The sequence below is a fragment of the Phoxinus phoxinus genome (genome assembly GCF_949152265.1).
Source record: "Phoxinus phoxinus genome assembly, chromosome: 7".
Classification (NCBI taxonomy): domain Eukaryota; kingdom Metazoa; phylum Chordata; class Actinopteri; order Cypriniformes; family Leuciscidae; genus Phoxinus; species Phoxinus phoxinus.
This window is the reverse complement of record NC_136882.1, coordinates 39,645,237-39,717,325: the sequence shown is the minus strand read 5'-3', so window position 1 is coordinate 39,717,325 and position 72,089 is coordinate 39,645,237. Positions and strand designations below refer to the sequence as shown.

The window sequence follows — 72,089 nt, the reverse complement described above, 5'->3', positions numbered from 1 at the left end:
GATATTTTGAAGGTTCAGCTACCAATGTTTCTTTCAAAGCATACAATCACATCAAGTGATGAAGCTGCATGCATTCTGAAAGCAATGCCAAGTGAGGTGAGAGGCTTATTTGATGAGGTTGAGAAGCTTGTTAGGTTGTTGTTGGTCGTCCCTTTTGCCTCAGCTGAAGCTGAACGAAGCTTCAGTGCACTGACGAGACTGAAAACTTGGTTACGATCTACCATGTCTCAGCAGCGCCTTAATAATGTAACTGTATGTCATGTACATCAAGAGGCCCTTGACAAAGTGGACCTTAACGATGTAGGCCAACAGTTTGTATCTGTAAATGACAGACGTAGGCATCTGTTTGGAAAGTTTAGATAAAAGGAAGGAATCAAGAAAATGCAGTAAAATGTGGAAAGTAGCCATAATGGAGTTATAATTTTGGGTGCCAAATAGTAGAATAAAGATGTTTTTTTGCTTTGTTTTTTGGTTTAATATTATGCTCCAAAAGTTCTCAAAGTCTACCTCTTGCAACAGTGTTTTTTTGTAAGTATAAATAGGCTACTAACGTACATAGTAAATTATGTTTGTTTGTTAAACCGTATGGTTGTTCAGCATTTCACATTCCCAGGTATTAACGTGAGTGTGAGTATTTGTTAGAGGTACTGGAGGGTAAAAAGTGTTTATAATAGAAAAAGGTTACTATATTTATTTATTTATTTAGATTTGTTTTGCTCCACAAGTTCTGAAAGTACTTCCTTGTGACAGTATTTTTTGTTAGTGTAAATACTAATGTACATAATAATTTATGTTAAATAAAATGTTTGGTTGTTCAGCATTACACAGTCTCAGGTTTTTATTCTTTGAGAGTGCATTTTTGAGATTATACAGTTATACTAGCTTTTTGTTGACAGTATACAGGATGGTGTATCGGGGTCAGGATACAATATAATGAGATGAAGTAGATTCACTTCTGTATTGTGATATTCTGTATTGCCAGCAGTCTGAAATGACAAAGGAAATCGCCATTAAAGCACTGTTATCTTACAACAAAATAATTCCCGGGGGATGGGGGGGGGGGTGTCCCCACCAAAGCTGAGACCAACTCTACGCCCATGGCAATTCCTCTTCTCTATTATACTTCCCTCTTTCTTAATCCTTCAGCTTGTTACACAAGTCATGAGTTTCAATATATCCACAAACCTGTCTCGATGTTTCCTCTTGTTATTACAACACCAACTTTGGCCCAAGTGTTGGCGAAATTTAGTTTTCAAAAGCATATTAATGTTAAACCGGCAAGGTAAAGGAATGTTCGCTGTGATTATTTATTCCTTCACATGCTTTACCTGAGATCAGTTTTGGTTCCTTCTTCCTCGTCTGCTTGAATATCTTCATTCATCTTCATTTATCTCTATTCTCTCATGTTTTCCAGCTCGTCTGCCTGTCATCAGGAAAATACAGAGAAGTGTAGAGATTGTGAAGTTGGACAAGAAATGATGTGATAGATGATGTTACATTAAAGATATGCATATTAAATAATATTGAGAAAATAGACTAAAGCCAGTTGAACTAGAAGAGCAAACGAGAAAGAAACCAGCATAGCTTGCAAAAACCACTAGAAGGAGCGGCGTGAGTAAACAGCAAAACGTGATTTGTGTATTGAGCCAAACATGTGTAGCAGACTTCAATGGAAACATCATGGAAACACGACCACACAATGAATGGGATGATGGACATGTGGAATATATTCACCTTTAACAGAGTATGAGGCAAGATTAGTATAACACGCCTACGTCTCCTTCCATTAAAAATAATGGCTAGTGCGGTGGCTGGGATATACAGTATTGTTGGAATGATTCATGGCTAAGGAAAAAATGACTCGACATTAAATTATAAATGTCGTCATTTCGCAATAGTTTTTTATCGACATTTAATATCGCAAAAGTTTTGTGCAAATCTGTAATGGAAACACGGCTAGTGACATGATCCATTACATTATTTTTCTCTGTCCCACTTTATATTAAGTGGCTTTAAGTACTATGTACTTACATTGAAATTAATCATTTGATACAATGGACTTATTGTGTACATACATGTTTTTGCATTGTACTTATATTTTTAAAATACCTGCTTGTAATTACACTGTTGACCCTTCCCTTATACCTTAACTCACCCTTAAACTTAACCATACCAGCACACCTGTCCCTAACCTTACCCGTATCACACCCCAATAGCAGCAAAAGTGTTTTACAATACAACATGAACACAATAAGTACATTGTACTTATTTTTCGATGTAAGTACATAGTACTTAAAGCCACTTAATAAAGTGGGACCTTTTTCTCTATTATGATTGGTTCTTCATATGTGCAATTCTTCTCCGCTGTTATACTTTCTTAATCCTTCAGCTTGTTACACAAGTCATGCGTTTCCTAACCATAACCCTGCAAGGTTGCATTATGGACAAAACCTCTGCAAACCCTATGTAACATTTTTTGGTTCCAATAATGTTGACACATATATCTCACATTACTGCTGTCCATTTGCCATATGTATTTGTCTTTATCAATAAAGTTTTCTCAGTCTGAGGTTCAAGAGTCTCTCCATGTTTTATGACATTTATTGTATATTTAGTGTATATTTGACCAAATTCCAGCAGTGTGCCATATATAAAGCTGGACAAGGACTGGAGATTCGGTTTGGTGTCGATCATGCCTAAATGCCCTTCGTGAGTTACATTTAAAGCTTTAGCACAGAGAGACTGTAGAAACACAACGCGTGTCCCACTCAAGACTAACTGTCCAGTCACTGTTAACTCACTGGCAATGTGAGCGAATGTATAATATTCAATAAAACAACCAGTCTGTGTCTTCCCTTAATTCACTCTCTGTGCGGATGCTCCCATACAGTAACATTACACATGAGAACGACTCGTCCACTCAGTTCTTGAAGCAATGCTTGCATGTGCAATAACTTTGGTTGATGCTTTCTTGTGAAAGTAAGAAAACTGTTGCTTTAAGACACTTTTCACACATGTTTATTGCTGTTGAAAATGATGTAATTGATCTAGAGGAAGTTGAGGTGCACTGGAGCTCAAAGTGACAAAGTTCAGAGAGTGAATTATCAGGAATAAAGATCTCGACGCTACAGCTTCACATCAGCTCATCTGTCATTTTATCACTGAAGCAGTTTTGAAGAGTTTATCTTTTCATATTTGTGACTGAAAGCGCTGAAGATGTTTCGCACTGTTTTCTTCTGTCTGTGTTTCTGGCGTCTGGATGGTGAGTTTTAAATCTGTTTTTATGTCTTTAGTTTTGGTACCATGTAATAATGACTGGTTAAATTAGTCAGAGAGGATAAACATTCACTGTTACAGGACAGCACTGACATTTACTAAAGATATATGGATATAGAGTTTAGTTAATAACATTTACGAAATCTACTAAAGACAGAAAAGAACCACAGCATGAGCATATCTAAACTCATTATACAGCAACTAAATTCAGCCTATAGAACTTGTTACAACATTAAAGTAAAAGTGTCTTTTTATTTAGTTTTTGTATCATATGTAAATCTATTTCTCTTTTAATTGATCATCTTTTGTCTTTGTATTTCTGCAGAATATTATTAATATCACATTTAAATGATTAAAAGTATTTCAGTGAAGCTTCATCAAACCAACATCAAATGATTTTAATCTGTGAAAAACTCTGATCTTCAGGTGTGTTGATGAAGATGCAAGTTGGAGATGAAGAGAAGTATATGATGAAGGGAGAATCACTCTCTCTAAACTCTGATCTCACTGAAATAAAGGATGATGATGAGATTCGGTGGAAGTTTGGATTATATGGAGAGACTTTAATCGCTGAAATCAATAAACGGGCCGACAGATTCACTGTATATGATGATGTTCTTGATGGGAGATTCAGAGACAGACTGAAGCTGAACAATCAAACTGGATCTCTGACCATCATAAACATCACTGAACATGCTGGAGATTATTCTCTACAGATCAACGGTGTGAGAAAGAGAGTGATCAATATTGGTTCCTATGGTGAGACTAAACATTTCTTTCACCTTTATTTAATGACAACATTTAAAATAATTCATACACCATTTTGTTTCTTTTTGTTTGTTTTATGATATTGTTTATTTCAAACTGACATTTTAAACTATGTAGTAAAACATTATTAAACGATTTCACATTGTTAATCTGACAAACCCTGTGTTTTTGTTTTCAGAATCAGTGACAGTGTCAGTGAAGGATGGAGATTCACTCTCTCTAAACTCTGGTCTCACTGAAATAAAAAATAATAGTTGGATTCAGTGGATGTTTGGAAATGAAACTAATTTAATATCTGAAATCAATAAACGGGCCGACAGAATCGCTGTATATGATGATGTTCTTGACGGGAGATTCAGAGACAGACTGAAGCTGAACAATCAAACTGGATCTCTGACCATCATAAACATCACATCTGAACATGCTGGAGATTATGAGCGACGGATCACAACTACAGCTGAAAATTCCTATAGTTCAGCCAAATACAAGTTCTTTCTCGCTGTCTTTGGTGAGTTCATTACTTGTTTTACCATTTTATGTCTTAATACCCAGATACAATTTTAACCCAAACACCATTTTGCTTTTTTTCTGTTTTTGTTTTATGATATTGATCATTTGAAATTTAAATATCAATATCTCTGCTACAAACTCAGTTTCTGTTTGTTGATACAGTTGAAATATCAGTGAATGAGGGAGAATCACTCACTGTAGACTCTGATCTCACTGAAATAAAGGATTATGAATGGATTCGGTGGATGTTTGGAGATGAAAACATTTTAATCGCTGAAATTAATGTAAAGGCCGACAGAATCACTGTTTATGATGATTATCTTGGGAGATTCAGAGACAGACTGAAGCTGGACAATCAAACTGGATCTCTGACCATCACAGACATCACAACTGAACATGCTGGAGATTATAAACTACAGATCAAAAGTATGACAGAAATTTGGCTTTCAGGAAGTTTCTCATTAAAAGCTTTCAGAGTTTCTGTCTCTGGTGAGTAGAGATCATTTCTCCTGTCCTTCAAATATTCTTGTTTTTTACCAATTATTTTCATATTTATTAATTGTTGAATCATTTTATAGTTTGAGATGATAGATCATATAAACTGTAACGTGGAGTCAGAGGCGTTTGAATCCTTTTGCAATACTTATTAGATGAACACAAACACACAGAAGATTAAACACAGGCAATGAAACACAGGAGCGATCCAGAACTCGTGGTCAGAAGACAGGCAATGGACGAGGCAGGCAGTAAATGTTCTTGAACAGAGTCCGAGGAAACAGGCAGGGATAGAGGAACCAGGGAAACCAGGGAGACTAGGACTGGGAGACAGGGAACAAACACTGAGAAATGTATGCATGGGCAAAACAAGACTTCGCAGAGAACAAAGGGGAGAAGGGTCCAGATAAAAGGGAGCTGAGGGTGCACAGGTGACAGATGACAGTGATGATGATGACCAGGCAGGGATGGACGGTGATGAGTGTGATGAGATGGTGAAGGGAGTGATGGGAAGTGCAGTCCTTAATACTCGGGGGGAAAGTGATCTGGAGAGACCAAGGGGAGGCGACGCAGAGCGCTCCGTGACAGAGCCCCCCGCCTGGACGACGACGGGGTCTCCCTCGGGGTCTCGGAGCTGGACAGTCAGGGTGGGCCTGATGAAAGGTTGCAAGCAACGCAGGGTCCAGGATGTCTTGGGACCTCACCCAGGAACGTTCTTCTGGACCATACCCCTCCCAGTCGATGAGGTACTGGAGAACCCCGCCGCAGCGTCTGGAATCCAGAATCTCTCGCACCCGGTAAGCCTCCTCGCCGCCGACATCAATTGGGGGGAGCTTGCACAGTCGCGGCCTCCTCCAGGTCGTCCTCCCTCCTGGGTGCAGCAGCGGGTCTGAGAAACATGGAAAGTGGGTGAGATGCGGTAAGAGGGAGGGAGTGCAAGACGGTACGAGACCGGAGTGATTTGACGGAGGATCTTGAAAGCGCCGATGAACCGGGGAGACAGCTTTTTACAGGGGAGTCTAAGGCGTAGATCACGGGTGGAGAGCCAGGCCCACTGGCCCGGTCTATACAAGGGACATCCTCACCTCCGCCGATCCGCTTGCTGTCGAAACTGGCGGACTGCCCGCTGAAGATGGACGTGGGCGGTGTTCCAAGTCTTCTCACTGCGTCGTAGCCACACGTCCACTGCAGGGAGATCAGTGGGCTCACCGGACCAAGGGAACAGAGGAGGCTGGAACCCTAGGACACACTGAAAAGGTGTTAGACCAGTGGCAGGCTGATGTTGATGTTAAGCTTAGCACAGAACTCCTTCAAGACCCAGGAGGTGAATTGGGGCCCTCTATCCGAAATAATGTCCTCGGGAAGTCCATACAGACGAAACACGTGATGTATGAGGGCCTCAGCCGTCTGGAGAGCAGTAGGCAGACCAGCCAGAGGGATGAAACGACAGGCCTTGGAGAAGCAGTCGGCCACGGAAAGGATGGCTGTGTTTCCCTGGGAATGAGGCAGATCGGCTATGTGTGACCATGGATGCTGAGGAACTGGAAGAGGCTGAAGGAGACCGGCCGGGCCTAAGATTTGATGACTTAACAGTAGTGCAAATGGTGCACTGATGGATGAATTAAATTACATCAGTGTGTAGCGTGGACCACCAGAAGCGGTTCGTGACTAGCTGTACAGTTGCAGAAATCCCAGGATGACCAGCGTTGGGTGTGCAGTGCACCCATTGGAGTACCCGTGTGCGAAGATCGGGAGGCACGAAGACTCGGTCGACATGGCATTCTGGGGGAGCAGAACGGTTACCCTGAGCGGCTGAAAACTCGGACATGTCCTACGACATGCCCCTACGGGGGCCACGGTGAGAGTGGATGGGAGAATGGGTTCAGGCTTAGAGTGCTCGCTGGTACTGTCGAACTGGCGAGAGAGGGCGTCAGCTTTCCCGTTCTTGGAATTTTAAAGTCGAATCTTGAGAAGAACAAAGACCACCTGGCTTGACGAGCACTCAAACGTTTGGCTGACCTGATGTACTCAAGGTTGCGGTGATCAGTGAGAACCGTAAAAGGCTGACGAGCTCCCTCCAGCCAATGCCTCCACTCCTCAAAAGCAGCTTTCATGGCCAGAAGTTCTCTATCACCCACATCGTAGTTGCGCTCGGCTGGGTTGAGCTTATGAGAATAGAAGGCGCAGGGGAACATTTTGGCTGGGTTACCGTGGCGTTGAGATAATATAGCGCCGATTCCTGAGTTTGAAGCGTCTAATTCCACGATGAACTCCCGCTCGGGGTCCGGATAGAGGATGGGAGCTGTAGTGAACTTCTCCTTAAGACGTCCGACCGCCGAAGTACACTCTGGAGACCACCTGAAGTCCTTCCCCCTCCCCCCTGAAGGAGGGATGTGAGAGGAGCCACCGTGGTGCTGAAGTTTCTAATAAATCTTCGATAAAAGTTAGCGAAGCCCAGAAAGCGATGTAACTCCTTCACGGTGGTGGGTCGAGGCCAGTCTACAACGGCTTTAACTTTGCTGTCGTCCATGATTACTCCCTCAGCACTGATGACATAGCCCAAGAATGCAATACGAGTTAGGTGGAACTCACACTTCTGAATCTTGGCGTACAGCTGATTATCAATAAGACGTTGAAGGACGGTTTGCACATCCCAAACATGCGCCTCGAGGGTTTCTGAGTAGATAAGAATATCGTCGATGTAGACAATGACTCTCTGGTTCAACATGTCACGGAAGATCTTGTTCACGAAGGCTTGGAAAACTGAGGGACTGTTGGAAAGGCCGAACGGCATCACCCGGTATTCGTAGTGCCCGGTGATCGTGGAGAAAGCCATCTTCCACTAATCACCCTTCCGAATACGAATGAGGTTATAGGCATTTCGTAGTTCCAGCTTGGTGAAATACTTGGCGGTGCGAAGCATCTCCAGGGCAGCAGGAACCAGCGGCAGAGGGTATCGATACTTTACAGGGATTTCGTTGAGACTACGATAGTCAATGCAAGGGCGGAGACCTCCATCCTTCTTCTTGACGAAGAAAAAACCAGCAGAAGCGGGAGAAGTAGAAGAAGTGATGAAGCCCTTGGCGAGTTGTTCTTCAATGTACGTTCTCATAGCGTCAGTCTCAGGCTGGGATAAAGGATACACTCTTCCGCGAGGCGGTACGGCCCCGGGCAGAAGATCAATAGCGCAATCTCCAGCTCGGTGCGGTGGTAGTTGAGAAGCCTCCTTTTCACTGAAAGCCAGAGCGAGATCATGGTAAATGGCAGGTACCCCTTGAAGATCAGGATACGCAGCGAGGCTGGGACCAGTTTCAGGACCAAGGACAGCGGGCTGACAGTGTGAGAGACAGAGAGAGGACCACTGGATTATCCTCCTCTCGGACCTTGAGATATGAGGATTATGCTTCTCCAGCCAGGGAAATCACAGAATCACAGGATGTAGAGGATAGTTAATAGTGAACAGATGGATTGATTCTGAATGTTGAGTGCCAATGTTGAGGGTGAGTTGAGTAGTATATTGAACTTTGCCAGACCCCAGGGGTCTCCCATCTAGCGCTGCCACTGCCACACGGGATTCACATGGAATAAGAGAAAAGTGATGAGCTTTAGCAAGGGCGAGATCAATAAAGTTTCCAGTCCTGTTCGAAGACCTCTCTGAACTGTGCGAGGAAGTTGTCGTATGAAAGAAAAGACAGCTGACCTCCAGCCCAGAGCGCGGTAGCCCATTCCAGCGCCCTTCCAGTGAGTAGCGAGCAGATAAAGGAGATGTGCCCGTCATCCGTGGAGAAGAACTGTGGCTGCTGATTGATATACAAACTGCACTGCAGAAGAAATCCTTTACAAGCAGCAGGTGAGCCATTAAATTTCCCGGGAAGAGATAGACGAGGATTGTTTGGTGTGGTGCTCACGCTGGGTAGCGGTGGAACAGGTGGAGCGGAAGCTTGGGCTTGATTAGCGGCCATGGTCTGTGAAGACAGTGATTGCATTGATCTCGCTAACTCCTCGGGAGAGACCAGGAGGAGGCGACGCAGAGCGCTCCGTGACATAAACACTGACTCAACCAAAAGTAATCAAAAGTAAGATTGTTGATTAGATTTGTTCGTATTTATCTTTTCTCTCTCATGTTTTCCAGCTCGTCCGCCTGTTTCTGTCTCTGGTGAGTAGAGATCATTTCTCATGTCCTTCAAATTTTCTTTTTTTTACCAACTATTTACATATTAATTGTTCAATCATTTTATAGTTTGAGATGATAGATCATATAAACACTTACTCAACACACTGATTGAACATAAAATAAGATTGTTGATTAAACTTAACATCTCAACATCACTCAACTCTGTCACACATGTTCAGGTACGGCTGATATTAGTTGATGTCAGCGCTGATATTAGCGTTTATGAACTGATCTGATCTCAGTTTGATGCTTTTATTCCTCAGACTCTGTCCACTGTTGTGGTCCCACTGAAGCTGTGATCCGATTGGTCCTCTCTGCTCTGGTGGGCGTGGCTACTGTCATCATTCTGGTTTATGACATCAGATCCAGAAGAGCTGAACGAGATCAAGCACATATTCACACATCAGAAACCTAATGGTGTCATTTCTCATATTACTATTTTTTGTCATTTATTAATCTTCAATTATTTGTAATGGCTTTATATGCTGGCATTTACTATAGGTTTATTTTTCAGGAGGCTTATTTCCACCCTAGAACATTATTTGAGAACAAACAGCAACATATTTTCTCATTAACTCATTAGTGCTTAAAGTGTTAAATGTGTTTATCATTGTAAATACAGATTTTTTACCGATCTAGTAATTCATATTTGATTGGGGACTTTAAAAATGACTTCTAATCACACTTAAAGTCTCATGTCTTGTTATAATTGTTCAGATCAGACGTCTCTAATACTGAAGCTCTTTTACTGACTAAACACGACACATTTCTCTCAAATAAGACACAGATCTCACTTTACTACTGCTGTTCATCTGTCAATTAGATTTGCTTGCCTTTGTCAATAAAGTTTTTTTCAATCTAAGGTTTAAGAATCTCTCCATGTTTTATTAGATGTATTGTTGATCGCCCCCTGCAGGAATACCAACCCTATGTATTTTAACAAATCTAGCACTACATCACTTATTAAAGGCAGGGTAGGCAGGATTCTTCTAAAAAACGTTTTCCCAAATTTGTTTAAAATGTCTTTATATACCAATACATAATTAAAATGTAAGTACTCTGAAAAAGAGAGTATAAAAATTGAATGTATGTAGTCCTCTCAGGGCTGCAATAAACACAGCTACTTATTTCCATTCACCCCCACCCCCTCCCTTCTGGGCTCCACCCCCTCCCTTCTGGGCTCCACCTCCTCCCTTCTGGGCTCCTTCCAAAAGCCACGCCCCCAAAACACATGAACGCGCGATGGCGACCTGAGCTTGAGGAGGACGCATTACCAGCGCCGAGCGGAGAGGAGCGCAGTGCATGTAGTGATCATGTCAGAATCACATGTAATAAAATACCTAACTTTATCATTATGAATATAAACAACTAACATGGCTGTTAGTACTCACTATCAAGTTAGCATATCAATACTGGTGAAGTTTAAAATATATTGAGTTTGACGAGTAACGAGCTAGTAACATAAGGCAAAGCTAAAAACAGGTTGCATTGATACACGTTTTCCCATTACCACCAGTTACACTGTGATGAAGGTGAATTTCGTGTAAGATTCATAACATATACGGTGCATGTAAGAGCTTCCACGATGAAAGCACTGTTGGCTCTGATGAGGACTACACTCCAGAGACAAGTATACCGCATCGTCGGCTCAAGGACAGGTCCGGGGTCGAGGGCGAATACGGTCTTCCTTTGTTTGCCTTCGCTGACTGTATATGCTGGTACTGGGAGTTTTGACTGCTCTTTCTCTGCCATCATTGTGATTATTCCTAGCTTCTGTGCCTCTTCCCCTCCTCGAGTCAAACGGGTGCGCGCGTGTGGGCAGCTCCTGTAGCGGCAGGGGTGGTAGCCATGGTAGCGAGGGAGAGTGACAGTTGCCCAGCCAATCATTTCATTCGTTCCGAATGGAAATAAGTAGCTGTGTTTATTGCAGCTCTGAGAGGACTACAGACACTCGATTTTTATACTCTCTTTTTCAGAGTACTTACATTTTAATTATGTATTGGTATATAAAGACTGTTTAAACAAAAGTATATGGAAGTGAAATTAAATCCAGTATTGCACAAAAATATTTAACTATTACTCGCAAATACTGTGGGTTTGTTCATTTTTACTTTAAGTACGATTGTTTTAAACATGTAAAACTGCGCAGCATTAACCCACCAAATCATTTGACATATAGTCACATATCAGTATCAGTCTAATATAGCAGCACATTTCACACTCCTCACAGCTAATTCATTACAATTACATAAAATAATGTTGATACAAAAACTAATTCATTACCTCATCCGTGAACATGATTCCTGAATTCCAGACATCTCTGGATGGTGAAAACAACATTATTCTCTCCTTCATGGCATCATCAAGCTTCACCTTTGTTATTGTTTTGAAAATGGCGGAGAAAACGTACATATTGTGCCTTTAACTTCAAATTGTCATGTAATCTCAATTTAAGTAATTGTATTAGTGGAAACTTAGCTAGCTATAACTAACTAACTGCATGGCATAGCACTTGCTAATGAGTACACCAATCATTTACTACATCTGAGCCGGTTTCATAAAAGACGCTATAGGCCGGGATTAAACTCCAACACCTGACTTGAATGAACAAATTGAGGCTAAAGCGGTTTCATAAAAGGTAATTGAAGTTCATGCAATCCCACTAATTTGCTCCAGGTTTATCTAGTCTGGATAATAGCGCATACACGCTTTTCTTAAGCAGTCCTAGAGGTCGATCACGGATCAGTTTTGAACCCGAGAGCTGGTGACTGGTGGTGGTTGGCAACGGCTAGACTGTGAATGGGCAAGAAATGGCGGAAGGAAATGAGGAGACAGGAAGTGAGGTGGGATTTGAAGAAGAAGGCGGGAGAGATAGGAGTGTTTGGAATGTAATACGGTCAAGAAAACGGGGGAAAAAAGGAGAACAGATAGTGAAAAAAGTATGACAATAGTAAGTAAACAAGAAGAAGAAGAATATAAAGTGATCATGAAACTATCTCAGGAGGGGTCGTCATTTGGTGAGTGGAATCCGATTCAACTAACAAAGTCGATAAACAAATTGCTAGACAAGGTAAAAAATGCAAAAGTATTAAGAAGTGGAGCGCTGCTGATTTTCTGTAGGAATAAAACGCAACAAGAGAAAGCCATAGAACTGAATAGAATAGATGGCAAGATAATAAAGTGTGTCTTGACTGGAAACAAGGCGTTGGTACGAGGAGTTATCACAGGAATACCGGTAAACAGAGACAATGTAACAGGGGCAAAACAGTAAAAAGTATGATATTTGTCTTTCAAATATAGTTAAGTTAAAGTAAAAGTTTCCAGAAACAAATAATACTCAAGTAAAGTACAGATACTCAAAAAGTGTACTTAAGTACAGTACTCACTTTGTTACTGTCCACCTCTGGAGCACAGTGCAGCCTACCGTGGATGTGAAGTGCAGCGACTGAGATCGAGATAACATATGCAGAAGCTGTAAAGAAAGTGTCTAAGGAAAAGTAAGCCTGTAAACCAGAAATCTAAGAAAATAAAAGTAGGTCGTGTGAGAAATGTAAAAAAAAATTGTTGCAGAGATCAGTGTTGACTAATGGCCTTCACCCCTGGATCTTCTTCTCTGCTGTTTGTCGTGATGGGTTGGGTTCAGGTTGCTCTCCTGTGCCTTGTTCTTACTCCTCTGGGGCAGAGGTGTTGATGTCCTGCAGACTGTGGTGCGTGTCCTGCAGCTGAACTCCTGTCGACTGACTCGGCCTGCTTCTCAGAAAGTAGCTGTCAATGCGAGTTCCCTGTTGACCCTTCCTTAGTCGCCCTTTCCTGCCCTGATAAATGTCAGGTCTTAGGTGGAAGTAACCTTTACGTCCTGCTGTAGCTGTCGGAGCCTCAGGTAAGCCGATCATCAATCTGTTCCGTTCCTGTGATCGTTACCGTGTTGTCTGCCGACGAGCCATCTTCCGCCCCCGCTCTCGCTGGCTATGGAGGTGTTTTTTTCTTAAGACTTTTCGTAGCTACTATATATGTGGGTGGGACCCATACACCACACGTGCTGGATCCTGCCGCCACGGGTAGCTAGTTGGGGTCTGTTCCCTCCTGCCAGCTGTCTCTCCATGCAGTCGCAAGGTCTTTCCCTTGTTGTCAGCTGCCCTTTCACAGCAGTCACTGGTTCACCAAATGATCAGGTCTGTTGTATAGGACTAGATGTTGATATCCCTCAGTAATGCATACTTGAGGCACCAATGAGACTCCATGGGATGGTCAAATAAGTGATGGCACCCTTTGGGTTATCAAGTGGGCACCCTCCTTCTTCGGTGATTCGCTGATAGGCCCACAACACCACCAGAGGGTTCAGCAGTGAATCCCAGCGTCACTCCCTAGGTGCCATCAACTCACTTGAAGGCCAAGGCAGAGTCCTTTCTTTTCATCCACAGCCACTGGCTCCCCTTTTCAGCAGCCCTGGAGAGGTCTTTGCTGCCTGCCGATGGGCCTTCCCTCGCACTCCCATCTCCCTGAGTAGCCTGGATGTTGAGGTGGCTACGATCCCTCTGCAGCCTACTTCCACTGGGCGTACATTCGCATTTCAGCCTTGATGTTGCGCATCGGCTGCAAGTTCAGCATACCTCAGCCTTTTCCGTTTCTGTTCATCATATTGTATTAAAGGTCCCATGACATGAAATTTTCACTTTCTGAGGTTTTTTAACATTAATATGAGTTCCCCTAGCCTTTATATGGTCCCCAAATTTCTAGAAATTTCAATCGGTGTAAATCGAGCTTTTGCTATCTTTCTCTGCCTTTGAAAAAGTGGAAGCTCAATCGGGCTGATCTTGAATCTCCTCCGTATGACGTCATACGGAGGAAATGTTACCTCCCCTTTCTCTGCTTTGCCCGCCCAGAGAATATTTCCAGTCCATGAGAAAATGAGCTGAAGTAGGAACGCGTGCGCGCGATTTTAGTTTGTCCACGGGAGATATCATGGCTTTTGAGCGAGCGAAGCATAATAATGGCTCAATAATTGGATGTACAAATGAACACCGAAGCCTTTTTTTAGTTCCTTCATCCAAGCCCCAGAAGAACCAGTGGATTCATTTCATTTTCTCTGGAAATGCGCCGACACAACTCCCCAAAGTTTTGCATGTCTGCGGCACACATTTCACCGACGACGGTTTCCTCAACTTGGGTCATTACAGAGCTGGCCTCGACGAACGTCTGTAAATAAATCGATCGAGCTAACGTTACCAAGCAACACTTTCTGATGTGTAATTGTTCAAGTTCAGACAGGTAATCTTTCTCTCAAATCGTTCAATACTGCTGTTTATGCCTCAGTAAGTCAAGCCAGTGACTAAAATATCAACTTCACATCGTTTCTTTTAGTAGGATGAAAATAATCGTATTTAAATTGTGAATAAATTATATACAGAAAGCGATCAAAGAACAATCTTTGTAGGAATCGCGCGCACGCGTTTCTACTTCCTAGCTCATTTTCTCATGGACACAGCGCGATCGAGTTTATCTGGACACTAGCCAAACTCGTTATGAAATCAGTGACGCACGTTACACTGCACATGAAGCTCTTACTGTATTTACATCATCGTGTTTACATTGGAACTGCGGCAGAAACTGCGTTGCAATGATAGGATCTTCATTCTCGCGATCAACAACAGACTGTCATCTGCTTGCTCAATGCTCATCACGACAACATTTTATGTGATGGGAATAGATCTAAATACTTTAAAAACTTCTGACGATTTGTTAATCTCGATAGCTGTAATAGTAAAAACGTATAACAACTGTAGTAAAGGTATTCGAGAGAGTTTCACATGTAATAAGTAGCTATTTCGGTAACGCTTTAGATTACAGCCCGGAAAGTACTGCGTAATTAAAGCGATTTTACAGCGTAACCTTCTGTAATTATAGTGTACCTATAACGTACTTACAATATAAGTATAAGGGAACAATATTTTAAGTTTGGGGAATAAAGGGGTAACAACCAGGAGAATTAAACAAATATTTATACTGTAAGTATTATAGAACTAAGGGGTACTTATTCTACTATTATGATACAACAATCTTACGTTTGGGAGCAATTTAGCGAGAACAGACACTGCGTACCTTTTTGAAATAATGGTGAACCAGTACATACTGTATAGCCTTTTTAAAAATTACAGGGTACATATCTATGCATTTATAAAGTAATATTTTTAACAAAAGTGCACTGAAAACGAAACTATTGCAACTTTTGCTTAAATATTGGGGAAAGATACTCTTGTTTCATGTAGTGGTGCTTGTTACCCTCTTGTTCCATGTAGTTACAGGGTAAATGTGACATTGCGGGCCGTAAATTAAAGTGGTGCTTGTTACCCTCTTGTTCCATGTAGTTACAGGGTAAGTACAATACAAATGCATACACACAATCTTATATCACTGACTCGGAAACCTTTATTTATTATACAAGTACCACTTGCCCTGTAACCACATCAAACAAGATATATTTCCCAGTATTTAAAAAAAATAGCTTTTCTTGCCTTGAAACATGTTATCCCAAACTTAAACATCTGCACTTTTGCTATTATTTTTTTATTTATTTTTTATTGTATTTGCATAGATATGTACCCTGTAATTTTTAAAAAGGCTATACAGTATGTACTGGTTCACCATTATTTCAAAAAGGTACGCAGTGTCTGTTCTCGCTAAATTGCTCCCAAATGTAAGATTGTTGTATCATAATAGTAGAATAAGTACCCCTTAGTTATATAATACTTACAGTATAAATATTTGTTTAATTCTCCTGGTTGTTGTCCCCTTATTCCCAAAACTTTACATATTGTTCCCTTATACTTATATTGTAAGTACTTTATAGGTAGACTATAATTACAGGAAGTTACACTGTAAATTCCTCTTAATTACACAGTACTTTCCGGGCTGTAATCTAAAGCGTTACCGCTATTTCATATGCAAGCATGTCAGCCAATCACAGCAGTGGCCGGTTACACTGAAGTCTCACACAGACACGCCCCTTCAAACAGAGCGTTCAGATCAGAGGCTAAAACTGGGCTTGGAAAAATGCCTTTTGTTTCTAAATTATGACTATTTTTTATCTAAAAAACATACTAACATTATAAGGGCAACCCAGGAAACATTATAAAATAATATAATAACACCATGTCATGGGACCTTTAATATGCCAATCCACAGTATACGAGCCTCTCCTAGACTGCATGTAGTCTCTCAAATTATTACTCAACCTCACCTTGTTTTTGTGTGATTTGATAAGGCAGACTCTCGCTAATGTGGTGCTTATGTGGAACGTTGGAATCCATAGCGGTTGAATATTAATCATATTTTCATATCAGAGAACTCTTCGATCTCCATTAAGCCATTAGAGAAACTCTGAAATCATCTGAGAGGAGAAACAATTCAGACATTTGATAAAAAGTTAGAGGCGAGAGCAGAGCCAAACACTCACAGGGTCTCATGACAAGATCAAACTGTTGCTTTTAGATATTTTTAGCATGTTATGTGTCAGTTCATTTCTGTGGAAAATTGTGTCACTGATCTAGAGGAAGTTGAGAAAAACTGGAGCTCAAAGTGACAAAGTTCAGAGCTAATAAAGAGCTAGATGGACACATGCATTAACACTTATGGATGTGGTTATTTTCACTTTATTTTACTACAGAGCAGCTTCACATCAGCTCATCTGTCATTTTATCACTGAAGCAGTTTTGAAGAGTTTGTCTTTTCATATTTGTGACTGAAAGCGCTGAAGATGTTTCGCACTGTTTTCTTCTGTCTGTGTTTCTGGCGTCTGGATGGTGAGTTTTAAATAACTTGTTATGGCTTCAGTTGTTTCTCTTCTGGTTCCATGCAAATGACTGGTTAAATTAGTCAGAGAGGATTAACATTCACTGTTACGGGACAGCACTAACATCTACTAAAGATATATGGAATTACCAGTTTGTAATAACATTTCCGAAATTGAATAAAGACACAGAATAAAACCACAGCATGCATTTATACAGCAAAAGTAAATTCAACCTAGAACTTGTTACATCATTAAAGTAAAAGTATTTTTATTTAGTTTTTGTTCCATGTATAAATCTATCTCTTTTAATTTATCATCTTTTGTATTTGTATTTCTGCAGAATATTATTAACATCACATTTAAATGATTAAAAGTATTTCAGTGAAGCTTCAAACCAACATCAAGTGACTTTAAAACTTAAATCTGTGAAAAACTCTGATCTTCAGGTGTGTTTGGAGATGAATATGAAGAGAAGTATATGATGGATGGAGATTCACTCTCTCTAAACTCTGATCTCACTGAAATAAAGGATGATGATGAGATTCGGTGGATGTTTGGAGATGAAGACACTTTAATCGCTGAAATCAATAAACGGGCCGACAGATTCGCTGTATATGATGATGTTCTTGATGGGAGATTCAGAGACAGACTGAAGCTGAACAATCAAACTGGATCTCTGACCATCATAAACATCACTGAAGAGACTGGACATTATTCTCTACAGATCAACGGTGTGAGAAAGAGAGAGATCATTATTGGTTCCTATGGTGAGGCTAAACACATTTCTTTCACTTTTATTTAATGACAATATTTAAATTAATTCATACACCATTTTGTTTGTTTTATGATATTATTTCAAACTAAAATTTTAAACTATTTAGTAAAACATTATTAAGTGACTTCCCAGTATTAATCTGACAAACCCTGCTTGTGTGTGTTTTCGGTATCAGGATTAATGCCGTCAGTGTCAGTGTTGGAGGGAGATTCAGTCACTCTAGACTCTAATCTCACTGAAATAAAAGGTGATAGACTGATTAAGTGGAAGTTTGGAAATAAAAACATTTTAATCGCTGAAATCAATAAACGGGCCGACAGAATCGCTGTATATGATGATGTTCTTGATGGGAGATTCAGAGACAGACTGAAGCTGAACAATCAAACTGGATATCTGACCATCATTAACATCAGACCTGAACATGCTGGAGTTTATAAGCGACTCCTGCAGGGTTGGATCAGTTTTGTCTCTCTCGCTGTCTTTGGTGGGTTAAATATTTGTTTTACCATTTTATGTTTTAATCAAACGAAACAATATTAATCCAAAACACCATTTGCTTCTTTTCTGTTTTATTCATTCAATTAAATTGTACAGTGGGGATAACAAGTATTTGATACACTGCTGATTTTGCAGGTTTTCCCACTTACAAAGCACGTAGAAGTCTGACATTTTTATCAGGTACTCTTCAACTATGAGTGACATAGTACAGAAAATCCAGAAAATCACATTGTATGATTTTTAAGTTAATTTGCATTTTATTGCATGACATAAGTATTTGATATATCAGAAAAGCAGAACTTAATATTTGGTACAGAAACCTTTGTTTGCAATTACAGAGATCATACGGTTCCTGTAGTTCTTGACCAGGTTTGCACACACTGGGGATTCTGGCCCACTCCTCCATACACACCTTCTCCAGATCCTTCAGGTTTCGGGGCTGTCGCTGGGCAATACGGACTTTCAACTCCTCCAAAGATCTTCTATTGGGTTCAGGTCTGGAGACTGGCTAGGCCACTGCAGGAGCTCAAGATGCTTCTTACGGAGCCACTCCTCAGTTGCCCTGGCTGTGTGTTTCGGGTCGTTGTCCTGCTGGGAGACCCAGCCACGACCCATCTTCAGTGCTCTTACTGAGGGAAGGAGGTTGTTGGCCAAGATCTGGCGATACATGGCCCCATCCATCCTCCACTCAATACGGTGCAGTCGTCCTGTCCCCTTTGCAGAAGAGCATCCCCAAAGAATGATGTTTCCACCTCCATGCTTCACGGTTGGGATGGTGTTCTTGGGGTTGTACTCATCCTTCTTCTTCCTCCAAACACGGCGAGTGGAGTTTAGACCAAAAAGCTCTATTTTGTCTCATCAGACCACATGACCTTCTCCCATTCCTCCTCTGGATCATCCAGATGGTCATTGGCAAACTTCAGACAGGCCTGGACATGCGCTGGCTTGAGCAGGGAGACCTTGCGTGCGCTGCAGGAGTTTAATCCATGACGGCGTAGTGTGTTACTAATGGTTTTCTTTGAGACTGTGGTCCCAGCTCTCTTCAGGTCATTGACCAGGTCCTGCTGTGTAGTTCTGGGCTGATCCCTCACCTTCCTCATGATCATTGATGCCCCACGAGGTGAGATCTCGCATGGGGCCCCAGACCGAGGGAGATTGACCCATCCCAGCCTTGTGCAAGTCTACAGTTTATTCCTGATGTCCTTACACAGCTCTCTGGCCTTTGCCATTGTGGAGAGGTTGGAGTCTGTTTGATCGAGTGTGTGGACAGGTGTCTGTTTGATCGAGTGTGTGGACAGGTGTCTGTTTGATCGAGTGTGTGGACAGGTGTCTGTTTGATCGAGTGTGTGGACAGGTGTCTGTTTGATCGAGTGTGTGGACAGGTGTCTGTTTGATTGAGTGTGTGGACAGGTGTCTGTTTGATTGAGTGTGTGGACAGGTGTCTGTTTGATTGAGTGTGTGGACAGGTGTCTGTTTGATTGAGTGTGTGGACAGGTGTCTGTTTGATTGAGTGTGTGGACAGGTGTCTGTTTGATTGAGTGTATGGACAGGTGTCTGTTTGATTGAGTGTGTGGACAGGTGTCAGGTGTCTGGTTCCATACCATAAAACAGTCCTTAAGAGTCCTTGCGTGCTGTAAATCCCAATGTGTAAGTGTCCACCGGTGTATATACAACACAACTGAAGTGATAATCCAATGAAAGTGATGGGGTTTTCTGGAATGGTAAGTCCTTAAAAACAACTCGTTCCAGCTTTGGTCGTCATGACAGAGACCTCGTTTGTTTGCCATGCTGCTTCCTTTATGCTGGCTTTTTCCTGTTTCCTGTCATGTGATCAGTCACATGACAGGAAGATCCCAAATGGTTTAAAGACATACACACATCAAAACAGATAAGTGGAATAAAATGGACTAAAATGACTGAGACACCATGTAAACCTATTAAAACTCTAATATACATAAAATCATTATAATATATAGAGTGATTAAAACATGTGTCATGTGTGACAGTGCCACAAACTGATCTGATCTCAGTTTGATGCTTTTATTCCTCAGACTCTGTCCACTGTTGTGGTCCCACTGAAGCTGTGATCCGATTGGTCCTCTCTGCTCTGGTGGGCGTGGCTACTGTCTTGATTCTGGTTTATGACATCAGATCCAGAAGAGCTGAACGAGATCAAGCACATATTCACACATCAGAAACCTAATGGTGTCACTTCTCATATTACTATTTTATGCCATTTATTAATCTTCATTTATTTATAATGGCTTTATATGCTGGCATTTACTGTATGCTTATTTTCAAGAGGCTTATTTCCACCCTTGATCATAATTTGAGAACAAACAGCAACATATTTTCTCATTTAATCAAAGTGTCAAATGTGAGTGTTTGTCATTGTAAATACTGTTTTTTTTTATAAATTTTGTTTTTTTACAATCTATTCATTCATATTTGATTGGGGACTTTAACAACTACTCCCAATCACACTTAAAGTCTCACATGTCTTGTATTGTTATAATTGTTCAGATCAGACGTCTTTAATACTGAAGCTCTTTTACTGACTAAACATGACACATTTCTCTCAAATAAGACACAGATCTCACTTTACTACTGCTGTTCATCTGTCATTTAGATTTGCTTGCCTTTGTCAATAAAGTTTTTTTCAGTCTGAGATTTAAGAGTCTCTCCATGTTTTCTTACATTTATTATGTCGAGCGCCCCCTGCAGGAATACTAACCCTATGTATTTGAACAATTAGCACTACACCACATATTAAACTCTACATTATTTCTAAATGTTCACATTATTGCAGGTAATTCTTCCTTCTTATTATTTTTGTTCTGCAAGCAAACCACATACATTATGTATTAATGTACCGAATAATGTAAGGGTTAATTCCCCCGGTTCACCCCCACATGTGTATGTTTAATGGGTTTTACTTTTAAACCAGAACAACATTAATTAAAGCAGTGTTTCTCAACTGGTGGGTCGCAAAATCGTTTTGAGTGTGCAACAAACAACAACAAACATAATTCTCTTTTTCTGACGCTTGACTTTTATTTTGTAAGACGTGCGTGAAAGCGGTTGACTCTTCTATCAGTGTATGAAAAAATCGCTTTGTCCTCATTCAGTATCTACGGTTATTGTTGTAAATCTGTTTTTCAAATAAAGGTTTCAGAGTTATGGATGTTAGATTGTGTGTATGTATTTTTATTGTACTTCCCTGAAACATGAGGGTAGTAACAAGCATAGACATGTATAGAAAGGCTAGATAGCTTACCGGCGCTGAGAGCCAATGGGACCCGACGACGTCACACGGCGGCCATCTTAGGACAGGACCGCTCGTCCAGTTATAACATTAAAGTCTATTGTGCATGTAGTGCTGAAATAACTATATTTTGCTCAATTTTCAATCGATTTTCAAACGGCTTGGTGTGTCATAAACGTCAGGGATGCGGCTATTTAACTGCATACTTATGAAAAGTAAGCGTTTCTCAAAACGTGAAGCTACAATTTAAACATCGGCATCAGCACAAATCATAGCCACGTTAATAAGGTTTGTAATAAACCAAACCGTTTGTAAATCCGCCAAGAATTCAGCAAGTTACGAGCATTTTAGTTGGCGTATGTCACTCACCTTCCGTCCACAGCAGCAGCGCAGTCTCCTGACCTAAGATGGCCGCCAAGTGACGACACAGCTGACTCCGCCTTGAGCCATCTAGCCTTTCTATACATGTCTATGGTGACAAGCACCACTTTAATATAATTGAGCACAATTTCAAAGTCTCATTTGTTGAAATCACGTGACAGGTTGACATGAGCTCCAATATGAACAATGGCCTGAAATTGGTCCGTTTATTTCAAGTTCAAGTTTCAAGTTTACTTTATTTATAAAGCACATTTAAAACAACCCTGGTTGACCAAAGTGCTGTACAAGATATATCTAAAATAGAACCATTACAAAAATTTAAATCAACTTTCACAAGACATTGAACGCATAAGAGTACAAATAGGTTTTTAAAAGTTTTCTGAACTCAGACACTGTGGACGCTGTTTTGATGTATAATGGCAATTTGTTCCATAGCCTGGGTCCAGCTATCGCATATTTGCATTTTTTTTCATTTATAAGGTTATTCATTACAGCAAAAGCTTACAGTGCAAAACTCGTTTATTGATTAATCATTACACTGACTTGAATATATTGACTACACTGTAAAAACAAAATCATGAGTGGTGTAATTTTTCGTAAAAAAAATGAAGGTGATAATTAAAAATATTGTGTATATTTTAGAACATTGTGGTTCAGTGTTAAAATCTTGAGAACATTTCACTAATAAAACCAAGACATACATTTTCCTAATTTGTTCGAGGAAACGTACACAGTTTTGAGGAACTGATAATTAAAGAAAAAAGGCTACCTATTTATTTCAACAGAATTATGCGGTTTTATTTAGAGACACAATTGTTAGTTCACAGAATACTTTGCATATGCCTGGAAATGGAGAGTAAATATTGTAATTAAATGTTATTTCATGTGTTTTTGAGTAACAGGAAACATTGGTTGAGTGTTCAGATATGTTCAGAAGTTTTGATAGTTACATTGTGCAGAAGAGTAGAGCTTATGGTTTGGTTGTGAATAACTGCATGTATTAATAAACTGTACTATTAACATACAGTCTTTTAATTATACAATATAACTCAAAATCCAATATAAACAGGTAATTTCCATTCACTTAAATAGACACATTTTTGAGAGTCAACATAAAATAAAAAAGCATGTTTCACTAAAAATGGTTAAAAAAAAGTGTTATAGACTAAATAAATTAGGGGATTTTACATGATTTATTCAGGTAGATGCCATGAAAGAAATCAAGCCTTAACTACTCAAAAATCTATCATGATAATAAAATATAATGTGTAATATTGTTACCATAATTTTTTTGTTAGGTAAGTAGTAGCACATAATTTTACACTGTAGTCGTGAGGACATTTTCTTCTTCATTTGGTGATATGGAGAAGACCCGTGGATCTCCCGCTTATGGACATATTCTCATAAGAGTCTGACCGGTGAACAGCCGGTCTGGAATGGACAGTCTATGGGAAAAACACATTGATTATTTATTACCCGAGTTTTAAATGAACAAACTCTTTTGCACGTGTAGTTTTTGATATTTAATTTACTGTGAGTGTGTTGTAGAGGTCAGATGATCTGGCTTTGAGGTCAAGAGCTGCATATGTACTGGGATCAGCGTCCTATAGGGAAACAGACATACGTGTATTATATACACTGTGTATATATACATATATAGCTATATATTGCATTTATTCTGTAGTTCTTTGATGAGCTCACCTCACACTTGTGTATTGCAGATGGTCTGTTCATTATTTTTCTCGTACTGTCAAAAAAGGAAACATAATTCATATATAGATAATTATGACATATCCTTCTGCATTAGTGTTTAAGTACATTTTATTTATACTTTTCAGTATGTAATTTACATTATAAATAGTATGATAATGATGAAGATGATGATGATGAATAATCCTCCAGATGCCGCTGTGATCACAATCACATTCGGACCAGCAACATGAAGAACTGAAAGAGGAAGATCATCATGATTAACTCTCCAAACTGATGAATGATGTGAGGATACAGGAGTGTGTTAAGGTGCGTTCACACTACAAGCGACAAAGCGACACGTTACCATTCATTTCAATGGGGAGCGGGCGTTTTCCGGCGACACGCGCGATCGCGGCCGTTGGCGACCTGATGGGGCGTGTCTGGCGATGCAACAAAGTTGAGATCTGTTTAACTTTATGCAAATGAAGAGCGACTTTCGGGAGCGACAACCAATAGGAGTGAAGTCAGTGGAGCGCGCGTGATCATCCGTCACGGCGGTGATCCACTTGTCCGTGCGATACTTCTGTGGCGCCGCACTCCACTTTATTCCTATGGGTGACGTCAAGCGACTTTGACGCGCCCGCAAAGCATTCCGGGAAGGCGGCACTTCATTTGAAAAAATGCCGCGCGTCAAAAAGCTGTCCGACGCCCATCTTTATGCAAATGAATTCCGTTGAACGCGACGCGGCTATCCAATAGAAGCACGCACATGGAGACGGGGGGAAGTCTCTCGCGGGTCCTTTGTTCTAGACTGGCCGCTGGCTCAAAACCACGCCCATAGCGATAAACTAGAGGAACGCCCATCAACGTACAAATGGCGTCGCAACACCACGCGACATTCGTGTCGGACAAGTGGATCAGTACCATTACTCTCTGACAGAGGCCAGCTGAACGAGAAGCTAATTTTAGCCGTCAGAAACTGTGCTATAAGTTGTGATATATCTCCGTGTGCATACAGTGGTGTTCACAGTACTGACTCAGAGCCGGATTGGTTTCCTGAACACATATAGACGGTATTTGCCCGTTTGTTGCAGTTAAACAGCCGCGATGGCAAAAAGCACTCACAGTTTCTCGTTCATCTTTAATATTATGCATGTTATACTGATTCCTTTTATATTTAGACTTTTCCTTCCAAAATCTTAGTTTGTAGTGGCAAGAAAACGGATTTGTTGTCGACAACATGGAGAAACATCCGTGAACGTCACTCACAAACATTACTAGGCAACCAGTAGCGGGAACGCCCACTAGCGACCGCACCGCCAGCCACTGGCGACCAGCAGCGACAAAGTCGCTTGTAGTGTGAACGTACCTTAAAACCTTAAATCATCTAATTCAAACACAATCTCCTAATTTTAAAAATAACAAATGAATCTGTACTCACGCGTGACATTGAGCTGAACAGCAGGAGAGATGTGAGTGTGTCCGTCGACAGCACAGCTGTATCTGCCTGAATCCTCTCTTCTGACTGGATCGAGGGAGAGTTTGTTACTGAAGTTACTCTCAGTTAATATCTTCAGTGAGTTTCTGTACCAGATGAAGGTTGCTCTGTCAGTCAGAGCGCAGCTGCTTTTACACGTCAGAGTCACTGAATCTCCCTCCAGCACTCTCTCAGGAGACTCCACCTGAAGATCTGAACACAACACACACATTATATCTAGTGCTGCTGTCACACACTGATTATTATTCAACACTGTAAAAAATGAAACCGTGATTTTTACGGTAAAAAAAACGGCAGCTGTGGTTGCCAGAACTTTACCGTCAAAAATACGATAGCAACCTTATTGGTTTTACAGACTTAACTTAAAATGTACAGTAATAAACCGTATTTTATTATCTGATATAATGTGAATTTACCGTTCTATTGAAATATTAATATCTGTTTTGTACCTTTGTAATACACTGATAACCACCAATCACAGCAGGGATGCGAGTCACATGATCTATCAAAGCTCATCACAAGCAGTTCTTCCACAAGAAAGATAATACTAATATATAGAAGCTGCACAGTTTCATTCACACAAACATTAAACACCATCATGGTAACACATGAAATTTTAAAAATGCAATAAACATTAATTTAACAACATTAAATGTAACATAAAACCCTAATGTACATAACTGATTAGAACTATGAAGAAACAGTTATTTCAACAAAAAATACATCAAATGTGAAGTGTCACGCAGGGAATTGTGGGAATGTCAATTTACGTTTTTTCACTGTAAATTATACAATGAGTTGTTCTTTTTCACTTTCAAAAACTGTAAATTTAACCAGCCTGTTCTCACGCAAATGCGTCTCTATAGCACGCAGTGTGTTTATCGTGCAATTTATACGCGAAAATGAGTTTTTACGTGGATATGATATGCAGTTTTGCGCGTGCATATGATACGTACTTTATTGTGTGATATACACACGCACCCCACACCACTAATCCTACCCAAGCGTATAATACACACGCACCCCACCCTAAACCTACCCATGTGCTATCCATGCGTATACTATGCACGTAAAAACTCATTTTTGCATATATATTACACGATAAACACACCTCGTGCTATATAGCACGCATTTGGTGTGATCGGGTTGTTTTAACGGTATTTTACTGTAAAATTACTTGAAATGTACCATTAGATCTATCACAGTTATTTACCGTATATAGTATGGAAACTTTCGGTTAACCAATTAACAGTTTTTCACAGTAGCATTTTTACAGTCTTTTACCGTTAAAATCACGATCATTTTTTACAGTGAACATAATGCACAGAAGAAGAGATAAACCTCATCAAACTCACCTGTGACAGTAAGAGTCACTCCTGGTTTACCAAACCATTGTCCATCAGGTTTATCAGTTGTGAATCTGAAAAAGTACCTGTGTTCATCCTTCAGTGTCACATGACTCAGTCTGACGGTGCAGTTCTGCTGTTTATCTCCCAGATACTGAAGCCTCCGACTGTATTCAGGGTCCTCAGACAGATCTGGAAACTCTCCATTACATTTTACCAGTGTTTTCATCCAGTACACATACATGATCTGATGTCCAGCAGGGTATGTATAAGTGCAGCTCATTATCACGGTTGAGTCCTTTAGTGCACAGATGTGTGAAGGACTGTAACTCACACCCCAATCCGCGCTAGAAACCCCTGAAACACAGAATTCATCAAGAGGAAAATGTTGTTTTATCAGTTACAACAGACCATGAAAATACGACAATACTTTATTACCATTTAAAAACTAAACATTTTGAGTGACTCGTCTCAGAATCTATACTGAGTGATGAATGATCTCAGTGTGAATTTACTTCATGAACTCAGATGGAGGATGTTGCAGAAATAAACTCACAGAAACAGAAGTGAGAAAACAAAACTGGAACACTATAAAAATAGTCAAACACATGAGACTAAGGTAATAATCAATGATGGTTTAAAGAATCAATGATATCAAAAAGAGATTTTTTGGGGGCTTTTAGTTCATGTCTATCAGCTCTGAGATCTATAACAAAGTCCATTGGCACATAAACCTCAACAATATCTCCACATTGTCTTGAGAAAATGAACCAAAAAATATTCATGGTCTGGCGATATATGTTTGTCCAATCAAATGCTCTGATGAGTGAGAAAGTCCCTCCCCTAAACCACCTGACACTGACTAGCCAGTAGCAAATTACCAATTCATATTCAAGAATGTGACAAAAACTACTGGATATTTATAAAATAGACAAGCCCATTGAATGCCTCACCCAAACTTCCTGTTTCAAAAGGAAATACAACAACATAGCATATAAAACTGCTAACAATCATCATTATACGATCCACAGGCTACAAACACCAGAAGAAAAGGAAAGGCTCTTTATAACTAAATCGAGCAGCAACTAGTTGCTTTAGCGCCTCAGAAGTTGAAATGTAAGAGACTCACCGTGAATCATGAGCAGAAAGATCAGAGGACGAGGAGGAGCCATTCTGACTGACATCAGCATAACATCTATAATACAGCATTAAACATCACTAATATGCTCATTACCAGTCATGACCCTAAACAGCTCATCGTGTTAATAAGATATTTGCACATCTGAAGATTATTAATGCACAACATCAGTGTGTGTAGATCATTAGATGAACAGAAGATATTTCTCATGAGCTAAATATCTAAATAATGATCTAAATAATCATCCGTTTTCATTTAATTACGAACGGTGTTGAAGCTCATCAGATCAACAGCAACCAAATGACTGACTGCATAAACACAAGCACTTTTGAATCTAAAGATCGATTAGTAAATGATGCTCTTACTCATTTACCAACACTCATGACCAGTGACAAATGAACTAAAGGAAACCAGTGTTGGGTTTGTATGTGGTCAACACGTTATATTTAACACAAGGATATGACACTTCACAAGTGCTGAATGCGGAAGCATTATACGTTTCTTTTTTATTAGTCATTTTGTTTCAACATTGCTTGAAAGTTTACAGAACCTCTCCAGTTCCTTCATTCCTGGAGAGGTTCTGTGTGGAGGAATGAAAAAAACTTAAAAGACTTAAAAACTGTTTAACATATCCCTCATGTGGTGTTCGGGTCAATTTGCCCCGGAGAAGATTTTCTTTTTCCCGAAAATACTAGTTAATGTTATCGCTTTGGACTGAAACTTAGTGACTTGATTCCCAAACGGTATAACTAAATCTCTTTTTTTTTTGGAAAATTTTCTTATTTTTTTTGTGGGGGTTTTGTTACCTTGTTACACTTGTGGTGTTCCCGGTCAAAAATGACCGGCCTATAAAAAATAGCTTATAAGTCACTCATTATACCATATTTTCACCCAATCTTGGATTCAATCTTTTTGTCAACTTGTTCTCTTTCAATTAGGACTGGTTTTATATTTCTGTTTGCATCTGATTAATCGTGGGCCTCATTTATCTGAGAGTAGGCATCTCATTTTTTGAGTAAAAAACAAATAATTTATGAGTAAATTTGGAAATATGAAAAAAAATATGAAAAAAATGGCTACTGTTGATCACACTAGTCCACTATAATGTTTCACCAGGAATTTTGTTTTGAAACTTTTGTTTTGTAAAAAATATGGCACATAGTCACACTTGTGGTGTTCCCGGTCAAAAATGACCGGCCTATAAAAATAGCTTATAAATCACTCATTATACCATATTTACACCCAATCTTGGATTCAATCTTTTTGTCAACTTGTTCTCTTTCAATTAGGACTGGTTTTATATTTCTGTTTGCATCTGATTAATCGTGGGCCTCATTTATCTGAGAGTAGGCATGGTCAAAAATGGTCACAATGGCCGACCATTGAAAGTGAATGGGAGAGACTGAAAATAACAGAACAATTTAGTTTTCAGGAGCATGTTCATTATTTTCATGTACACATATGAGCATGTGTGCTTGCAAACATCGAGCCCTTGGACCTGTGCATGTATCGATACATTTACACGCTACCCAGACACAAACACACACGTTAAAACACACAAACTTTTTTTGTTCAGCAGCAGTCTGTTTGGTGGCCCGGAGAGGTACTTTATTCATTTGCAGTGCGGCTCAGTAACCGCCTCAGGGACCCCACCCCCTGGTCGAGATCCCCCAGCAGATTGGCCTGGTGTACCTGCAACACCGCCATGATGTGCAGAGTAGCACCGGCCTGACCCGCTTCCGTGTATGCCCTGCCATTCAACTGGCAGGGTTGGAGCTCTTAGTGTCGACCCCTGTCCAGACACGAGATAGTTGCAAATGTCTAGTCAATGGGCGGCATCGACACATACTCATGCTCTCCTATTCCCTTAACATCAGCGAGACTAGCCCGCTGATGTCGGTGGACACGGGCAGAGTATGGGTTCTTCCATGTCCTCTCGATCTCAGTATGAGATCGGGACTGTCACAGTGTCTGGTTTGTGTTTCCCCGGGTGTCCACTAGAGGTCTCTTCCCCATACTGTCACCATTACTTCTGCAACTGCATTTCCCACAATCCCTGTCTGGACTCACCACTGTTCATTGCACTCAGCTGTTCCCTATCACATTGTTAGTTTCTGTGTATATATACCCTGTCTGGTTAGTGTTTGTCACGGAGTCGTTGTTATTTGTCACACCACTTCTGAGGTCTGTTTCCTAGCCTGTTCTTGTTTTGTTTCGATTGATTATATGGATTTTGAGGTCCCGGAGGTCGTCCCCGTGCAGCCCGTTGTCATCCCTGAGATCGTCTCGGAGCTGCCCACCATCAGTCCTGCCACGGTCCAGAGGGCTGTCTTTCTCTTTTATGCAGTCGCGGTACTGCATGAGTGGAGGAGGCACAGAACGTCTGCCGATCCAGAGACTGTTCAGGTCACGTCTGCTGAGCCGGTATCTATTCCTGTGCCTGAGCCGGTGTCTGTTCCTGAGCCTCCGCCCTGACCGCCCGATGGGCTGTCGTCTCCGCCCGGGCCGCCGATGGACTGACTGCTCCGCCCTGGCAACCTGTCAAGTCATCCTTTCCTGTTCTTGTTCCCCTCCATGGACCTGGCCCCCCATCCCTCCCCTAATCCACCTCCCTCCTGGACTCTTGTTTTGTTTGTTTTTTTGTGGGTCTTGGAGCGTCTGGTAGCCGCTCCGTAGAGGGGGGGTTATGTCACAGTGTCTGGTTTGTGTTTCCCCGGGTGTCCACTAGAGGTCTCTTCCCCATACTGTTACCATTACTTCTGGAACTACATTTCCCACAATCCCTGTGTGGACTCACCACTGTTCATTGCACTCAGCTGTTCCCTATCACATTGTTAGTTTCTGTGTATATATACCCTGTCTGGTTAGTGTTTGTCACGGAGTCGTTGTTATTTGTCACACCACTTCTGAGGTCTGTTTCCTAGCCTGTTCTTGTTTTGTTTCTTTTGTTTGGATTGATTATATGAATTTTGACCCCTGCCTGGATGATGATTTCGATTTTGGATTACCCTGAATAATAAATTACTGCTTTTGGATCTATCCCGGTTTCCCGTGTGTGGTCTCGTGACAGGGAAGAAATGAAAGGCTCACCTGAGCTGGTGTTTTATGACCGGGGAATAACCACTCTCATAGTGAGCGATTTCTCCCCCAACGTGCAGCCATGGCAGCCAGGTTTCATAACACCAGTTCATCATACACGGGGCAGGGTGGCTGAGAAGATTCAGGATCTATCCGATTATCACCACCCTCATCAGCCATCTCCTGTTTGTCCGGAAGAGCACTCGCGCTTACCCTCGTCAGCCGCCGCATCGTCTGAGGATTACACCCCTCTCAAGGCGATCGGCGGGCTTCATCTGGGAACTCACATCCAGACTCTGAGTCCTCTTCTCTCAAGGAGCGGGCCAGACGAGATCGGAGCGTTCTAAAAAAAAAACGCTTGCAATTGTCCAGGCAGTTCCCTCGAGACCAGCCTGTGCGCGCTCTTCCTTCCCAGACAGAAAACGCACAGTTCGTGTGTGTCACCCGGCGTCAGATATCTTCAGCACGGGTCTGCACACTTCTGAAAGCACTCAGCCGTCTTAGTGCATTTCATAATTACCTGATTTTCAAAAGCGGTTACAGACAAAACAGTCCCTGTAGACGAAAGGATGATTTGTCATGTTTACAAGGCGCCCTTTTATACTTCCAGGTCGCACGTTAATCATTCACGTTAATGATTCATGGGCTGTTGTCGGTCAATGTGATTGCCGTGATTTGATTGTGATTTCAGACACCGGTCACGCCTGAGGGGTTCCCCAAAGCGTCAATCGACACAGTGCAAGTTCCCTTCGAAAGAGAACAATTTACTTTAATAAGGCGACATAATGAACGACACTCGTCTCATTCGTGGTGGAGGAAAAACAAGTTCTTGGTGACATGCAAGATTTATTGTATAAATATTTAAATTATGCAAAAGAAAAGGTATGAGTCTGCTGTTTTTGTCAATTTTAAGTTTTAATTTAAAATGTCTGTGATTTTTGTGAAGTGGTTAAATATTTTACCACTTGCTTGGGCAACTTAATATATAATCTATATAGAAGTAATGCATTGAATAATACGTTGTTTAAATTGTGTTTAAACGTGAATACGTCTATTAAAGAGTGTACATATATGTGTACAAAGAGAATCGCAATGCTGACAAAACGTTTTTTAAATAAAAGTTGCTGATAACTTCTGAAAACAAAGAGTGAGTGTTTGTGGTACAGCCGCGGACCAGTTGCGCACTGCAAACGCAGCAAATGTGAAGCACTATAGCGTGCAAACGCTGCGCAAACCGAGTGTGTGAGACGGGTGTCAGAGCGTGAAATAATGAGCTGATAAAGAGCTAGATGGTCACGCACATGCATTAACACTTAAAGATGTGCAGTTAGTTCAGATGTTTCACTGCATTTTACTACAGCTTCACATCAGCTCATCTGTCATTTTATCACTGAAGCGGTTTTGAAGAGTTTGTCTTTTCATATTTTTGACTGAAAGCGCTGAAGATGTTTCGCACTGTTTTCTTCTGTCTGTGTTTCTGGCGTCTGGATGGTGAGTTTTAAATCTGTTTTTATGGCTTATGTTATTTCTCATGTAATAATGACTGGTTAAATTAGTCAGAGAGGATTAACATTCACAGGACAGCACTAACATTTACTAACATCTAAAGATGTGCTGTTAACAATTTTCTTGTATTTTTACAGTACAGTACTGGCAGCTTTAAAGCTGCACGGTTGTCAGCAAGTTACTGTATTTTGATTTACAGTAATTGCACTAATTCAATTTACAGTACATACGAGTTTACTGTATTTTGTCATTTTTGCCTGCTTCTGCTGTAATTATATGGTTATTGTACTGTAATATCTATTTTGATACATTATTGCTAAATATTATAATTTTAAAATTACTAATAATAATAATATTATATTTATATAATATGTAGTTATTACAGTATAGAAATCTATAGGTAATAATATTATAAGGCAACTTCAGAATAACTGCAAATCAAAAGACAATCCAAACAAAGTTCTTGTCAAAAAAATGTGTATTAATCAATTACATTATTAAAACCAATTCATTTAAGAACATTGCATGTCCAGTGCACCAGCAGTTTACAGCTATAAACAACTTTTAAAGGGATATATAGTTAAAGATGATATTTTAAAGAATATAGGTAATCAAACAGTTGACGTCAGCTATTGACTTCCATAGTAGGAAAAAAATTATTCCAAAAAAATACTATGGAAGTCAATGGTTACCAACAGTTTGATTACCAACATGCTTCAAAATATTATCTTTTGTGTTCAGCAGAAGAAAGAAACTCATACGGGGTGACCTTCAGGATTGGGTTAGACAAAATAATTACAAGTAACAGTTTAGTTTGAAGTTTTCCACTCAAACTCCATCAATGACCGAATAAAGCTATTTACATGAGGGTTGATGGCCGTGTGTGTGTGTGTGTGTGTGTGTGTGTCTTAAAAGATTGAAAATTCTTAAAAGTGCAAGGGCACGCAGGTACACCACATGTAAAGAGGTACTTAGCCACATTTCTGTGAACTTTTGCATGTATGGTGAACGCATCTAAGAGAGAGGTTGAGAGACTGCATGACTTGCAGCTGTAGCTGGACATACTCTAAAACTTGGCTGGGATGACTTTGAGGTGGTACTGGAACCTGGCGAAGGTTGGACTGATGACAACAACTGAAAAAGACATGACACACAAAAACACGTATGACAAAACCTGTTATCCACAGCACCAATAAAGATGAGCAGATATTTGTAAGAGAGAAATTGTGAAATAAAATTATTTAGAAATAACAAAAACAGCCAGTTTAAAAAAGAAAATTAACCTTTAGATTTTAAAACTACTTTAAGTTTAAAAACATTGTATCAACATGGCTAATACTTACAGAAAACTCCTTCAGGCAAATAAAATGGTCCCACACTGTAAGAAATCTAAATAAACATTAGTTAACTGTTATGTGTTGCTTGTTAAGGACATATATTTCATACATCTGCACAATACATCTAGGTTAATAAAAAAATAAGCTTCACTTGACTCTCTAAATATTCTAACTTGCTTTTTGGCAAGCATTTTACTTGTCTTTGTTGCCTAATATCTCTATGAACTCTGATAAAGTTTTTTTGAACAATTTACACCTTTATTCATATTTTTTATCATTATTTGTCATTACAAATCACAATGCTAAAGAACTGGGTCTTTATGAAATGAAGTAAAAGGCTAAACTGGTACCAAATAGCCAATCTCTCTAAACCCAAATCACCAATTTTGCGTTGTAAGGAAAGTGCCGTATTTTTAAGCCTTCACGTGTTTTTGTGTATAAACGACTTATTCAATTTGCTCCAGAATTTATCATTCAATTCAATTCAATTCAAGTTTATTTGTATAGCGCTTTTCACAATACATATTGTTTCAAAGCAGCTTTACAGAAAATGCATTTCAAAAATATACACACAAAATACAGTTAGTTAATCATAAAATTTAGGGCATAACATATTGCCGGCGTTGGGTCGTCTCTTCACAGGCGTCGAGTCGTCTCATCACAGGCGTTGGGGCATCTGAAGTCTCCATGAGAGGCTGGATACATAACTGGAGCTGACGAACTCTATTTGAGTTATAGGGACAGGCGTCCCGAGATAACAACAAAAAAGGCAGATGGGAAATAATTAGCGTAGCTGCTGTTCATAATATGGATGCATTTGATCTGATTTAACTGTAGTATAAAAGGTATGAGATGCATTATGTGAATGCTTGGCTAAAGAGATGCGTCTTTAGTCTAGTTTTAAACTGGGAGAGCGAGTCTGAGCCTCGGACAATATCAGGAAGGCTATTCCAGAGTTTAGGAGCTAGATGTGAAAACGCCCTCCCTCCTTTAGTGGACTTAGTTATCCTAGGTACGACCAGAAGCCTCGAATTTAGCGATCTTAAAGAGCGCGATGGATTATATGGCGATAGAAGATCTCTTAAATACACAGGAGCTAAACCATTTAGGGCTTTATAGGTCAGTAACAATACTTTGTAATTGATACGGAACTTAATAGGTAACCAGTGTAGAGATGATAAAATTGGTGTTATATGATCATATTTTCTTGACCTAGTAAGAACTCTAGCGGCTGCATTTTGGACTAACTGTAGCTTGTTTACGGAGGATGCAGGACAACCAGCTAATAGAGCATTACAGTAATCTAGTCTCGAGGTCATGAATGCATGAACTAACTTTTCTGCATCAGAAACTGATAGCATATTACGTAGCTTAGCAATGTTTCTAAGGTGGAAAAAGGCTGTTCTTGTGACATTTGAAATATGATTTTCAAAAGACAAGTTGCGGTCTAGTATAACACCCAGGTCTTTTACTGTAGAGGATAAAGTAACAGGACGTCCTTCTAGATTAAGGTTGTATTGTAAGAGGTTTTGTGGGCAGTTTTTTGGACCAATCAGTAATACCTCCGTTTTATCTGAATTTAATAGAAGAAAATTACACGTCATCCAATATTTTATATCTTTAACACACTCTGTCATTTCAGATAATTTAGTGTTATCATCTGGTCTTGATGAAATATATAATTGAGTGTCATCAGCATAACAGTGGAAACTTATTCCATGTTTTCTTATAATATTACCAAGTGGCAGCATATAAATTGAGAATAGCAGAGGGCCCAACACAGATCCTTGCGGCACTCCATAATTTACTGACGTTATCTTTGATAACCATTTAAATGGACAAAATGGTAACGGTCTGATAGGTACGATCTAAACCAGCTTAATGCCTGTCCCTGTACACCAGTGTAATTTTGAAGTCGATCTAAGAGTATTTTATGATCTATAGTGTCAAACGCAGCACTAAGATCGAGTAAAACTAGTATTGAGATACAGCCTTGGTCAGAAGCTAAAAGTAAATCATTTGTAATTTTAACCAGCGCAGTTTCTGTGCTGTGATGTGGCCTGAATCCTGACTGAAATTTTTCATAGATATCGTTTTCTTGCAAGAAAGAGCACAATTGAGCGGACACAACTTTTTCTAGTATTTTAGACATAAATGGAAGATTTGAAATGGGTCTGTAATTTGCTAGGTTATTTGGATCTAATTGTGGTTTCTTAAGAGGTTTTATAACTGCCAGCTTGAATGTTTTTGGAACATGTCCTAAAGATAGAGACGAGTTAATAATATTGAGAAGAGGCTCTTCCACTCTTTTAGGAAATCAGCGTAAGGCCCTGGCGGTCTATATACAGTAGCCAAGGCTAGAGATAATAGGGATTTCTTTCTTACATCTAGGAGCGTAACATTTAGCACAAGTACTTCAAACGAATTAAACCTGTGGCCTGTTTTCTGAGTAACATTAAGAATATCTCTATAGATTGTTGCAACACCGCCGCCACGACCAATCAGACGGGGCTCATGCTTATAACCGTATCCTGGTGGAGTGGACTCATTAAGACCGAAATAATCATTTGGTTTAAGCCAGGTTTCAGTAAGGCAGAGTACATCGAAGCTATTATCAGTGACCATTTCATTTACAATAACCGCCTTAGGTGTAAGCGATCTAATGTTTAGAAGACCTAGCTTTAGAAATTGTTTTTGTTCACTAATATTGAGATTTTCTGGTTTAATCACAATTAGATTTTTCTTAGATCCTGCAGTAGATTTGGTAACACTTTACAATAAGGTTCATTTATTAAACATTAGTTAATGTATTAACTAACATCAACTAACAATGAGCAATACATTTGTTACAGTATTTATTAATCTTTGTTAATGTTAGTTCCCTTTCGCCCAGGGAACTCCGACGTACGTCGGGTTACCCTGACGAATTGGGATCACGCTAGAGAGCCTATTACCTTCGAGAAACTAAACAAAAAGCCAATGAACATTGGCATGCAACATTTGCATTCCGCGGACCCGCCCGTCAGCGCGGGTATAAAAGCCGGAAGTAAACATTGCATCATCGCCTTTCGCTTCGGAGCCTCAGTTTCCTGTTGACTTCCCAAGCCTTCTGGAGAACGACAAATCAAAGAAAATACCTGGAGAGCAGAATCGCTGGTGTGACGGCGCGGTGCAGCGATCTTCGCCTTCATCAGCAAAGGGTTGCAGTTTCCCCCGTCTGTCTGCTGCGGTGGTCCCTCGGTGCTTCGGCGTTTTCTCTCTCTCTCTCTCTCTTTTGTTTTTCTCTCTCTCTTTTCTGTCTAAAAGAGCTGGCGGGTGTTTCGCGTCCTTTTCAGGATGTCGACTCACCCGTGCGTTTCTGGATGCGGTAGACTTCTCCCTCCGGATGATGGCCATCAACACTGTCTCGCATGTTTGGGCTTAAAGCATGCTGAGGCAGCGTTGTTGGATGAGTCATGCTCTCTCTGTGGGAGCATGGCCATCGCGACGCTCCGCTCGAGACTGAGATCCCTGAAATATGGGGGAGTCCCTTCGGACAATGCTCGATCTAGTTCGTCTGTCGGTTCAGTTTGACAGGCGGCTACTTCGGTCATTCCCGTTGGTGAGCGTATGAGGGTTACGGTGCGGAATGTCTCGTGTGGTGAAACATCTTCGCGAGCTTCCCACTCCTCTAGCAGCTCGCTGCCAGCGGCGCTTCCGGGGGAACTTCCGGGGCCGTCCCGCACGGTTCCGGTTGTTTCCTTTGGAGCGCCCCCGGAGGACCAGATGTCTATCGCGGCATCGGAAGAGGTGCAATCATCTTCGGGTGAGGAGTCAGCGGGTCTACCCCCTTCGGGTGTGGTGGCTGCAGCTGACGCTGATCCCGAGGTGGTTGCTATGCTCGAAAGGGCGGCCGCGAATGTGGGACTCGAGTGGAACCCTCCGCCCGGGCCCTCGCATTCGCGGCTTGATGATTGGCCTGCTGCGGTACGTGCGGATGCCCCGCGTACCGCTCCAGTGCCTTTCTTCCCTGAAGTGCATGAGGAGTTGAGGAAGTCCTGGTCGGCGCCTCTGGCGTACCGGTGGGGGCCTCCTCGCCCCTCCCTCTTCACCACCCTTGACGGCGGGGCGGCGCACGGGTACGAGGGAATCCCCACAGTGGAGCGGTCTATCGCGATGCAGCTGTGTCCGAAGACCGCTTCCACCTGGCGGGGTGCCCCTTCATTCCCCTCCCGCGCCTGTAGGTTCTCCTCGGGTCTAACCGGGGAGGCCTATAAGGCGTGTGGAGACGCCGCCTCCGCCCTGCATGCCATGGCTCTGCTTCAGGTCCACCAGGCCAAAGCACTCCATGACTTGCAGGGGGGTGGTCCCGACCCAGCCTTGCTGCAGGAGCTGCGTGCGGCGACCAACTTCGCTCTACGGGCGACGAAGGTTACCGCGCGTTCGCTGGGTCGGGCGATGTCCACGCTTGTGGTCCAGGAGCGCCACCTGTGGCTTACCCTTGCGGATATGCGGGAAGCCGAGAGGAACAAACTTCTCGACTTCCCCGTGTCCCAAGGGGGCCTCTTCGGCGAGGCGGTGGATAACTTGGCCCAAGAGTTTTCCGCCGCCCAGAAGCAGTCGGAAGCTATGCGGCATGTCCTGCACAGGAGGAAAGCCGCTGCTGGCCCAACTCCTGTTGCTGCACAGCCTCCGGCCGCTCGTCGCCGAGGTCGTCCTCCTGCGGCCGCTCCCCCTCCAGGCCAGCAGCCTCAGCCTGGGGGACGGAGGTCGGGCCGTAAGAGGGCGGCCCAGCCCGCTCCGACGCCACCTGCACCTTCCAGGAAGAAGAGAGGTGGACGTTGTTCCTGATGCGGGCGACCTGGAATCGGATGCTGCTGCTCTGCGGGAGGCGGTCCCTATTCGCCTCCTTCCCCCGGGAGAGGGCCGGGTGGAGAATCTTTGGTTTATTTTTGTTCCGCCACTGACACAGTCAGTGGTACCCACATCATCAATAAAAGAGCAGTTTCCGTATCCTTTTCCAGGTCATCCACGGCCGAGACTGTCGGGCACGCAGTCTCCCCCGTGCGAGAGGGTCGCAGCGGCGGCGCGTGTCGTCTCAGTGCGACACGGCCCCCGCTCCCCTCTCCCCAGCCTGCGGGTAGCGGCCTCGCGGAACCCTCCGCGTCGCCCCGGCCTGCGGCTGGCCACGGAGGCGCAGAGACGGGGTTGCGAGGAGTCAGGGCCTCGTTCCTCGTCTCTCCCCCTCCTCTCACCACGGGGCGGCCCGCAGCAGAGGGTACACGAAGAACCCTCTCTGCCGTCTGCCCCCCGGAGTGGACAGGTAGGTGTCAGTACCTGCACCCAGACCCCGCTCGCGGTCGCCACGTCGTCGCTGGAGCCGGGTCCCTGTCTCCCGCCCTGCTGCCCCTCCGCGGGTACGCCGGTGGTTCGGGTGGGTCTACTCGCTCGGTTCCTGGAGGCCTGGCTAGCGCTTCCAGCTCCGTCCCGGTGGATCCTCCGCACCATTCGGCTCAGCTACGCAATTCAGTTTGCCCGCCGGCCTCCCAGGTACAGGGGCATTCTCTTCACCCGTGTGCGGTCAGAGGATGCCCCTGTCCTGCGTAAAGAGATCGATGTCCTGCTGGCGAAGGACGCGATCGAGCCGGTCCCTCCTGCCGAGATGAGGTCTGGGTTTTACAGCCCCTACTTCATTGTACCCAAGAAAAGCGGTGGGTTACGACCGATCCTGGACCTGCGTTCCTTGAATCGGGCCCTGCACAAACTCCCCTTCAAGATGCTCACGCAGAAGCGCATTTTCGAATGCATCCGTCCCCGGGATTGGTTTGCAGCAATCGACCTGAAGGACGCTTACTTTCACGTCTCGATACTTCCTCGACACAGACCGTTCCTACGGTTTGCGTTCGAGGGTAGAGCGTATCAGTACAGAGTCCTACCCTTCGGGCTGGCCCTGTCCCCCCGTGTCTTCACGAAAGTCGTGGAGGCGGCCATTGCTCCCATGAGAGAGCAAGGCGTTCGCATCCTCAATTACCTCGACGACTGGCTCATTATAGCTCACTCTCGGGATGTTCTGTGCGAACACAGGGACATGGTGCTCCGGCATCTCAGTCAGTTGGGTCTTCAGGTCAACTGGGACAAGAGCAAACTCTGCCCCACGCAGAGGATCTCTTATCTCGGTATGGAGCTGGACTCGCTCGCCCAGACTGCGCGCCTCACAGAGGAGCGCGTCCAGTCAGTGCTCACCTGCCTCAGGTCTTTTCGAGGCAGGACAGCGGTTCCACTGAAACAATTTCAGAGGCTCCTGGGGCATATGGCGGCCGCAGCGGCAATTTCACCGCTCGGCCTGTTACATATGAGACCGCTACAGCGCTGGCTTCACGATCGAGTCCCGAGGTGGGCGTGGCAGAGTGGTACGTTCCGGGTCCAAGTGACCCCGCACTGCCGCCAAACCTTCTCCCCGTGGTCGGACCCTGCGTTCCTTCGGGCTGGAGTGCCCCTGATCCAGGTTTCCAGGCATGCTGTGGTTTTCACAGATGCCTCTGCCACGGGGTGGGGGGCCACGTACAAAGGGCATGCAGTCTCGGGTCTGTGGACGGGGCCCCAGCTGCATTGGCACATCAACTGCCTGGAGTTGCAAGCAGTACGTCTAGCTCTGTGTCGCCTCGTAGGGGTTCTCAGACACAAGCACGTACTGGTCCGTACGGACAGCACTGTGACCGTTGCGTACATCAACCATCAAGGTGGTCTACGCTCCCGTCGTATGTCGCGACTCGCCTCACACCTCCTCCTATGGAGTCAGAAGCATCTGAGGTCGCTTCATGCCGCTTACGTGCCGGGGGCTCTCAACCGTGTGGCCGACGAGCTTTCACGGTTCACCCCCCTGCCCGGAGAATGGCGACTCCATCCCCAGGCGGTCCAGCTGATTTGGAGTGTCTTCGGAGCGGCACAGGTCGACCTGTTCGCCTCTCCGGACTCGACCCATTGCCAGTGGTTTTACTCCCTGACCGAGGGGACCCTCGGCACGGACGCCCTGTCTCACAGCTGGCCCCGGGGCCTACGCAAATATGCGTTCCCCCCAGTGAGCCTTCTTGCGCAGACTCTGTGCAAGGTCAGGGAGGAAGAGCAGCAGGTCTTGCTAGTGGCGCCGTACTGGCCCACCAGGACTTGGTTCCCAGAACTCATGCTCCTCTCGACAGCCCCTCCTTGGCCGATTCCTCTGAGGAAGGATCTACTTTCTCAGAGACGGGGCACTCTACGGCACCCGCGTCCAGACCTCTGGAAACTCCATGTCTGGTCCCTGGACGGGACGCGGAGGTTCTGAGTGGTCTGCCACAGGCAGTGGTAGACACTATCGCTTCCGCTAGAGCCCCCTCTACGAGGCGCCTCTATGCGTTGAAGTGGAACCTGTTCGTCGCTTGGTGCTCCTCCAGTCAGGAGGACCCCCGAACTTGCCCGATCGGTGTTGTGCTTTCTTTCCTGCAAGATGGGTTGGAGCGTAGGCTGTCCCCTTCAACCCTCAAAGTGTATGTCGCTGCCATTGCGGCGCATCACGATGCAGTTGACGATAAGTCGCTGGGAAAGCACGACCTGGTCGTCAGATTCCTGAAGGGTGCTAGGAGGTTAAACCCTCCTCGCCCTGTACACTCTGTACCCCCTTGGGACTTGACTCTGGTACTGAGAGCTCTCCAGAGTCCTCCCTTTGAGCCTTTGCTGACAGTAGAGCTTGATATCCTGTCTATTAAGACAGCGCTCCTGTTAGCATTGGCTTCTTTTAAAAGGGTCGGGGATCTGCAAGCATTTTCGGTCGACGAATCGTGCCTAGAGTTCGGGCCGGGCCTGTCTCACGTAACACTGAGACCCCGCCCCGGATATGTGCCCAAGGTTCCTACCACTCCGTTTAGAGATCAGGTAGTGAACCTGCAAGCGCTGCCCCAGGAGGAGGCAGACCCAGCCCTAGCTTTTCTCTGTCCCGTCCGCTCCTTGCGGTGTTACGTTGACAGAACGCAAAGCTTCAGGACCTCAGACCAGCTCCTTGTCTGTTACGGAGGCCGGCAGAAGGGGAAGGCCGTCTCCAAGCAGAGGTTAGCCCACTGGATAGTGGATGCCATCACCCGAGCCTATGAGGCTCAGGGTGAGCCTTGTCCCCCCAGGTTGCGCGCTCACTCAACTAGAGGTGTTGCCGCTTCCTGGGCGTTGGCTCAAGGCGCCTCGCTGACAGACATTTGTAGAGCTGGGGGCTGGGCGACACCTTACACGTTTGCTAGGTTCTATAACCTCCGTGTGGAACCGGTTTCCTCCCGGGTTCTGGCTTCGTCCAGTGGGTCGAGGGAATAGGTTGTGTCGGCTTGCTGCGCCACTCTGTAGTTCAGATAAGTGCGTCTCTTCCGCTCCGCTGGCACCCTAAGTGGTAGCCTCGTTGAGTTCCTCCATCACCCCCTCGGTGCCCGGCGTGGCGGACCGCCCGGCGCCAGGTTTGCTCCTCTAGCAAGAGTTGTCTAGCAGACTGGGTGTTCAGTAGTCTTGAGTACCACTTTTTGCCACGTGCAGTCCAGCCGTGTCTTCCCCGACGGACTCGTTCCGTCGTCCTTGTTGTATGTGCTCTCAATTCCTATGGTTGGGACCATCTCAGGGACTCCATATGTTCACTATGTGAATTCATATGAGTATTCCAGGCCAGTTCAGGCTTTCTGGTTTTCCGCAGTGTGCCTCCCCCCCCTGGGGTTGAGGTACGCTTCCCAGTGTTATCCAATGTCCCCTGTGTGGGTCTTGCGGAACAGCAGTGGATTCCTAGCAAGCCCTCGAAAAATATTCGAAACTGCTGTAGGGCGGCTTAGCTGGGCTCTGGAAGGGGCCAGCACCATGCCGTTTTATTAGGGATCCCAATTCGTCAGGGTAACCCGACGTACGTCGGAGTTCCCTGGACGAAAGGGAACGTCTCGGTTACGTATGTAACCCTCGTTCCCTGAGTACAGGGAACGGAGACGTACGTCCCTTTGCCATGGGGCTGTACCCTTGCAGGGGTCCGTTACTTCGGCTCCTCAGCGAAAAGCGATGATGCAATGTTTACTTCCGGCTTTTATACCCGCGCTGACGGGCGGGTCCGCGGAATGCAAATGTTGCATGCCAATGTTCATTGGCTTTTTGTTTAGTTTCTCGAAGGTAATAGGCTCTCTAGCGTGATCCCAATTCGTCAGGGTAACCCGACGTACGTCTCCGTTCCCTGTACTCAGGGAACGAGGGTTACATACGTAACCGAGACGTTAATATGAATAAAGCTGTTCATTGTTAGTTCATGTTAGTTCACAGTGCATTAACTCATGTTAACAAGATTTTAATAAAGTATTAATAAATGTTGAAATTAACATTAACAAAGATGAATAAATGCTGTATAAGTGCAGTTCATTATTTACATTTACATTTACATTTATTCATTTAGCAGACGCTTTTATCCAAAGCGACTTACAAATGAGAAACAATAGAAGCAATTAAACTAGCAGTAGGACAACAGTATGTAAGTGCTATAACCCTTCACAGTACAAATCAAAAGTTTTTTTTTTTTTTTTTTTTTTTTTTTTTTAGAATAGAAAAGAAAGTGTTAGTGTTAGTAGTACTGGATCAAGTGCTCAAGTGCTGCCGAAAAAGATACATCTTCAGCAGTTTCTTAAAGATGGCTACAGACTCAGCAGCTCTGGCTGAGTTAGGCAGATAATTCCACCAGCAGGGAACAGTCATGGTGAAGGTCCGAGAGAGAGATTTCGTGCCTCTTTGAAATGGCACCACCAGACGCCGCTCACTTGCAGAGCGTAAGTTTCTGGACGGCACATAAGTCTGAATTAATGAGTTCAGGTACAGGGGAGCAGTGCCAGTGGTTGTTCTGTAGGCAAACGTCAGTGACTTGAATTTGATGCGAGCGGCAACCGGCAACCAGTGCAATTTCGTGAGGAGAGGAGTGACGTGTGCTCTCTTTGGCTCGTTGAAGACCACTCTAGCTGCAGCATTCTGGATCAGTTGCAGAGGTTTGACAGTGCAAGCTGGGAGACCAGCCAGGAGAGCATTACAATAGTCCAATCTGGAAAGAACAAGCGCCTGAACAAGGAGTTGTGTAGCATGCTCTGATAGGAAGGGCCTGATCCTTCTGATGTTGTACAAGGCAAATCTGCATGACCGGGCAGTGCTAGCGATGTGGTCTGTGAAATTCAATTGGTCATCAATTACAACTCTATTTGTTAATGTTAACTAATGTAGTTAACTAATGTTAACTAATGAACCTTATTGTAAAGTGTTACCGTAGATTTATTGTTTGGCCTCACTAAACGAGGAATAGACACAGTTTCTATATAGTGTTCTACACTGGTACTTATATCAATTAATTTGGGACAGCAAAGAATGTGATTTGGACTTTGACTTACTAGTCATATGGTGTGTAACGTCTTGGAGATGTTGTCCGACAGAACAGCCGCTCCGATTCTGCTGGGGTGCAGGCCATCAGCACGGTAGAGCCTAGGTCGCTCCCAAAACAGATTCCAATTATTTACAAAGAGCAGTCTCTGTTCCTTACACCATGACATTAACCATTCATTTAGTGCAAACAATCTACTGAACCTTTCTTGTCCTTGTCGGTACGTGGGAAGCGGTCCAGACACGGCGATCTTTGCTTCAGGCGATGTTCTGCGTACCGTCTCGATCAGGCTCCTGTAGTCCCTCTTCAGAACCTCATCAAGTTTGTAAAATCTTTTTTTTTTTTTTTTATCAAGTTCGTCGTCCGGGAAACGGACTGCAAATAACTTAGCAGTTTGAGCAAAACACATGTAACGTTATGTCTATTAAGTGCTTGGTTTTTCCACCGACAGGCTCGGATGTTATGGAAAGGATCCTACAGAGATAAAAGTTAGACATTTTTGTTATCATAAAGATCCTTTAAACCGAACATGTCAAATGCAGTAATTTTATCTCGCAGACCATCGTAAAACACATTTAACGACATAAACAAAATAAAACTCACAAAAAACACCTCGATTTGTCTTTCCACCGTTCCAACAATCACCAAGTCTGGTTTCCGTAAGGTAATTAGTCATAATTACTTATAATTAATTATAAAATAATGAATATGCGTATGAATAGGATATATTTGGGTCTTTTTCTGAACTTTCCCCTAATGGGATTCTTCTGGGCTTTTTTTCCCTAACTCGGACATATTGAGGATACAAAATCAGTTGAGTTTCATTCTGTTGCAATTTGTTCACGGTTGACCCCCATTTCGGCTTAAAACGCCTGGACTAAATGTTAATTCACGGAGTTAGATTTGAAAATGTCGGGACAAGCGGCGGTTAAAGAGCAGATCTGACTAACGGTGTTTTTGCAGCCATCGCTGGCTAAACTTCCACTGTCATTTCACATTTCACAAGCTATGTACACTTTAGCATAAAATCCTAAAACCTTATTATAAAAGTAAAAGTTAACTTACCAAATGTCCAGATATCCGCAGAGTGCCTGCAGTCGTGCTGTGACGTCAGTCAGGAGGCGCGCGCTCTCGGTTTACAGCAACCCTGTATAATTGCCTGGCATTTTACAGCTAGGTTACAGCAACACAAAAATGTACTGTAAAATGTTCCCGCTCAAACAAAATTACCCAGAATGCAATGCAAATTACGGTATTTTACTGTAATATAGAAATGCAGTATTGTACTGCAGGTTAACTACAATTTCTTTAAATGTGTCTATTTGATTTCGTAAATGTTAGTTGATCCTCAAAGTTTACGAAATCGAATAAAGATACAGAATAAAACCACAGCATAAGTTTAGTAAATTTAACCTAGAAAAGTTACAACATTAAAGTAAAAGTGTCTTTTTATTTCGTTTTTGTACAATCTATTTCTTTTTTAATTCATCATCTTTTCTCTTTATTGCTGCAGAATATTATTAATATCACATTTAAATGATTAGAAGTATTTCAGTGAAGCTTCATCAAACCAACATCAAGTGATTTTAAAGCTTAAATCTGTGAAACTCTGATCTTCAGGTGTGTTTGGAGATGAATATGAAGAGAAGTATATGATGGATGGAGAATCACTCTCTCTAAACTCTGATCTCACTGAAATAAAGGATAATGATGAGATTCAGTGGAAGTTTGAATATCATGAATGCACTTTAATCGCTGAAATCAATAAACGGGCCGACAGAATCGCTGTATATGATGATGTTCTTGATGGGAGATTCAGAGACAGACTGAAGCTGAACAATCAAACTGGATCTCTGACCATCATAAACATCACTGAAGAGACTGGAGATTATGAACTACAGATCAACGGTGTGAGAAAGAGAGTGATCAATATTCGCTCCTACGGTGAGGCTAAACACATTTCTTTCACCTTTATTTAATGACAACATTTAAAATAATTCATACACCATTTTGTTTCTTTTATGATATTGTTTATTTCAAACTGACATTTTAAATTATTTAGTAAAACATTATTAAGTGATTTCACAGTATTAATCTGACAAACCCTGTGTGTGTTTTCGGTATCAGAATCAGTGACGTCAGTGTCAGTGAAGGAGGGAGATTCAGTCTCTCTATACTCTGATAAAATAAAAGATTATAGACCGATTTGGTGGATGTTTGGAAATAAAAACACTTTAATCGCTGAAATCATTAAACGGCCCGACAGAATCGCTGTATATGATGATGTTCTTGATGGGAGATTCAGAGACAGACTGAAGCTGGACATACGATCTGCATCTCTGACCATCATAAACATCACAACTGAACATGCTGGAGTTTATAAACTACATGAGGATAATATGGTTAATAAACGAAGCCTGTATGGTTACATCAGTTATGTCCTCGCTGTCTTTGGTGAGTTAAATATTTGTTTTACCATTTTATGTTTTAATCAAACGAAACAATATTAATCCAAAATACCATTTTGCTTCTTTACGGTTTTATTCAATTCAATTGTATTTGTACAGAGATTTTCACAATACACATCGTTTCAAAGCATCTTTACAGAACATTGTATGATATTTTTCACTTGAAAATTAAATATCAATATCTTTGCTACAAACTCAGTTTCTGTTTGTTGATACAGTTGAAATATCAGTGAATGAGGGAGAATCACTCACTGTAGACTCCGATCTCACTGAAATAAAGGATTATGAATGGATTCGGTGGATGTTTGGAGATGAAAACATTTTAATCGCTGAAATTAATGTAAAGGCCGACAGAATCACTGTATATGATGATTATCTTGGGAGATTCAGAGACAGACTGAAGCTGGACAATCAAACTGGATCTCTGACCATCACAGACATCACAACTGAACATGCTGGAGATTATAAACTACAGATCAAAAGTATGACAGAAATTTGGCTTTCAGAAAGTTTCTCATTAAAAGCTTTCAGAGTTTCTGTCTCTGGTGAGTAGAGATCATTTCTCCTGTCCTTCAAATATTCTTGTTTTTTACCAATTATTTACATATTTATTAATTGTTGAATCATTTTATAGTTTGAGATGATAGATCATATAAACACTTACTCAACACACAGATTGAACATAAAATAAGATTGTTGATTAGACACAACATCTCAACATCACTCAACTCTGTCACACATGTTCAGGTACGGCTGATATTAGTTGATGTCAGCGCTGATATTAGCGTTTATGAACTGATCTGATCTCAGTTTGATGCTTTTATTCCTCAGACTCTGTCCACTGTTGTGGTCCCACTGAAGCTGTGATCCGATTGGTCCTCTCTGCTCTGGTGGGCGTGGCTACTGTCATCATTCTGGTTTATGACATCAGATCCAGAAGAGCTGAACGAGATCAAGCACATATTCACACATCAGAAACCTAATCGTGTCACTTCTCATATTACTATTTTTTGTCATTTATTAATCATTTATTTGTAATGGCTTTATATGCTGGCATTTACTGTACGCTTATTTCCAGCCTAGAACATGATTGAGAACAAACAGCAACATTTATTTTCTCATTAACTCATTAGTGCTCAAAGTGTTAAATGTGAGTGTTTGTCATTGTATCTGATGTATTCATTCATATTTGATTGGGGACTTTAAAAATGATTTCCAATCCCACTTAAAGTCTCACATGTCTTGTCTTGTTATTATTGTTCAGATCAGACGTCTCTAATACTGAAGCTCTTTTACGGACTAAACACGACACATTTCTCTCAAATAAGACACAGATCTCACTTTACTACTGCTGTTCATCTGTCATTTAGATTTGCTTGCCTTTGTCAATAAAGTTTTTCATTGATTTTTTTGATTGTTTTTGATTCGTAAATCAAAAGGGACTTTTTAAATAAACGTATACGTATCCAAAAGAGAATCAATTGAAAGGCTTTCTGGTTTTTAACAAATTTGAAAGATGTGCACACGAGTTTTACCTCATTCATCCACTGGTTAAAGTTGGGTTTAGATTTAAACCGTATGTGGAGGCAGTGTATGGCAATGGCAGCACGAACAGGAGGAAGCTGTAAAGAACCTAAAAAATGCGCTCATAACAACACCTGTTCTCACATTCTTTGACCCAAAGAAGGCTGTCGTGATACAAGCAGATGCATCCAAGGACGGTTTAGGTGCATGTCTAATGCAAGAGGGACATCCTATAGCCTATGCATCCAGAGCTCTAACAGAAACAGAGAAAAACTATGCACAGATAGAGAAGGAGCTTCTGGCTATCGTGTTTTCTGTGAAGCGCTTTCACCAGTATGCCTATGGAGTCAAGGTTAATGTGCAGTCGGATCACAAACCATTGGAAACGATCTTGAGAAAGCCACTTGGAACAGCTCCGTCCAGACTACAGCGGATGCTACTTCAGCTGCAACGCTACGACCTGAATGTAATCTACACGCCAGGTAAAGAGTTACTGATCGCAGACACACTCTCACGAGCAACGACATATGAGCAACAAAGTCAGAGTGACATGTTCGACGAAAAGGGTGTCTATGCCCTTGAGCCAACAGAGGCCCTGAGCCCAGAGACCCTGACACAGTTAAAGAATGAGACGCAAAATGATGTAATATTGCAAACGTTGCTGGACATTCACAAGCTCGGCTGGCCACATCACAGAAAACAAGTTGACAACAAGGTGATACAGTACTGGCCTATTAGGCACTCAATTTCAATAAGAGAAGGAATAATGTTTGCAGGAGACAGAATTATTCTACCGAGTAAAATGAGGTCAGACATGTTACAGAGGCTGCATGTGGCACACCAAGGAATGCAGCGCACCAAAGCTCTGGCCAGAGTACACTGGTATTGGCCAAGTATGACAAGAGACATTGAAAAAATGGTGGAGTCATGTTCAACTTGCCAGCAATTCCAGCCTCGCCACCAGAGGGAGCCGATGATCTCTCATGAAATCCCAGAGCTTCCTTGGCTGAAAGTAGGAGATGACATATTTGAAATCAGTGGACAACCATTTCTTCTGGTTGTAGATTATTTCTACAAATACCCGGAAGTACAAAACATCAGAGACAAGACAGCACATACCGTTGTCAACAAGATGAAATCGGTATTTGCAAGAATGGGTATACCTAAAGAGATAGTATGCGACCATGTGCCTTTTGCAAGCCAAGAAATGAGAAAGTTTGCCTCAGCATGGGGAATTAAGCTCACTCACTCCAGCCCAGGCTATGCGCAATCAAATGGCCTGGCCGAGATAACTGTAAAGACTGTTAAGTATCTGTTGAAGAAGGCTAAACAAACCAACGCTGACCCATTGCTGGCACTTCTAACTCTCAGGAACACACCTGTCACAGGTATGTGCTATTCTCCAGCACAACTGCTTATGGGCAGGGTCCTAAGAAGCACTTTACCCAGCTCAAGCACAGTGCTGCAACCTGTTGTACCGACTAATGCACACTCTACTCTTCAGAACCTCCAGAGAAGACAACGCGCTTATTACAACAGAGGCACAAAGAAACTTCCGGTGCTGCCGTCCGGTGGGACTGTTCACATGCAAACGGAACGAGGATGGCGTCCTGCTGTGGTCACGGCAACACGTGCTGAACCACGGTCCTACGACATAGTGACATCATCTGGACAGCGGTACAGGCGCAACAGGAGACACCTGAGGAAGACACCCAGAGACATTCAGGTGTACACAGAACAGGACAGTCTCGGGGATGAGCTAGACAGCACCCCGGACGCGCCTACCGGTGATGATGAGACTGCCTGTGAGCAGCCTTCTCCACCTCCACAGATGAGTCAAACCAGAAGCGGCCGAGTTATTAGGCCACCGGTGAGATTTAGAGACTATGTGTTAAGCCAATGAGTGAATACAATATTGGGCTTATGTTGAGTTTATATAATAATAATAATAAAGAGGGGGAAACAGTAGATAGGCAATGGTATGTTCAGTTTAAGTTAAATGTATCCCTGAGTGATACACATTGAAATATTATTACAGCTAAGCTACATGTTTACATCTTTTCTGCTAAAGATAAACTTTTGTTTTTCCTTTATTATAAGAAAGGAGGATGTAGTATATAGTGTTGCATACATATACTAATGTTAAAATAGTGCCCGCTTAGAGGCGGAGGGATTTGGAGTGTGTGGTTGTTATTGCTTGGTTCGTTGTAGGCTGTTGCCGGGCTGTAGCTAAATAAAAGAGAGTAAACGATTTACCGGTTGTCATCCTTCCTCGCACCTCAATGCACGATATAAATGGTTATAGACCGAAACCATTACAAGGACACCTGAAATTATGTTAGCCACATAGCATCGCTCATCAGAGACTTTTAAATTTCATATCAAAATATAGCTGATCCTATCTCTATCAACTGAAATCTTTACATTTTATATATCTCTATCTATCATAGTTCTAAAATGTATTTAGTGGGGAGAACTTATTTTTGTTTTGACACTGTAAAATATAAAAGTTATCCTCACCTCAACAGTTAGTGACAATTCAATGATTTGACTAAATTTGTGTGTTCCGGTCAAGAGGGCAGTCATTTTATTGGCAGATTTTTGTGGCGGCGCCCTCTAGTGTATTAGAATTGAACTGTGTGCCAACCAACCCTTGACCCAACCAGCCCCGCTCTCCCCAGCACACTCTCTCTCTCGTCGTGGAGGACCGAAAAAATAAAAATCAAACATGCTAGTCTTTTTGTCGTGAAGCATCGCAGACTTAGGTTGTCGCCCACTATGACACACTATACGAGATGAAACGATCAAATCTTGTGTCCCGACGCCCGAATCCCCACGACACCCTACGTCAAGCGAATCGTGCCAAAATCGGGCTAAAATCGTGTAATCTTTTATCCACAGCACCAATAAAGATGAGAGGACATTTATAAGAGAGAAATTGTAAAATAAAATTATTTAGAAATAACAAAAACAGCCAGTTTAAAAAAGAAAATTAACCTTTAGATTTTAAAACTACTTTAAGTTTAAAAACATTGTATTAACATGGCTAATACTTACAGAAAACTCCTTCAGGCTGCAAATAAAATGGTCCCACGCAGTAAGAAATCAAAATAAACATTAGTTAACTGTTATGTGTTGCTTGTTAAGGACATATATTTCATACATCTGCACAATACATCTAGGTTAATAAAAAATAAGCTTCACTTGACTCTCTAAATATTCTAACTTGCTTTTTGGCATGCATTTTACTTGTTGCCTAATATCTCTATTAACTCTTTTTTATTGTTTGTTAACATGGACAAACGGTGCATAATCTAATTACAGATGTGCTAATTTGCATAAATACCACAACAGATCTAAACATTGGTACAGCGTTTTTAAAACATTCAGAGATTCAGTCAGTCATTATTTCAAGGTCCACTCAACGGTCTCCTGTTCTTCCCCCAGAAACAGTCCCACTGACCCAGCCCCAAACCCTATCTCTGCTATAATAATTAATAAAGGCTGTTTTAAATACTTCTTCCCGCCTCTATGTATGTATGCTCATGGGTCGCCTAAATGGGTTCCATTCAGACCTTAACATTTAGTCTTTTACTGTTATATGTCAACAAGATTCAACAAGACATTTTCTCCGGCTGTACCAATGTTTAGATCTGTTGTGGTATTTATGCAAATTAGCACATCTGTAATTAGATTATGCACCGTTTGTCCATGTTAACAAACAATTAAAAAAAACTTGTAATACATTTTTTGTTTGTCTTGATACAAGTAATCAACTCAGTCATTTTGATGGTGATATCTAAAGGTTACATTTTTTACCCTATTCATGTGAGAAAAATAATGAATATGCGTATAAATAGGATATATTTGGGTCTTTTTCTGAACTTTCCCCTAATGGGATTCTTCTGGGCTTTTTTTCCACTTACTCAGGACATATTGAGGATACAAAATCAGTTGAGTTTGATTCTGTTGCAATTGGTTCACAGTTGACCCCCATTTCGTCTTAAAACGCCTGGACTAAATGTTAATTCACGGAGTTAGATTTGAAAATGTCGGGACAAGCGGCGGTTAAAGAGCAGATCTGACTAACGGTGTTCTTGCAGCCATCGCTAGCTAAACTTCCACTGTCATTTCACATTTCACAAGCTATGTACACTTTAGCATAAAATCCTAAAACCTTATTATAAAAGTAAAAGTTAACTTACCAGATGTCCAGATATCCGCAGAGTGCCTGCAGTCGTGCTGTGACGTCAGTCAGGCGGCGCGCTCTCTCGGTTTACAGCAACCCTGTATTATTGCCTGGCATTTTACAGCTAGGTTACAGCAACACAAAAATGTACTGTAAAATGTTCCCGCTCAAACAAAATTACCCAGAATGCAATGCAAATTACGGTATTTTACTGTAATATAGAAATGCAGTATTGTACTGTAGGTTTACTACAATTTCTTTAAATGTGTCCATTTGATTTTGTAAATGTTAGTTGATCCTCAATAACGTTTACGAAATCGAATAAAGATACAGAATAAACCCATAGCATAAGTTTAGTAAATTTAACCTAGAACTTGTTACAACTGTAGCAGGGTGGAATAACTCCACCTACTGGGAGATCGTGCGCATGCGTGCGGCTTATTGGCTGCCCTTGTATGGAGTATAAAAGAAGTGGGCTTTGGCGACCTGATATGCGTCTTGGTATTGCCGTGATGTCACGTCATCTGTTGCCGCCGACGGTTCAAACTGTTCGCGTCTGCTGTGCGCTCGCTGCCTACTTGTCACATGTTCAGCCGTGTCAGAAATGAGTGTTGACCCTGTTTAGCTGCTATCCGTTTTATGCACAGTGAAATATTTATAGCATGTCATTTACAGCGATTATGTTTCTGATGGAGTGGCTGTATTCCGACATGGTGTGCGACCATGAATGGTTTGGTTACATTGACCATCCCGCGGTATGTATAATTATAGCTTTGTTGATTTTAATAATGTTACTCTCTTTAACTTATTGCTATGCTCTGCAGGTTATCTGCAGATCTGAGGGTTCTCCCTGCCTACTTAATGGGATTGAGCGTCAATATTAACTCGTGAAGCGGCTAAGTGTGACTATGTTGCTGTTTTGCCTCTAGTTTTTATAGTAACGTTAAACTGTGTGCACGTTGGTGCGGTACCGTCATGCGCCTCGGTCGAGGCTGGTGCTTCTTTGGTTGGCTGGTCTGTCTTCACCAGCTGCCACCTGCTTGATCTTCTGATTGTGCATCAGTACATGGAGTTTCTTTATGAATGTTTGTTTTGTTATGGTGCATAATTCACTCTGGGCATTGTAATGCATAACTGCTGAGTCTGAGTGAAATGCGTGTTTTTAACTGTTCTCTCTTACGAGAACAGTTATTTGTATGTGCCTTTTTGTGGTTTCTTGTTATTGTTGTGCGTTTATATTGTTTTGTGTTATTTTCTTTGCAGGAGCTGGAGGTTTCCGGAGAGGGAGGGCTAGCTGCTATCGTGTGTGGTGATTTACACCTAGGCCGTGTGTTTTCTTGCATCCAATCTTCACGTGTATGTGTGGGCGCGTGTATGGGGTTACTGGGGCTCCTGTTAATTTGGTAGCTAGTCTGTACCTCCAGGAACCTCCGCTGCTGGTCTATTAGTTAAATGTAGATATAGGTTTGTTGTAATGTGTTTCTGATACAAACTGTGTGAACGTTACTGTAAAATTGATTCTAAAAATCTTGTGACCTTTTAACTATTTATTATGAAGTGCTGATGAGAGAAATAAAAGTATATTTTTCTATATGTTGCCCCACGTCTCTTTACCCACGTAATAGATAACGAACCTGTGTGCCCTTAGGGCGGTTAGTCCCCAGTCCTCTGGGGTGGCGTAGTCGACCGTTGTTGTCATTATTGGAGTATACGCCTGCTCTTAAAGGAGAGTGTGTGGCGTCACCACCGAAAAGAAACCCGCTTATGCCACACAACATTAAAGTAAAAGTGTCTTTATCTAGTTTTTGTACAATCTATTTCTTTTTTAATTCATCATCTTTTCTCTTTATTTCTGCAGAATATTATTAACATCTCATTTAAATGATTAAAAGTATTTCAGTGAAGCTTCATCAAACCAACATCAGTGATTTTAAAGCTTTAATCTGAAAAACTCTGATCTTCAGGTGTGTTTGGTGATGAAGATGAATTTAAGATTATGATGAAGGGAGAATCACTCCCTCTAAACTCTGATCTCACTGAAATAAAGGATGATGATGTGATTCAGTGGGAGTTTGGATTATATGGAGAGACTTTAATCGCTGAAATCAATAAACGGGCCGACAGAATCGCTGTATATGATGATGTTCTTGATGGGAGATTCAGAGACAGACTGAAGCTGAACAATCAAACTGGATCTCTGACCATCATAAACATCACTGAACATGCTGGAGTTTTTTCTCTACAGATCAACGGTGTGAGAAAGAGAAAGATCTATATTGGTCCCTATGGTGAGGCTAAACACATTTTTTTCACCTTTATTTAATGACAACATTTCAATTAATTCATACAACATTCCATTTCTTTATTTTATTTTATAATATTGTTTATTTCAAACTGACATTTTAAATTATTTAGTAAAACATTATTAAACGATTTCACAGTATTAATCTGACAAACACTGTGTGTGTTTTTGTTTTCAGGATCAATGGGATCAATGACGTCAGTGTCAGTGAAGGATGGAGATTCACTCTCTCTAAACTCTGGTCTCACTGAAATAAAAAATAATAGTTTTATTAAGTGGATGTTTGGGAATGAAACAATTTTAATATCTGAAATCAATAAACGGGCCGACAGAATCGCTGTATATGATGATGTTCTTGATGGGAGATTCAGAGGCAGACTGAAGCTGAACAATCAAACTGGATCTCTGACCATCATAAACATCAGATCTGAACATGCTGGAGATTATGAGCGATGGATCAAAACTACAGCAAAAAATTTCTATAGTTCAGTCAGATACAATTTCTTTCTCGCTGTCTTTGGTGAGTTCATTACTTGTTTTACCATTTTATACAATTTTAATCCAAACAACATTTTGCTTTTTTTCCTGTTATTGTTTTATGATATTGATCATTTGAAATTTGAATATCAATATCTCTGCTACAAACTCAGTTTCTGTTTGTTGATACAGTTGAAATATCAGTGAATGAGGGAGAATCACTCACTGTAGACTCTGATCTCACTGAAATAAAGGATTATGAATGGATTCGGTGGATGTTTGGAGATGAAAACATTTTAATCGCTGAAATTACTGTAAAGGCCGACAGAATCACTGTATATGATGATTATCTTGGGAGATTCAGAGACAGACTGAAGCTGGACAATCAAACTGGATCTCTGACCATCACAGACATCACAACTGAACATGCTGGAGATTATAAACTACAGATCAGAAGTTCGAGAGAGTTTCGGCCATCAGAAAGTTTCTCATTAAAAGCTTTCAGAGTTTCTGTCTCTGGTGAGTAGAGATCATTTCTCCTGTCCTTCAAATATTCTTGTTTTTTACCAATTATTTACATATTTATTAATTGTTGAATCATTTTATAGTTTGAGATGATAGATCATATAAACACTGACTCAACCAAAAATAATCAAAAGTAAGATTGTTGATTAGATTTGTTCATATTTATCTTTTCTCTCTCTCATGTTTTCCAGCTCGTCCGCCTGTTTCTGGTGAGTAGAGATCATTTCTCATGTCCTTCAATTTATTATTTACATATTAATTGTTGAATCGTTTTATAGTTTGAGATGATAGATCATATAAACACTTACTCAACACACTGATTGAACATAAAATAAGATTGTTGATTAGACTCAACATCTCAACATCACTCAACTCTGTCACACATGTTCAGGTACGGCTGATATTAGTTGATGTCAGCGCTGATATTAGCGTTTATGAACTGATCTGATCTCAGTTTGATGCTTTTATTCCTCAGACTCTGTCCACTGTTGTGGTCCCACTGAAGCTGTGATCCGATTGGTCCTCTCTGCTCTGGTGGGCGTGGCTACTGTCATCATTCTGGTTTATGACATCAGATCCAGAAGAGCTGAACGAGATCAAGCACATATTCACACATCAGAAACCTAATGGTGTCACTTCTCATATTACTATTTTATGCCATTTATTAATCTTCATTTATTTGTAATGGCTTTATATGCTGGCATTTACTGTACGCTTATTTTTTAGGTGGCTTATTTCCATCCTATAATAATTTGAGAACAAACAGCAACATATATTTTCTTATTAACTCAGTGCTAAAAGTGTTAAATGTGAGTGTTTGTCATTGTATCTGATCTATTCATACATATTTGACTGGGGACTTTAAAAACTATTTCCAATCACACTTAAAGTCTCATGTCTTGTATTGTTATTATTGTTCAGATCAGACGTCTCTAATACTGAAGCTCTTTTACGGACTAAACACGACACATTTCTCTCAAATAAGACACAGATCTCACTTTACTACTGCTGTTCATCTGTCATTTAGATTTGCTTGCCTTTGTCAATAAAGTTTTTCATTGATTTTTTGATTGTTTTTGATTCGTAAATCAAAAGGGACTTTTTTAATAAATGTATACGTATCCAAAAGAGAATCAATTGAAAGGCTTTCTGGTTTTTAACAAATTTGAAAGATGTGCACACGAGTTTTACCTCATTCATCCACTGGTTAAAGTTGGGTTTAGATTTAAACCGTATGTGGAGGTCCTGGGCTGGTGTCGGCACACGTGGTCTGCGGTTGTGAAGCCGGTTTGATGTAATGCCAAATTCTCTGAGACGCCTTTGGAGACGCTAATAATAGAGGAATGAACTGATCTATAAATGAACATCCCAGGACATTGTGTGTTTGATATTATGATGTCTTGTATGCATGCATGCTTTATGAGGGAAGTATAGTTAATGTAACCCCACCTATATCGTGTCTCATATCTAAATAATCATGTAACGACTTACACTTTAGTGTACATCACCTCCTCATAGCATGCAGTGTGTGTGTTATATTGTAATACTCGTTCGATATTAAAGACAGAATTAAACAAAAAAATAAGGGGGGGAAGCACATCCAAATATAATTGCCAAACACCAGCTCAAAATTAATATTAAAGAACAGTTGAAATTAAATACAACAACACCAGAAAGCAACAATACCCCAATCACCCAAAACCAGCTCCAATATGTACTTCTATATTAACTCAGTCCATAAAATGTGAACACAAAAACACAAAATGATAATATGGGAATATGGATAATGTGTGTGTAATGAATATAAGGAATCTGTAATCCAATAATGATCAATCAGATTGTCTGTGCACACAAGTTTAGTTCAGTTACAACCACCGTATCATAATAGCAAAAAACTCACTCAGACAAAAGTCCTCAAAGGCAAAGTTGGAAAAGAAAAATATGTATAATCCACAAAGGTAATCCAACCGAAGAAAATTTGCTGCTGGTGTAAAGTCTGTGGTGAACGCATAGACTCCAGGTAGCTCACCAAACAAACACATTTGAGGAAATATATACGGCCAATATTGAGCGTTGCAAACCCACTGTTCCTCAATTAGTAACCACAAGAAGGCATAAAAGTTATTAACTCAAAACCCCACTTTATTTAAAAGATTGAGCAATCCCCAAATTGAGCCATCACACGGCTTAAAAGCTGGATCACTTGTTCTTGTTTATATGGGTATTCTGACCCCCTTACCTGAGGCCGTTGCCCCCTGGTGACCAGGAAGATCATTGCACAACAGCTTTAGTCCGCCTAACAGTGAAAACACTCTGGAACTGTTACAATATTAATCTGAGTATAAATGCACACAGACGGCAAGACCCATGTCTAACCACACTAGAGACAAAGTCATGAATCCTCCCATCAGAGGAATTTTCCCGCTTGGAGATTCCACCTTGCTTATTGGTCAAGCCAACCCCGAGAGGAGGGACTTTTCTCAGGCTTTATAGAGCATCTACACAGCAGGCCTTCCTCACAACCAGCCGTGTGCTCATTCAGGAGAGAGACTCTCAACCACAGAGTCAAGCACAACATCGGGAGTTTGCCACAATTTCTTCATTCAATGCAGAAGAAGTCAATCACAACTCCAGCCATCGACTCACGAAACCAATGAGATCTTCTTCAAAGATGTCACACACCGATTCCACTGTAAAGGAGATGCAAGTAACGCACAATTGAAACATTGGTTTAATAATAAGCGGTAGACGCCTCTTAATGATGCGCTTTGAAAGAAGAAAGCTGATGCTTCATAGTTTCATTCCCTGTTCCATTTCTGGTTTCATTCTGTCACTTACCATTTCACCCGTGTAGCCCATGTGTGTGTGTGTGTGTGTGTGTGTGTGTGTGTGTGTGTGTGTGTGTGTGTGTGTGTGTGTGTGTGTGTGTGTGTGTGTGTGTGTGTGTGTGTGTGTGTGTGTGTGTGTGTGTGTGTGTGTGTGTGTGTGTGTGTTTAGATTAGTTGTGTTTGTGATTTAGTTAATAAAACTTGTGCACATACGTATTTTGTTCTGATTCTCTGCTTGCAACAAAGTCAATGTTATGATTTCTGATCTTGTGACGCTCTAAGCGCTGTACATTTAAGAAATAATTATTTTTCTGAGTCCATGAAAAATTCCCTTTTCTTACAATCAGTGAGTAATCGAAAGTGTTCGCTGGGCAAACTGATTAATTGATTGTAATAGTAATATACATAAAATTAATCCAAATAACTGATCCAAATATTCATAATTATTCATAACAAGTTATGATTTATTATGAATATTTCCCCTTTGAGCTAATTTGTTACGGCTCTTCTCAATGGACAGTCCCATCATGACCACTTGCTGGAAACGGTCAGATATTACGATCAGATCTGGATACGCTGTTCTGCTTAGCTAATATTTGTGAGGCTTTATTATTAATATTGCTATAAGACACACATATCTCACATTATTACTGCTGTCCATTTGCCATATTTGTCTTTATCAATAAAGTTTTCTCAGTCTGAGGTTCAAGAGTCTGTCCATGTTTTATTACAATTATTGTATATTTAACCAAATTTCACTAGTGCACCACATATAAAGACTGTCGTTGTGAGACTGGGTTGGATTTAGATTCAATAAAGCAACCAGTCTGTGTCTTCCCTTACTTCACTCTCTGTGCGGATGCTCCCATACAGTAACATTACACATGAGAACGACTCATCCACTCAGTTCTTGAAGCAATGCTTGCATGTGCGATGACTTTGGTTGATGCTTTCTTGTCAAAGTAAGAAAACTGTTGCTTTAAGACACTTCCCTTACGAAAAAAAGTTAATTTTATGAAGTATACTTAAGTAATATTCAAGTATATTTTTAAGTATACATTATGTATTAGTATACTAATGTCAATATGTACTAGTAGTAAACTTGTAAGTGTACTATTTTAATACCGCTTGGGACTAAATTGGCCCACTTGAAGTATATAAAAGTATATGTTTAAGTGTACTATAAGTGTAACAGTAGTAAACTTCAGTAAACTAAATTTCAGATACGCAGAATTAGAAACATATCTGTTTTATGTCAAAAATTTAATCAATATTTTCAAACAAGGTAAGTTTCATAAGACGGTATATGAAAAACTATGTAAAAAAAAGTATATTTAATATTCTACTCGATCAAAAGAGTTAAAACAACTACAAGCCAAGTATACTTTGAATACATAATTATCCTTTTAAGTGTATCTCGATCAAAAGATTGAGTACAAGTACAGGCCAATTATACTTGGACTTTTCTCTCAGTATAAGTCAAGTACACTTAAGTGTCATTTTAAGTATATTTCTGAGAAGTATATAAAATGTAGACTGAAAGTATGCTTTCTTATTTTTAGTTGAAAAGAACGAAGTATACTAATAGAACACTTGAATAAACGTATTCTTTGTAAGAGTAATTATTATCGATGTGTACAAGATCAGGTTCAGTTCCATGCTTATTTTATTTACTCTATAAGCTATTCCACCATGAAAGCTTGTTACTATATAAACTTAAACATGTTAGTTTATAAGACAGTGTGTAATATGTTTTTTTTAATAAGCTACTCAATCATAATAGTAAACACAAGTACAAGCCAAGAATACTTAGAATACTTAATTATACTTTTAAGTATATCTCGATCAACAACTATAGGCCAAATATACTTAGACTTTTCTGTTAGTATAAGTCAAGTATTCTTAAGTGCAATTTAAAGTATATTTCTGAGAAGTACATTAAGTATATTTCTGAGAAGTACATAAAAAGTAGACTGAAAGTATACTTTCTTATTTTTAGTTTAAAAGAAGTATACTAATTGCACACTTGAATAAACTTCTTTTTCGTAAGGGAAGGAATGAATGGGTCAGTCGTTTTCAGCAAACTAAACCTGAAATGGGGGTACCATCAGCTGGAATTGACCCCAGAATCAAGAGACATCACCACGTTCGCCGTTCATAATGGTATATAGGTTCAAAGGACTGGTGTTTGGAGTGTCGTCAGCAAGTGAGCAGTACCAGCATGAAATAGCCACTGTTCTAGCTGGCATCAAAGGAGTAGAGAACATATCAGATGACATCATCATCCATGCACCTGACAAAGAGACTCATGAGAAAAGAATGCATGCAGTACTAAAGAGACTGGAAAGCTGTGGCTTGACTCTGAATGTAGAGAAGTGCCAGTTTAACATGGACAAATGGGTGTTTATGGGCATGCTGCTGTCAGTGAAAGGCATAGGCCCGACGGCAGAGCGAGTGAGAGCAGTTGTGGAGGCAAGAGAGCCTGAAAACGTTTCAGAGGTGAGAAGTTTCCTCGGTTTAGCTGGCTATAGTAGCCGTTTCATACCTCAGTTTGCGAGCATCTCAGAACCTCTGCGCAGACTGACAAAGAAAGACACCAAATTTCATTTCGGAACTGAACAGAAGAAAGCTTTCAAAACTCTCAAAGATAAGTTGGCCGAGACAACAACACTGGCTTACTTCGACAAGGACGCACCAACAAAAGTCATTGTTGATGTTGGACCAAAAGGTGTTGGAGCAGAACTAGTAAGGACAAAAATTGCCAGAATTATACCAGTGTATAAATCTGGGGATAAAAATGAAATGTGCAATTATCGTCAAAATGCAATTTATAGCCCTCGCTCAAAACTATGCGCATGAATCGAAAGGTGGGTCTTGAGATTAAAGCCTTATGATTTCCATGTGATTCATATACCTGGAACACACAACATTGCAGATCCTCTGTCACGTCTGCTGGGCCCACCAGCCAAAAGTGAGATGCACACACATAAAGCAGAGGAATGTGTGCGGTTTATAGCAGTTTGTGCGACACCCAGCGCCCTCACCACCAAGGAAGTCGAGCAGATCTCAGCAAATGATATGGATTCACAGAGACTGAGAACTACTATTCAAACAGGTTGTTTTGATGACTGTCCTGCATACAGACATATTGCAGGTGAGCTATGCGTCATTGGCCAAATAATACTCAGGGGAACAAGAATTGTTTTTGCCACAGTCGCTGCGAGGTAGAGCATTACAGTTGGCACATGAGGGTCATCTTGTCGCCCACAGTGATGCCTGAAGGGCCATGGCAAAATGTAGCCACAGATTTACTTGGTCCTTTACCAGATGGACATTCGATTCTGGTTGTTGTCGGTACTATGAATATGCAGTCCTCAAGTCAACAACGGCAGAAAAAGTGATCGACCCTTTGGAAGACATTTTCAGTCGGCACGGACTTCCTTTAACAATCAGGTCAGATTGTGGCCCACAATTCAAGTCCAGTCTGTTTCAGGCTTTTTGTCAGGAGAAGGGAATACACCATATCAAAACAACTCCAAAGTGGGCGCAAGCAAATGGAGAAGTGGAAAGCCAATGGTCTTATTGGCAACGAGGATGAGTCTGACTACCGCAGAGAAGTGGAGGGGCTGGTGAAATGGTGCGAAAGCTTTAACTTGACACTTAACATCACAAAAACCAAGGAACTGGTAGTAGATTTTAGAAGGACCCCTAGTCCCCTCCGTACGCTCTCCATTAATGGGGTGGAGGTGGAGAGGGTCACTTCCTTCCAGTTGCTTGGGACCACAATCCAGGAATCCTTATCATGGGAGCTCAACACCAATAAGATCAGTAAAGCTCACCAGCGACTCCACTTTCTGCGGCAGCTCAAAAAGTTCAGAGTCAGCCGAGTTGCCATAACCCACTTCTATAGGTCAACTATTGAAAGCGTGCTCACTTTTTCCATGCTTGTCTGGTTCAACAGCTCAGGACAAAACTAGGATGGAAAGACAGCCCGGTCTCACCCCAAAACGTCATATACTGACGTGTCTTGACCATTCGGCAACATACGACGAAAAGGGTACCCTTTAACGTCAATATGAGACGCAGACTTAAGCGCACCAGCAGCGCCTCCTAGCGGTACCCTAACGCATACCTAAACCCAACCATTCCCGAATCGTCACATATGGACGTTAAAGGGTACCCTTTTCGTCGTATGTTGCCGAATGGTCAAGACCCGTCAGTATGTGACGTTTTGGGGTGAGACTGTGTTAGGAAAGAGTAGTACGCAGAGCATCAAAAATCATAGGCTGTAGCCTCCCTTCACTTTCTTCTCTTTTCTCCACCAGAATAATCAGAAAGGCTAAAAACATCATAGCGGACCACTCTCACCCCGCTCACCATCTCTTTAATCTCCTCCCATCAGGAAGAAGATATAGGAGCATTAAGACTTCCACATCACGTTTCAGAGACAGCACTTACCCTCTGGCTATCAGACATCTGAATTTGCACGGCATTTTACCAACTGTATGCACTTTCTTTGCCGAGGGGTATTGTCTCTTTAATGTCGGCGGGGTTTGGTCTACTGTTGGGTATTGTTGTTATTGTTGTTATTATTTTTGTACTTATGATGTCTGTCTTTAGGCTATTTACGTCTGAGAGTTGTACCAAGACAAATTCCTATCCAGTTGTTGACATGGCAATAAATTATTATTGATTGATTGACAAAACGCATCACAGATGAAACGAGTACAGATTGGCCAAGCTGAGGGCCAGGATTGGAAAGAAGAGTTATGCAAATATGTGACTGTCTACAGGTCCATACAACATGCCACAACGGGCAAAAGCCCAGCAGAACTTCTTTTTCAGAGGAAGATCAGAGGAAAGTTACCAGACAACACAACTCCACACAGTGACCTTGAAGCTCGAGACACAGACACAGAGCAGAAAGGAAAAGCCAAGATATACACAGACCACAGACGAGGCGCTAAGACATCAGACATAGAGGTTGGAGATCAAGTGCTTGTAAAACAGGATAAAACAGACAAATTCACAACAACATTTCACAGCACTCCTCACAAGGTTGTACGCAGAGAAGATAACAGCGTTGCCGTTCAGTCACCCACTGGAGCAAAGTATGCACGGAATACGACATTTGTCAAGAAGTTTCTGTCTGCGGAAACACCAACATTGGATGGTGAATTGAGATGTACTCAAGAGCCGAGTTATGATAAGGAGCAAAAGGGAAGTTCAGAGGAATGCAAAGAGAACTGTGAAACATTTCAGAGAGGGGAACAGATTCCTAAACCTTGCAGACCCCAGAGACTAATCAGATTGCCTGAATGGTTTAGAGACTATGTTGTTGAGTGACTGATAAAAGGTAGGTTATGTAAAAAGTAAAACAAGTAAAAATCAGATTAAGAGTTATGTTGTGGTGTGGTGCACCTGTTCAGAAAGCATTGCAGAAGTTATATTAAGATGTACAGTGTTACATGTACTTTGAATGTTTTGAACTGTCTTAAGTTGTAAGAAAATGTGAATGAGAACTTGTTTAGTTGGGGTAAGTTCACATTCAAGTAGGGGGGGGGGTTATGTATTGATGTGACGTCATCAACGACTTAGTTGTGTTGGTTTTAGTGAAACAACTCTAAATTGGTTTAATAATTACTTATCTGAAAGAACTCAATGTGTCTCAGTTGAAAATTTTATATCAGCAGAACAAACAATTAAAAAAAGGTGTGCCACAGGGTTCTGTTTTAGCACCAATTTTATTTTCTACTTATATAAATGCACAAGAATGATTGAACACACTAGTGCTATCAGAAGACAGGATGATACATCCTCAATTTCTCGTCATTTTAAGTCTGCAAAACCACTCTTTAGCTGCCATGAAGTTCCTGGGCATCGAGAGGATCCTCCCCCACAGGAGAGGTGGAGATACAGACAGAAAATTACTCCAAAGGGAGGCCTTTTGGATTTTTTAACTTAAATCCTTATTTCCTGAGGGTATGAATGAAGAACTTGAACTGTCATGCTTTTTGTAAAATCTGATTATTCTCTGTAGTTGTATGTCTCATATTTCCTGCTAAATGTTGTTAAAATCTGCTGTGAATTCTGCTTAAGTGATCAATGAGGAAATTACTTACCTGTGATAATTGGATTCAGCTGACTGATCCTAATTACTGACTTGTTCAAAAAGGGTGAATCTTGTTTGTCAAGTGAGCACTGAGGAAAGCATGTGCTGAAACGTTTGCTCGCCTTGTCTGTTTTTAAATTCACCTGCACTTTTCATTTTTGTCTCAAGTGGATCAGTGTGCGGCTAGCCACTCTCTCTACTTCTACTTATATAAATGACATAGATTGTGGGATAACCCAAGCTAGAAAAAAAAAATGCTTTTCACACGTGGTTCCATCAAAACAAATTACCCGAATTTAACTTTAGAAGGGGACTGTATAGAAAGAGTAAATTGTTATAAATACTTAGGCATATGGCTAGATGAAAAATTAGGTTTTAATCTACATATTGAAAATCTCTTGAAAAAGCTTAGACCAAAACTGGGTTTCCTCTTTCGTTTAAAGAATTTTTTTCCTTTTGAAGCAAGAAAGAGAATTATTCAAAGTTGTTTCCTCTCTGTATTAGATTACGGTGCTGTGATTTATATGCATGCAAGTTCATCTTCTTTAAAAAAGTTAGATTGTGTAAACCATGCTGCCTTACGTTTTGTGACGAGTGCCTCTTCACACACTCATCATTGTACCTTGTACGAATTGGACTTCTGGCATTGTTAGGCAAATTACCATTTTATATCTGTCGTCTTTTATCTTATTACACCTGTAATTATAGCACAAGATCTAGTGCTAAATTGCTTTTAAAGGTTCCTAGAGTACGTACAGAGCTGGGTAAACCTGCCTTCTCCTCCTATGCTCCCTGGTTATGGAATGAGCTGCAGAGTATAATAATGATAGAAACACTCCCCTCTTTGAAAGATTTTAAAAATCTCTTATTGACCAATCTAAAGAAAACGTGTGTATGTTTTGTTAAGTATTTTTTTTTTTTTTTATGAGTGCTGGATAAAATTTTATGTAAGATTTTGTGTTTTATGTTTGTATGTTGTTTGTGTAAAACTTTTTTGTGTAAAACTCCCTGGAAGAAGAGATGTTATATCTCAATGGGACTATCCTGGTAAAATAAAGGATAAATAAAACGTGATGACGTACAGAGTGGTGATAAAGGAGGAATAAAGTTAAGTCTGGTGTCTGTGTGGTTCGATCCGAAATAACTAGAAAGGTTACAACACCAACTATCAAAACTTCTGTTTTTTCTTTATTAAGTTGTAGAAAATTATGTGACATCCAGTGTCTATCATGCCTAAATGTCCTTCGTGAGTTACATTTAAAGCTTTAGCACAGAGAGACTGTAGAAACACAACGCGTGTCCCAGTCAAGACTAACTGTCCAGTCACTGTTAACTCATTGGCAATGTGAGCGAATGTATAATATTCAATAAAACAACCAGTCTGTGTCTTCCCTTAATTCACTCTCTGTGCGGATGCTCCCATACAGTAACATTACACATGAGAACGACTCGTCCACTCAGTTCTTGAAGCAATGCTTGCATGTGCGATGACTTTGGTTGATGCTTTCTTGTGAAAGTAAGAAAACTGTTGCTTTAAGACACTTTTCACACATGTTTATTTCTGTTGAAAAAGATGTAATTGATCTAGAGGAAGTTGAGGTGCTGGAGCTCAAAGTGACAAAGTTCAGAGAGTGAATTATCAGGAATAAAGATCTCGACGCTGGAGCTTCACATCAGCTCATCTGTCATTTATTCACTGAAGCAGTTTTGAAGAGTTTGTCTTTTCATATTTGTGACTGAAAGCGCTGAAGATGTTTCGCACTGTTTTCTTCTGTCTGTGTTTCTGGCGTCTGGATGGTGAGTTTTAAATCTGTTTTATGGCTTCAGTTGTGGTTCCATGCAATAAAAGACTGGTTAAATTAGTGAGAGAGGATAAACATTCACTGTTACAGGACAGCACTAATATTTACTAAAGATATATGGATATAGAGTTTAGTCAATAACATTTACGAAATCTACTAAAGACAGAAAAGAACCACAGCATGAGCATATCTAAACTCATTATACAGCAACTAAATTCAGCCTAGAACTTGTTACAATATTAAGGTAAAAGTGTCTTTTTATTTAGTTTTTGTATTATATGTAAATCTATTTCTCTTTTAATTTATCATCTTTTTGTCTTTGTACTGCTGCAGAATATTATTAATATCACATTTAAATGATTAAAAGTATTTCAGTGAAGCTTCATCAAACCAACATCAAGTGATTTTAAAGCTTAAATCTGTGAAACTGATCTTCAGGTGTGTTTGGAGATGAATATGAAGAGAAGTATATGATGGATGGAGAATCACTCTCTCTAAACTCTGATCTCACTGAAATAAAGGATGATGATGTGATTCAGTGGAAGTTTGGATTATATGGAGAGACTTTAATCGCTGAAATCAATAAACGGGCCGACAGATTCGCTGTATATGATGATGTTCTTGATGGGAGATTCAGAGACAGACTGAAGCTGAACAATCAAACTGGATCTCTGACCATCATAAACATCACTGAAGAGACTGGATATTATTATCTACAGATCAACGGTGTGAGAAAGAGAGTGATCAATATTGGTTCCTATGGTGAGGCTAAACACATTTCTTTCACCTTTATTTAAATAACAACATTTAAAATAATTAATACACCATTTTGTTTATTTTTGTTTGTTTTATGATATTGTTTTTTTCAAACTGACATTTTAAACTATGTAGTAAAACATTATTAAACGATTTCACATTGTTAATCTGACAAACCCTGTGTCTCAATGAAATAAAAAATAATAGTTGGATTCAGTGGATGTTTGGAAATGAAACTAATTTAATATCTGAAATCAATAAACGGGCCGACAGAATCGCTGTATATGATGATGTTCTTGATGGGAGATTCAGAGACAGACTGAAGCTGGACAATCAAACTGGATCTCTGACCATCATAAACATCAGATCTGAACATGCTGGAGATTATGAGCGACGGATCACAACTACAGCTGAAAATTCCTATGGTTCAGCCAAATACAAGTTCTTTCTCGCTGTCTTTGGTGAGTTATTACTTGTTTTACCATTTTATGTCTTAATTCCCAGATACAATTTTAATCCAAACACCATTTTGCTTTTTTCTGTTTTTGTTTTATGATATTTATCATTTGAAATTTAAATATCAATATCTCTGCTACAAACTCAGTTTCTGTTTGTTGATACAGTTGAAATATCAGTGAATGGGGGAGAATCACTCACTGTAGACTCTGATCTCACTGAAATAAAGGATTATGAATGGATTCGGTGGATGTTTGGAGATGAAAACATTTTAATCGCTGAAATTAATGTAAAGGCCGGCATAATCACTGTATATGATGATTATCTTGGGAGATTCAGAGACAGACTGAAGCTGAACAATCAAACTGGATCTCTGACCATCATAAACATCACATCTGAACATGCTGGAGATTATAAACTACAGATCAAAAGTATGACAGAAATTTGGCTTTCAGGAAGTTTCTCATTAAAAGCTTTCAGAGTTTCTGTCTCTGGTGAGTAGAGATCATTTGTCCTGTCCTTCAAATATTCTTGTTTTTTACCAAATTATTTTCATATTTATTCATTGTTGAATCATTTTATAGTTTGAGATGATAGATCATATAAACTGTAACGTCAGAGGCGTTTGAATCCTTTTGCAGTACTTATTAGATGAACACAAACACACAGAAGATTAAACACAGGCAATGAAACACAGGAGCGATCCAGAACTCGTGGTCAGAAAACAGGCAATGGACGAGGCAGGCAGTAAATGTTCTTGAACAGAGTCCGAGGAAACAGGCAGGGATAGAGGAACCAGGGAAACCAGGGAGACTAGGACTGGGAGACAGGGAACAAATGCTGAGAAATGTATGCATGGGCAAAACAAGACTTCGCAGAGAAACAAAGGGGAGAAGGGTCCAGATAAAAGGGAGCTGAGTGTGCACAGGTGACAGATAACAGTGATGATGATGACCAGGCAGGGATGGACGGTAATGAGTGAGATGAGATGGTGAAGGGAGTGATAGGAAGTGCAGTCCTTAATACTCGGGGGGAAAGTGATCTGGAGAGACCAGGACAGAGACCAGGGCGCTCCGTGACAAACCCCCCCGCCTGGACGACGACGGGGTCTCGGAGCTGGACGGTCAGGGTGGGCCTGATGAAAGGGTGCAAGCATGTCCAGGATGTCTTGGGACCTCACCCAGGAACGTTCTTCTGGACCATACCCCTCCCAGTCGATGAGGTACTGGAGAACCCCGCCACAGCAGGGACTGCCCGCTGAAGATGGACGTGGGCGGTGTTCCAAGTCTTCTCACTGCGTCGTAGCCACACGTCCACTGCAGGGAGATCAGTGGGCTCACCGGACCAAGGGAACAGAGGAGGCTGGAACCCTAGGACACACTGAAAAGGTGTTAGACCAGTGGCAGGCTTGCGAAGAGAGTTTTGGGCGTACTCCGCCCACACCAAGAACCGACTCCAATCCTGCTGATTTTGATGGCAGCAGGTGCGGAGGAACCGTGTGAGGTCTTGGTTGAGCCTCTCTACCTGACCGTGGGCCTGTGAATGATATCCGGAGGTGAGACTGACGTTGATGTTAAGCTTAGCACAGAACTCCTTCAAGACCCAGGAGGTGAATTGGGGCCCTCTATCCGAAATAATTTCCTCAGGAAGTCCATATGAAACACGTGATGTATGAGGGCCTCAGCCGTCTGGAGAGCAGTGGGCAGACCAGCCAGGGGGATGAAACGACAGGCCTTGGAGAAGCAGTCGACCACAGAAAGGATGCCTGTGTTTCCCTGGGAATGAGGCAGATCGGTAACGAAATCCACTATGTGTGACCATGGATGCTGAGGAACTGGAAGAGGCTGAAGGAGACCGGCCGGCCTAAGATGTGATAACTTAACAGTAGTGCAAATGGTGCACTGATGGATGAATTTAATTACGTCAGTGTGTAGCGTGGACCACCAGAAGCGGTTTGTGACTAGCTGTACAGTTGCAGAAATCCCAGGATGACCAGCGCTGGGTGTGCAGTGCACCCATTGGAGTACCCGTGTGCGAAGATCGGGAGGCACGAAGACTCGGTCGACATGGCATTCTGGGGAGGCAGAACGGTTCCCCTGAGCGGCTGAAAACTCGGACATGATGTCCTACTGGACGGGGGCCACGATGAGAGTGGATGGGAGAATGGGCTCAGGCTTAGAGTGCTCGCTGGTACTGTCGAATTGGCGAGAGAGGGCGTCAGCTTTCCCATTCTTGGAACCTGGGCGATATGTAATTTTAAAGTCGAATCTTGAGAAGAACAAAGACCACCTGGCTTGACGAGCACTCAAACGTTTGGCTGACCTGATGTACTCGAGGTTGCGGTGATCAGTGAGAACCGTAAAAGGCTGACGAGCTCCCTCCAGCCAATGCCTCCACTCCTCAAAAGCAGCTTTCATGGCCAGAAGTTCTCTATCACCCACATCGTAGTTGCGCTTGGCTGGGTTGAGCTTATGAGAATGGAAGGCGCAGGGGAACATTTTGGCTGGGTTACCGTGGCGTTGAGATAAGTGAAGCTTCTACTTCCACGATGAACTCCCGCTCGGGGTCCGGATAGAGGATGGGAGCTGTAGTGAACTTCTCCTTAAGACGTCCGACCGTCAAAGTACACTCTGGAGACCACCTGAAGTGTCCCCCCCTCCTCCCCCTCTGAAGGAGGGATGTGAGAGGAGCCACCATGATGCTGAAGTTTCGAATAAATCTTCGATAAAAGTTAGCGAAGCCCAGAAAGCGATGTAACTCCTTCACGGTGGTGGGTCGAGGCCAGTCTACAACGGCTTTAACTTTGCTGTTGTCCATGATGACTCCCTCAGCACTGATGACATAGCCCAAGAATGCAATACGAGTTAGGTGGAACTCACACTTCTGAATCTTGGCGTACAGCCGATTATCAATAAGACATTGAAGGACGGTTTGCACATCCCGGACATGCGCCTCGAGGGTGTCTGAGTAGATAAGAATATCGTCGATGTAGACAATGACTCTCTGGTTCAACATGTCACGGAAGATCTTGTTCACGAAGGCTTGGAAAACTGAGGGACTGTTGGAAAGGCCGAACGACATCACCCGGTATTCGTAGTGCCCGGTGATCGTGGAGAAAGCCATCTTCCACTAATCACCCTTCCGAATACGAATGAGGTTATAGGCATTTTGTAGTTCCAGCTTGGTGAAATACTTGGCGGTGCGAAGCATCTCCAGGGCAGCAGGAACCAGCGGCAGAGGGTATCGATACTTTACAGGGATTTCGTTGAGACTACGATAGTCAATGCAAGGGCGGAGACCTCCATCCTTCTTCTTGACGAAGAAAAAACCAGCAGAAGCGGGAGAAGTAGAAGAAGTGATGAAGCCCTTGGCGAGTTGTTCTTCAATGTACGTTCTTCATAGCGTCAGTCTCAGGCTGGGATAAAGGATACACTCTTCCGCGAGGCGGTACGGCCCCGGGCAGAAGATCAATAGCGCAATCTCCAGCTCGGTGCGGTGGTAGTTGAGAAGCCTCCTTTTCACTGAAAGCCAGAGCGAGATCATGGTAAATGGCAGGTACCCCTTGAAGATCAGGATACGCAGCGAGGCTGGGACCAGTTTCAGGACCAAGGACAGTGGGCTGGCAGTGTGAGAGATAGAGAGAGGACCACTGGATTATCCTCCTCTCGGACCATGAGATATGAGGATTATGCTTCTCCAGCCAGGGAAATCCCAGAATCACAGGATGTAGAGGAAAGTTAATAGTGAACAGATGGATGGATTCTGAATGTTGAGTGCCAATGTTGAGGGTGAGTTGAGTAGTATATTGAACTTTGCCAGACCCCAGGGGTCTCCCATCTAGCGCTGCCACTGCCACACGGGATTCACGTGGAATAAGAGAAAAGTGATGAGCTTTAGCAAGGGCGAGATCAATAAAGTTTCCAGCTGCTCTAGAGTCAATTAAAGCTTTAATCTTAAAAGTCTCCTTCGTGGTGTACAGTGAAACTTCTAATGTGAGAGAATTAGAATAGCGAACACTGGAACTCACCGTAGTGGAATCTCTTGAAGTGGGTCTCACAGGACAAGACGCCCTCAGGTGGCCGGTTTCAGCACAGTAAAGGCAGAGGTTGTTGCGCCTTCTCTCTCGCTCCTCAGTAGTAAGGCGCGTGAAGCCAATCTGCATGGGTTCTGATTCGGCGCTGGCGGAGGGATATTCGACGAGATGGGGCTTGAGACGGGGGTGTGCGACGAGCGCGCATGAGATTATCCAGGTGAATAGCGAGATCCATGAGTTGATTAAGAGATTTATAAGAGCAGCTCACCGGGATCCTTTCCTCCAGCGGGATGTTCGAAGACCTCTCTGAACTGTGCGATGAAGTTGTCGTATGAAAGAAAAGACAGCTGACCTCCAGCCCAGAGCACGGTAGCCCATTCCAGCGCCCTTCCAGTGAGTAGTGAGCAGATAAAGGAGATGCGGCCGTCATCCGTGGAGAAGAACTGGGGCTGCTGATTGAAGAAGAAATCTTGAAGAAGAAATCTTCCTTCTTGCACTGCAGAAGAAATCCTTTACAAGCAGCAGGTGAGCCATTAAATTTCCCGGGAAGAGATAGACGAGGATTGTTTGGTGTGGTGCTTACGCTGGGTAGCGGTGGAACAGGTGGAGCGGAAGCTTGGGCTTGATTAGCGGCCATGGTCTGTGAAGACAGTGATTGCATTGATCTCGCTAACTCCTCAGGAGAGACCAGGAGGAGGCGACGCAGAGCGCTC

General features: G+C 41.8%; 2 protein-coding genes across 2 annotated transcripts; both read left to right on the top strand.

Annotated features, from left to right (window-relative positions):
* Positions 1-16,778: 16,778 nt before the first annotated feature.
* On the top strand, positions 16,779-20,954 carry LOC307002257 (uncharacterized protein). Its single transcript, XM_079619680.1, has 3 exons — positions 16,779-17,022; positions 17,459-17,779; positions 20,337-20,954. Exons 1-3 carry the CDS (start codon positions 16,977-16,979, stop codon positions 20,486-20,488), a joined length of 519 nt encoding a protein of 172 aa, XP_079475806.1. The 5' UTR covers positions 16,779-16,976; the 3' UTR covers positions 20,489-20,954.
* An 11,005-nt stretch (positions 20,955-31,959) lies between these two features.
* On the top strand, positions 31,960-47,779 carry LOC307001962 (uncharacterized protein). Its single transcript, XM_079619065.1, has 5 exons — positions 31,960-32,174; positions 45,525-45,848; positions 46,032-46,358; positions 46,591-46,917; positions 47,204-47,779. The coding sequence occupies exons 1-5, from the start codon at positions 32,129-32,131 to the stop codon at positions 47,353-47,355; spliced, it is 1,176 nt and encodes a 391-aa protein (XP_079475191.1). The 5' UTR covers positions 31,960-32,128; the 3' UTR covers positions 47,356-47,779.
* The last annotated feature ends 24,310 nt before the right edge of the window (positions 47,780-72,089 follow it).

Bases quoted from the DNA above. Each gene is read 5' to 3' on its own strand.
- LOC307002257 (XM_079619680.1), top strand. From the start codon at position 16,977: ATGTTTCGCACTGTTTTCTTCTGTCTGTGTTTCTGGCGTCTGGATG. The intron at 17,023-17,458 runs GTGAGTTTTAAA...TCTGATCTTCAG, and splicing joins GTGTTTCTGGCGTCTGGATG to GTGTGTTTGGAGATGAATAT. The intron at 17,780-20,336 runs GTGAGGCTAAAC...TTTATTCCTCAG, and splicing joins GATCATTATTGGTTCCTATG to ACTCTGTCCACTGTTGTGGT.
- LOC307001962 (XM_079619065.1), top strand. From the start codon at position 32,129: ATGTTTCGCACTGTTTTCTTCTGTCTGTGTTTCTGGCGTCTGGATG. The intron at 45,849-46,031 runs GTGAGGCTAAAC...TTTCGGTATCAG, and splicing joins GATCAATATTCGCTCCTACG to AATCAGTGACGTCAGTGTCA. The intron at 46,359-46,590 runs GTGAGTTAAATA...TTGTTGATACAG, and splicing joins TTATGTCCTCGCTGTCTTTG to TTGAAATATCAGTGAATGAG.